Genomic DNA, 72,089 nt, shown 5'->3' on the forward strand with positions numbered 1-72,089 from the left:
TTCAATGCTTCGATATTGTTTGTGAGAAATATAACTAAATATGATAATATAATTCACGAACGGCACGATACAGATTAAGACGTTAGATGGTAAAAAGATAATCTTTCTTGTGTGTTTTGTGACGCTAAATATACGAGTCTGACTCGCATAGGCTTGCTCCCCAAACAGGATACTTACCACCCCTAACACTCTCACACTACATTATATATCGAAACCGTCTTAAAATACATGTCCACAAGAAGACAATACTACTTGTATACAATACATGCATTAAAACATCTCCCCCATGGAATACAAATGGATACAGCGTATCATCCTATGTGCACCAGTTCGAAAACATTGCATACAATATAACATTATTAATGATATATGATTGTTTGAAGTGAGAATCAATGGAGACCCTAGATGTGTTTTTAATTGAGGTACCGCCAAATCCATAAAGTCGCCTTTTCTCACCATCATACATCATGTATAGTAACGAGCAGAAATAATGCGACTAAAAACTTAATTCTGGAGACTCGATCCTACTATCAAAAAAGCCGAAATACATTGCAGAATGGACAATCAGAAGATCTTTAAAGCAATCTGGATATGTCGAGCGAGTGCCGAAGAAAGTTCCATTGATGACAACAGCACATATGGAGAAAAGGCTCGAGTGGTGCAGGGAAATGCAGGGTACAGACGTTTCAAATGTGATTTTAACGGACGATTTCAGTTTTATAGGATCACAAGAAAGAGGTGGTCAAGAGGTGGACGTAGCTGCAAAATGGTTCCGAAGTTCTCACCCAGTGTCATGGTTTGGGGTGGTATAGGCAAATGGATTCACGCAAATACAGGAAGGATGGATCAACTTATACATAGAAGGCATAGTGGAATCCCATATAGGACAGAGTGGAATACCTTTCAAACTTTTACAGGACAATGCACCTGTACACAAGTCAAGACACACCTGTAACTGGTTTGAAACGAGTCACGTGACCTTACAGAAATTTCCAGCGGCATCACCAGACCTGAACCCAATTGAAAATGTGTGGCAGATTATGAAGGACAAATTAGAAAAGTTGGAACCGAAGAGTTTCGTTGAGTGGTCTAATCTCATCAGTCATATATGGGTGGGCCTACCCCAGGTAGACAATTTGATTGACAGCATGGGACGCCGTATTCAGCAGTGCATCGAGAGAAACGGTGGACTAACAGACTATTGACTTGCATAAATGTAAACTTCAGTATCCAGAGTGGATGTATGAAAAATATAACTGAATTTATCAGTAAATACATTTTTAAACTACGTCTGTGAAAAGTCGCATTTTTCTGCTCGTTACTGTACGTTTATAGAGAGGATTTAGGATTCCATGATCACTCACAATAACACAAGTATACATATCTATCTTGTTTTATCTTATTTGTTTGCCATTCTATGTTCGTTTTGATTCTTCTACGTTGACTTTTCGTTTTGCAGGATCGTCTTTGAGAGAGGTGTTTTTTGTTAAAGCTTGTATGACGTTAAGGATGTCTGATATCACGAAGAATCCAAAGGCCGCAACAAGGCAGCATATTCCGCTGAACCCGATTCCGGTTGATGTGGGCCTTTCGTCTGGGACGCTGATCCTCTTCCGTATTGTGCTGGACAGTGTAGATTTGTCGATGGTTAATAATTCTTTGAGCCACTTGATCCTTGCCGCCAGTTCACTGCCGTCAAAGGTACTGTTCAGTAGACAAGGGCAGGTACATCCCATGAGTATATCACACAGCAGGCCACTAAAGTTCGCAGGGCAGAGGCACTCAAATGCGTTGATTCGGTCTTGACATGTGCCTTCATTTTGACAAGGGTTGGAGGCGCAATCGTCAATGTCTGAAAGTATCGCATTTTACAATAGGCAGTGTGGGTTAGTACTAATACTTAAATCGCAATATTATATAGGGCCCGTAAGTAGGTCACGGCACTTCGTGAGACCTCAGTACTCCCGGTGACAAACAACGTACACTTGGTCCGGTCTGGTAAAGTCATATTTGGCGGTCGCGCAATTAGGAACCAGAACTGGTTCTTGAATATAAGCTTGTCACCGGAAATCTGATACCGGAAGTAAGCCGGGCCCCGTCTCGCATATCACAAAGAGAACCGGGAGTAGCGCTTCGCGAGACTTACAGGCCCTATAGAACATAGCAAAACGAAGTAATCACGTCGAAATTACATTACACCATATCATGATTCATTTCCATTGCAAATACTCCTTGACAATCGATATATTGTTGATTACAGTCGTCATGGATGCATGTTTACTTCTTTGCTATCTTTACGGACAGCTTATGCATTTGATGGTCTAGTTTGTGACCACAAATCAAAACACTCTGCCTTGGAAAACACATAGATGACACACATACACCAGCAACTGTTTGGACCCGCAACAACGTCATATGTGGATGTTTCTCCTAAGTGTAATGCTGTGGTGCCTATTCACTACGCTATGATGCGTGTGTATGTTAAGCAGCCATACCTGTCTGACACGTAGCCCCTATAAAACCAGCAGGACAGGAGCAGGTAAAACCGTTTGAGGTCTGTGTACATAAACCGCTGTTTTGACAGGGATTCATTGCACAGGGATCAATGGCTAGAAACGGAAACATCAATGACGTGAAACAAGTGGACTCGTCGAAATACTATCAGCGATAAAATATCATAACAATACATTTGTAAACAAAAACAAGAGTGAATTGTTGAGTGAGTTGAGATTAACGCTAATTTCTGTCAAGTTATGTCACGGCGTAATTGCATAGGCACGTCTATAAAATCATTATGATAATAAAGATATTTAACATTGATAACCACATATATGTTTATATAATGAACATAATGACACTACCCAACTCATTGGTTGCCTAGCTTTAACACAAACACATCTTAAGCAACAGCGTGGCTCGATCGTCTTCGTAATGTTTGTCGTTCTTACTCAGAGGTCCATCCATTGTGTGACGGAATACAGGAAGAGGATATCATGGAAAGGTTGAAGTGTAAGGCTTCTTGGAATAGGACCGTATACAACCTGATAATTCTATTATATATATTTTATCAGTTCTCTATATTAAATACCAGCAATAGTAAATTAACTAATTCAAACAGGTATAATTATGATCATATATGAAAGTTATGCGATTTTCAGTTGAATTAAAAATATGATATGGACAGTACAGGAACCTTGGCATTCTGGACAATATTGAGATACGTGTCTAATTATTTCGAGTAGGAATCATAAACAGAATTGATCTCACCGGAATCACAATTAATCCCTTCATATCCAGGTGTGCAGGTACAGTTGTACATATTGGGCAGATCACTGCAGGTGCCATTCACACACGGGTTACTGGAACATTCGTCTATGTCTGAAATATTACAAATGGAAACGGGCTAATGAACTCAGGATTTGATGATATGTTGAACAAACACTTTATACACGCAATAATACATCATAGAAAGTCAGGAAAACATTCAGCTGAAAAACACGGTGACGTTGGATAAACCAGCTCTGGCGAGAACGTTGTATGATTGAAGGCTTTTACTTGACTCCCAGACATGGGGATAGTGCTGATCTCACACAGTGCTGATTCCAGGTGTTCGCTAAAAGGCTAGCGCATCACGACCAAAACACACGTATAGGCATGTAAAATGTGTTCTAATGAAAACCAAACAAAATCCCAAAGTTAAACAAAACCCACAGGAACATATGGTAAATTGAAAATAGGGAACACATGTATGGCCGCACATCATTTTGTCAGCGATGTCCTGGACGTGTCTCCAATAAAACATTTTGATAACAGAACTAACTTACATGTCGTTACTCCGAGGAAACAACCTCCAGAGTAAGAAACGTTTGACGCTTTGAAAATATATTAATCACCTGTGCTGCAGTTCAAGCCTGTGTACCCAGGTTCACAGGTACAAGTGTAGTTGTTGACGTGGTCGACACAGGTACCGTTGACACATGGGTTCGTTGAACACTCGTCGATATCTACAAGTCACATTAATAACCGAAATACATGACATTTGTCGACTGGAATGAGTGAGTTACAATTTCACGTCACATCAGCAATATTTCACTGATATCGGCACGATTGTTGATTGGATTTAATCATATTTAAGTATATTACACACAAACGAAATAAACACAAGTGTACATATAGTATGGCATGGTGTTGTGCATGTACCTATGTTTACATTTCAGTCCGTGAGAAGTTAGTAACTGATACAGGTGAGATGCATCTCAAGACATCTGCGTCAACTTCAGTCTACATCTTGCAAAATTCTCATGTTTTCTAAATATCAATGGATATCTAATGGACACAGCTATTTCCATGTGGGTTCATGTAAACTTAGTTTTGTCAAGAGTAGACATTAATGAGTTTTCACCTGTGCTGCAATTCCGGTCTGTATACCCAGGTTCACAGTCACAGGTGTAGTTGTTGACGTGGTCGACACAGGTACCGTGAATACATGGGCTCGTTGCACACTCGTCGATATCTACAAAACAAAATAAACAATTATATTTTACGATTCCACATACACCAAGAACGTATATTTCAGTAACAACTGCCATGAATGATGACATCAAGTGCTCGCGAAATGGTGAGTGAATCCTGCCCGTCACACACATATGCAGAAGCCGATTGGATCGGACACTGACAAGCAAAATGTTCTTCACGTGTCATCCTTAAAGCTTTGCCAAGTCCTTTAATACTATAACTCTGTTCAAACAACCTTGAAGAAAGCAGTATATCCCTCTTTCAAATCTTCGCAGTAAGTGCATGGCATCGTACCTCAAAAGATGTGACCCCAAACCCGGAATATGATGGAATATCCATGACGTTTTTAAAAATATAAAGTGGCTACCTCTAGGCACCTTAATAGGAAAGTATTATGTACTTGCTATTCAATGACACTGATCCTCAAGTTTATCCAATGCAGTTGCTGGTTCAGTGCACAAAGAAGCCGATATGGCCTATGGAGGACCATTCTTGCGACTCTGTCCCTCAGCAAAAGAACCTCTATATCTGGTGAATTCGATGCTAAAGTCTAACCATAGTATGTACCAAATGGGTTATTGCATCCTTACATATAATTTTTGTGTGCAATCATAACAGTGGTTTGTCTTTAATGTTAGTTCCATTTCAGAACATTCCCAAACGGCGACCAATGATGGAGGTAAATATGATACAATTTCTCTAAGATGACCAAGCACCGAACAGTTTAAACAAAACGTAGTGGATATTCAACTTGACATTATATGTTGGCTTCTAACAAGCCCAGAACCGCTCCAAGGATGACATGTAGCCAACGATACCGACATATATTAAATGTTTCGCCTGTCAACGTTGAAACGAAATATAAATTACTAAAAAATATATGAATATTATTCTGAAATTTATTCATCATTGATTAACAGGAGTAACGTCGTCATGAAATAAGTTATTCATTAAAGCATTAGGCGATGCTGAGGAAAAGGATACTGATTGAATTATGTTAAATAGCCAAACCTTTGTCACAATTAATCCCTTCATATCCAGGTGTGCAGGTACAGCTGTACATGTTTAGCAGATCCCTGCAGGTGCCATTTACACACGGGTTACTGGAACATTCGTCTATATCTGCAATATTGAAAATGGCAGGGCTTGAGTGGATTGGGCCTAACTCATTGTTTAACAATACTTTAGACAAACACTTTGTACAAGTGTTCATGCACATCATAATGGTTGGGAACACATTCAGCTGAACAGCTGGTGACATTGGATTAACCAGTTCTGATGAGGCATGCCTTTCTGTTTTTGATCTCAACATGAAATAGTGGCGATTCCAGGTGCTCACAACAACGACCCAAATACACGCAGAGGCAAATAAATTGTTTATCTGAAAAGTGTCTGAGTATATGTGTTAATATTTAGCGTCGCATCGGCAATATTTCAGCCACATCGTGACGAGATTATCTAATAAAACAACAAAAACACGGGAACATATGGTTCAACTGAAAATACGGGATATTATCGCACATCATTTTGGTCACCAATTTGAAAATTTGGAAACGTCCTCCACGCTTTTCCAGTAAAACATTTTGATAATATTACTAATCTTAAATGTCGTAACTCCATGGAAACAATATCTGAGAAAAAAACGTTTGACGCTTTGAAAATATCTCCTCACCTGTACCGCAATTCATGTCTGTATACCCAGGTTCACAGTTACAGGTGTAGTTGTTGAGGTGGTCGACACAGGCACCGTTGACACATGGGTTCGTTGCACACTCGTCGATATCTACAAGTCACATTAATAACCGAAATACATGACATTTGCCGATTGGAGTGAGTTACAATTTTACGTCACATCAGGAATATTTCAGCCATATCGTGACGATTGTCGATTGGATTTAATCATATTAATAAGTATTATATAAACCAAACGGAAAAGATACACGTTTAAATAATGTACATGTATGATGTTATAGTGTTGTGTGTCTACCTGTGTTTGTGTATATACTTCACTCCATGAGCAGTAAGTAATTGATACAGGTGAGATGCATTTCAAAACTTCTCAGCTTTGAGTGAGTGAGTGAGTTTTGGTTGTACATCGCTTTTAGCAATATTCCAGCAAGATCACGGCGGGAGACACCAGAAATGGGCTTTACACATTGTAATCATGTGGGGAATCGAACCCGGGTCTTCGGCGTGACGAGCGAACGCTTTAACCACTAGACTACCCCCACCGCCCCTCTCAGCTTTGGCCCATGCTATCAGTTATGTGATGAGACAGCATCTTGCAAATGTTCCCGTTACACGACACAAACGTGTTTCCTTCATATATCTATGGGCATTTTATCAACACAGACATTTGTTATTCACATGGAGCAAAATGTAAACCTTAGCCTCGTCAAAATTAGAAATTAAGAATTTCTCACCTGTGCTACAGTTTCCGTCTGTATACCCAGGTTCACAGTCACAGGTGTAGATGTTGACGTGGTCGACACAGGTACCGTGCAGACATGGGTTCGTTGAACACTCGTCGATATCTACCAAAAATAGCCACAATTCTATTTTGCGATTCTGAATATATCACGAATGTGTATTTTTGTTTGGGAACCACTGTGAAATAGTGATGACATGAAGTGTTCGCGAAATGGTGAGTGTATCCTTCCCCGGTAAAACACACATGCAGAAGACAATCATTTGCATCGGAAACTGATTTGGAAATGTTCTTCACATGTCTAGCAAAACATTTTGTAAGCTTTACTTTGCTCTTGAATGACGGAACTCTGATCAAACAAATTTAAGAAAGGAGAACTACCCCCTTTGAAATCTTAGCAGGAAGTGCAAGGTTGATCGTATCTAAAACCGTGTGACCCTAATAGGCATTACATATAGGTTTTGCAAAATCTTTCCAGATCGTAGGCCCACACCAAGACTGGCAAGTGCAAAATTTCACTGACAGATACAAAAGTATTCTTCAGTTAACGTTTAGAAGAATAACTTAATAAAAAATATATATTAGTCTGCTCTTTATAGACAATGAATTAACAGGATTAGAAAAAAGACACACCAAAGTTATGCAATTTTCAATTGAATTAAAAATATGATATGGACATTACAGAAACCTGGGCATTCTGGACAATATTTAGGTACGTATCTAATTATTTGGAGCACAAATCATAAACAGAATTGATCTAACCTGAGTCACAGTTAATCCCTTCATATCCAGGTGTGCAAGTACAGTTGTACATATTGGGCAGATCACTGCAGGTGCCATTCACACACGGGTTACTGGAACATTCGTCTATATCTAAAATATTGAAAATGGGAGAATAATTTTATAGTTGTGTAATTGTTTTACTGTATGTATGCATATATATAAATGTGTACTTTTTGTAGTATAACACAATACCCAAGATATTAGGTAAACGTCATTCAAATATCATCAATGTCACAAAACATCTGCACCTTTAAACGGCACATTGTAAGGGTTGAATGTGGTGCATTTGGCAATCACCCATCACATCTACTACATATTATTGTAATGGTTTACATCCATGTTAATTATAATACATACAGAGTAAGGAATACCTGTTTTACACAGGGGTCCGGTGAATCCAGGGGTACACGAGCAGTTGAAATAATTAAGGAAGTCCTGGCATATGCCACCGTTTTGGCAAGGCCCGTTCTGACAATCATCGATATCTGAAAAGTACGAGCTCGTATGTATACTAACAATGTTTCATTCAGAAACAAAAACTTTTACATAGTTGGCTTACTACTTACTGTACTAATGATTTCTAGCTTGAATTTGAAATATTTTGCCCTTCCGTGAATATCTACAAAATTGCTGACTCGATCCCTAATATATGATTAATATTTGTGTCACCCGTAGAACAATTCATGTCTGTGTATCCCTGTTCACAGATACAAGTGTAGCTGTTGATTCCATCCACACAGGTTCCATGAACACAAGGCCCTTGAACACAGTCATCTATGTCTGAAAATGACATACAGAATATTGACAATATTAGATCAAGTGAAGGCACACATTCAAAACAAGCAGCAGGACAAAGAAAAGTGTACACTGTTACTGAAGTACAAAATATGTTTTCTGTGACAGTCAAATTTCTGTTCTCTTCTCTTCATATATTTACATGAAAGACGTGACATATAAGGTTACGAATATATATCTTACATGTATGACATTCAAAGCAAAATCGGCAGTAATAAATTTAATGGGTCAACATATTAATGATACTTACTAGTTTCACAGAACTCCCCAGTAAAGCCATCTGCGCAGCTACAGGTGAATGTATCAATTTCATCCACACACGTGCCATTTACGCAGGTATTGTCCTCACAATGGTTGTAAATGTCTGGGCAGAACATAGAGTACTGACTTTAGTGAAGTGCCTTATCACTGCCTTTAGATTTCTGAGAAATTCATTCAACATGAAATAATTCAATATTTCGGCTACAGAAAAGGTCGTATCTAACTAAATTTTGAAATACGGACTAGAAATGCGGTAGATCATATTCCTGATTACCATTGCCCATTTTATTATATTTAAGTTCTTTTGATTCAAAGAGTGTGATTTTTCCTTATTTGATTTCCACAAAGGTTGAATTGAAAGTAAGCTGGACCTTCATACCCTATCATCTATACCATTATAAACCAAACAGTTAAGCATGTAAAATGGCTGATCTCAAATCTGACCTTCACGTGACCTTTTCGCTCCAGATGGAGAACCTGGGCACTGTCCTGATCTGAGCCAAGGGATCAGGAGGTACCAAACCAAGGGCACCGATAACAGTGGGGGTCTGACAACAGTGTACTTGGGATGACAGATCAAAACCAAGGTCTGCATATTTATCAGGATTCTCCTGAATCTTGCCACTCATATTGATGAACAACGGGGAGATTTCTATTGATATACAACTTTTTTTGCTATTGATATGAGCGACGTTTCGGTGTAGCTACTAACACCGAAACGTCACTCATATTAATAACAAAGAGGTTGTATCTCCCCGTTGTTCATCACACCAACTTCTAAATGCCATTCAAAGAAGTTACTCATATTGCTTTCAAAGGGAAAAAATTTCAAAGGCTTCATCTGGAAGGACAGGATCAAGGTTTTTTGGCAAGAACTTTATATGCGCCTATTCCAAAGAAGTTTAAAAGCATCATCTTCCATGACGCCATGGATATGTTCAGGGTAGTACCATTGATGGACCTCGGGGTCGAAGCCACAGATATGGCGAGCAAAGATCCATGCCATCATGTCTTTTAAGATATGCTGTTTGTGCCAAGGGAGGGCGTCCCCTGACAAGGTGTTGAACAGTCTCAATGATGTTATTGCTCATTCGACATTCATCGCTGGATTGATATTCTGTTCCACACACTGGATTCGAACCACCCATCTGCGCCAAAGATTCCAACCAGACACTCTGACAGTTCGAACAGTTCCTGGTGTCAACAGAGAGGAAATTGTTCATCCAGTCGTCATACCGTTTCTCCATCAAAAATGGCCCAGGAATGATCTTCCAGCAGGACAACGTCAGACCGCATGTCGCCAGAGTTGTTCAGCAATGCTAACGTCCTTCCTAAATCCCTGGATCTGTCCCTTATCGAACCTTTCTGGGACGAAATGGAGCGGGGATTGAGTCATATTCCCCGGTCTCGCTTCAGGAACTACGCCAGGTGCTTCCACAGATATGGAATGCCATTCCTCAAGACTTCTTGCGAGGTTTGATTGGCTCTATGAGGCGCAGGTGCCAAACATGCATCAATGCTCATGGTGGACATACACATTATTGACTGGGAATTTCATTTTGAGTGTTCTCTCACGGGGACCTCATTTGCATGTGTCCGCCAGGAAAGTTTAAAATGTGCCATTTGCAATCCTATTGTGGAATGATTTTCTCTTACAATATTAAAAAAGTCTCTTCATAAAAATATCAGTTCATAATTCACATAATTATCTAACTTCAAGTCAATCACAATAACTTTTGCCTTTGAGTATATAATCGGTTCCATTGTCAAAAGAGGCCACATAATTGTGGAATGTACATGAACAGATGCCTGAAATTCAGTACATTTTACGGACAAAATTGAAAATATCTTGTACATATCCACGACTCAATTTAAGATGGTTTGTATATTGATATTTACCAAACTCGCAGTGAGCCCCTCCCGACCCATTCACACAGTGACACATGTACGTGTTGCCCAGGTCCTCACAGGTGCTGTCGTAGTGACAAGGGACGTTGTTGCAGCCATAGATGCTGTTGTAAAGTTACAATGTTTGAATAACGCAAATCACCATGTCACAGAAACCATTTACCACAAAGTTTGCTTTTAATGACATCTCTCAATTTTGAGTAGTGAGTGAATTAGTTAATATTTATCGTCATAGCAGCAATATTTCATCCATATCGTGAAGCCCTCCATTTTGATTGATCTGCTTTGTATTATAATGAATATGGAAACTATCCGTTGTTTTGGAACTGTAATACTTAGCACAAAATAGAGGTATTTGTAATTACATGCATCACTTACAGTCATTGCAGTGGTATACAAAGTACCCTTCGTTGCAAACGCAGGGGTATGGTTGACCATCAGAGCAAATCCCAGAAGAAGAACAGCTGAGTTTCCCTGATATGAAAATATAAATGGAAAAATGAATCCACAAAGTAAACCTTTTGTGTAACAGTACATAATAAATTCCACATGTAAACTATACATGGCTGTGCCGTGCTTCATCATGCGTATTTATTAGCAGCATACTCTATATTTCATATTACACTTTCTAAGTAAGGTACTTAAGTGCCTTCTGTGAGATTGTGGTTGGGACGGGTGGGACTCAACAAAACACTGTACTCCAATCTGTACTTTACTGAGTACTGTGAAACTGGCATCCGAAATGTAACGTGTTACTTTTGACTACTTTCTAAAAGGCATTGTGTACTGGAATTAGTAGTCTGATATTCTATACGTTGTGTATATTGTTTCTACGTGATTTCTCGTTCCAGACGCCAAAGGGTCGTCTTAGTCGTTGAAAGCCACGCAGAAGGGCATGTTTCATGGGACTGTTTTAACATTAGTACCACTAAAGCGTGGAACATTGTGCAGCCAACATACTACTGTTGTGATGAAGCATAAATACTGTGCAAGCCGTCTTGCAATAATGCAGGATTGTGTTTAGTTTGACTGTAACATTACATTCATGCACCTTCATTTCTGCATACTTGCCAATATCATCTGTGAGGTTGTACCCGGCAGGGTGTGTGAAAATACCATAATTATCAACACTCGGACTTAGGTACATCATTGCTCCAAAGGGGACACTGTCAACGTGGAGAAGACGGAAAAATCCTGCACTAAGGTCAGCTGTAGCCACCGAGAAGCAGCTTCCTTTGATTACCTCGAATTGTGGAAATATCTGTGGACGTAGACCAATAACCTTATCGGTTGGGACAATAACCGTAACGATCACATTTTTCAGGTCATAGGTCGGGTTAAAAACCGGTTTTGATATGTCATAGTCACTGGCAAATAAGCTCGTTGGTGGAACTATCGCCATTGACGCTAGTTTCAGTGTAAACTGAACAACAGTGACTGGTCTGTCTGCTTCAATGTACATTGCCCCTGTAGTAGAGTTTACATATATATCCTGAGATTCTCCTTTTCCAAGTGAAAATAACATGCCACCCGGAGAGCGAACCGTTGTGGTTGCCTCGGAGCCGACAACTCTGTATATTGCCCCGCCAGTCTTGGTCGGTGGGTCGGGCAGAACAAAACTTCTTCCAAACGATTTCAGTGGCAGCAACATTTCTAAAAGGGGGTTAGAATTGAGCACGAATCGCTTGTGATTGTGTCCGCTAAGCACAGCCACAGGCTTGTCACTTGTAATCAACGTCCCAGTAATGTCCTCGTCACAGTAGGCGCCCACAATCTGATACTTGTCCAGTGTAAATGTTCTTCTTTCTCCGTTGAAAAATGTACCATTGCCACATCCACCAGCCATTAGTGGTCCTTCTACCTTTAAGCTCACGTTAACCTGTGTAGTGTCCTCTGTAGCGAGGACGAGGAAGACTGTTTGTGTTTTCCCAGTATATAGTAAACTAATATGAGGTGCGGCGCTTGTACGATTGTCGATGTGTGTAACTACCATATATTTAGTAGCTAAATCGACAGTGGGTAAAGCAACGTATCCCTCTCCTCTGTGAACCATGGCATTGTAGCAGAAAAGCGTAATATCAGTTCCGGAGGTTATATAGAAAGTCATATCTGTTACTTCAAGATTTGCTGCGTAGAAGAAAAGGGAATCCCGAGCTGTATGTGTGTTCAACCATTGCCTGGACATGCACATCCTCTGAGATGTTGAAGCCTATGCTTTCAAAGTGGACAGTTGTATTGAGGTCAGACAGAATTATAAAGTGGATTTCAGGAAACCAGCCTTGATGATACATCTCTGAAAACGCAGCAACAAATTCACGACCTTTAGGTAGTGCACAGGAACCTGAAAAAGAGAAAAAATAATCTCCTGGCATTATTTGCTTGTGTCTCACATTCTAGTGAGTGAGTAGGTGAGTTAGTGAGTGAGTTGTGTTTTACGCCGCTTTTAGCAATATTCCAGCAATATCACGGCGGGGACACCAGAAATGGGCTTCACACATTGTACTCATGTGGGGAATCGAACCCGGGTCTTCGGCGTGACGAGCGAACGCTTTAACCACAAGGCTACCCCATCAACCCTCTCACATTTAAACAAATGTTTTGTTTGATGAAATATGTAACCAAAAAACGAAATTAAAAGAAATGACCTCAAATACATTACCATAATTTCTTTCATTACTTATCCTGAGTGATTGAGTTAAATAACATGCATAGAACAATGGGACAACATACATGCAACATCAATGCGAGATATATATATAAAACACCGTTGTACATCTCATCAACGAGTGTCCTTCCTGTGGTATCTGACAGAGCGAAAGCGAGGTCCGAAACCATAGGACGGTAACGAGTGTGGTATTTTATTACCCACGTCTTACCTGCATAAAATTGACAAAATAGTGTATTTTTGGTTATTTGTATGCTTTCAAACTGAAACCGGTTTCAGAAAGAGGTGGCGGAAGAATTCTCTCATCAAATCGTTAGAGAGGTCATCGGTTATCCAGTCAAATCATTATAATCTCAGGTCAAGTCCTTACGGCACAGGTCAACGCGATGCGACACTCGTGTGACGTACGAGATTAGTATGCAACTACCCATACGTTGACCACGTGGGTAATAAAACATGTGTATCTCGCTAGCTTGCATTAAGACGTCGGCACAGTGTTAGCATTACTGTGGTTTGACCGTTGGCCGTAGCTGGAGAACGTTGCAATCGAAGGGGAATGGTGTACACATACTTTCATGTAGTGTGCGTGTCTTTATGCTTACAGCGGAAGCCACACAACAACCAAATGTATGGCTGAAACAAAAACGTTCCACGAGAGATGACATTCACTTCTGTATGCTCACATTACCCTTCAATAATATTTCTGTAATTTGTTTACAACAAATTTATCTACCTCATATGATCATTAGGTGAGAAATATCACTTCGAGTCTATGAATATGAATCGTCCTTTTAGTACCGAGTGCGGCAAACTTGCATCGGTTTTTCACATACTGCTGATGTGACTATATATTATAACTTATACTCCTCACAAAAAGTTAAGCAACACAAATTGGTAGTCTCATTACATTTTCATTTATTGAAATTGCAAATCATGGAATGATGCAATAGAAAGGTGAAACATATGTAGACACGATTAACAAAATGAAATTGTATTGAGCAATAATAGACTTACAAATCACCAAAATCATGTACCCGCGAAACAGTCGTGCAAAATGTGCTGCATTGATGAAGCAAAAGTTGAACATTAAGTTTCAAGTCAGTTTGGGACACTGAAGCAGTGTTCAGTAACGCGTATGACCACCATGAGCACAAATGCAAGCTTCTACACGTCTTTGCATTGACCAAGTGAACCTTTAAAGTTGCTGTTGTTCAATGTTCTGCCATTCTCTCTGAAACGCCTGCTGAAGGTCATCCAGAGTCTGGGGGTAAACATGGAGACCGTAAACACTACTTCCAATAATGTCCCAAGTATGTTCAATGGGATAATGATCAAGTGAACCTGCAGGCCAGTCCATATATGTGATGTTGTTGATCTAAACAACATCGTTAACAACTCTTTCTTTACATTTTTCTTAATCTACTGTCATTTAATCTTGTCATCTGCTTGCCTAGCTTCCGAGTTACAAGTGTTTTCATAGACGATTTTGTCAAAATCGATTGTTGTCATAACGACTACCTGTTGGATCGGTCTGGTTTTTTGTTCCCCAATTTATTCTGGTGTTAAACCATTTATGTCAAGTGATTTCAATATGGTTAATTCAGTGAGCTGGCATTTCGGTACAAAGCAGACACTAACATGTCCCCACCTCGCTTCCGTGGAAGAAATGGTTATGTTACAAGTTGTGTACATGATTCAAATACATATTTAACTACGAATAGAAAGTAGTTTTGATTTACTGACTTGATGAAAACAATCCATAATCTCATTTATTCTCGAACAGCCTTTAGCCCGTGACGTACGAATTGGCAGCGTCCTGTCGTGAGCATCCGACAGTCTGAGCAAAAAATGCTATTTAGGTTTGTTTTCACCGAGCTACAAAATCAAAGCTGTACTGGTAAGAAAATATGTATTTAATTGATAGCAAATAGGATTTTGCATGACATAGCTCATAGCATAACAATTCCTTCCTTGGAAGTGAGGTAGATGTCAATATAATACTACTCACAATATTATTGTCACTTGGAACACAACCTCGCTTCCGAGGAAGAAATCGTCAAGTTGTGTCATGCAAAATCCTTTTGGTCATCAATCAAATAAATATTTTACTGGTAAGTAGTTTTGATTTTGATAGATTTGTTACTCGATGACTACGCCGAGAAATCAGCAAAATGACGAATATGACTGAAAATCCTTCCTCACATAACGTCACTTCCGGTTCGCTGCAGTGCTCTGGCGACAGAGTTACGTAACCTCTCTGTAGTTTCTGTGGCGGGCGAGAGTGAAGCAGACGGCTTTTTGGCAACTTTTAATCGCTCGGTATTAATTAACCATAAGAATGAATTTGGTGTTCCGCAGAAGACTAACCTCAAGTCTTTCACATGTAATGATTAAAAGTGTACACAAAAAACGAAGTTTTTGACTCAGTACAGGCGCTTGGACTTACAGCGTTACTCCAGTGATTTTACGCTTAGTGAAAGCCAGTTCTCATGAAATAATTTGAGTATGAGGGAAGTCATCTGCTTGCTTACAACGTTTACCGTCCGTCATGTCTGGCCTAGTTTTTAAACATCTAAACCCCATGCAAGGACTTCATGATCCACTGCAAAAGTCAATGTAGGTACAAAATGCTCATCAACCACTTTTGGCCATGAATGAGGAGGTGAATTCCTTCCTCAAATTGTTAACCAATGTGGTACTGAACTGCCATTCCGTTTGTTGTCATCAATGCATCTGCCTGAAATTTCAGAGTACGTCTACTAATCTTGATCGGCGTCCTGATTTCGGTTTGTTGTTTGATCAAATGTCTCGAGCTCAGTACATGTCAGCTGATCAGTGAAGGTTGTGAGTGAGTGAGTGAGTTAAGATGTTTAGTCACATCGGCAGTATTTCAGCCATATCGTGACTAAAATAAGTTAAAGATTCATAATAAATAAAGTCAAATTGTAAAATCCTGTCCACGAAGGACAGTGAAACAACTAGAGGATCACATATATAGATATAAAACTAGTACGAACATCTAAAACCTTCTAACTATAGAATACAATATGAAAACGGGCTACAGATCGCCAACAAATTGAAGGTAGATCACCATACTAGGGATCACTGGGACTTACAGTACATTTGCTTCCTGCAGGGACCCTAGCTGAATTTACACCATCCCTTCAGCTAGAAAATCTAGCAACCCATTAAAAGCACACATATTCTACGACTAAAAACGTGGTAATATTAAATTTACTTTGAATGTTTGGGACTTACGTATCCTATCAGGAGGAGCTTTTAACATCCTGCTTTGTTGTCCGACGTGAACCCTGGTGATGCCCTCTGTCTGGCACTGCTTCAAGCTCAACAGACAAAGTTAAGTTCCTATGGCCTATATGGTTACAAACAGGTAAAGTAGCGGAATACTGTACAGTACATTTTGCACTCTCAAAGTGGAGTCCCACAAAAAGCGTGATACATGTAGTGTAATTTAATGAAATAAGATATCACATGATGAGTTAATGTTCATTTACATGAATTTATTTTTATAATGTAAACATGTCCCAAAAATGACATTTCCATTTACTAAAGGCAAGCGCTTTTAAAAAATATGGTTTTATTGGGAGATGATATTAAAGATCATTTCCTGTATATCATGTAAACGATACTCGATGGCAATGATTGGAATGAAACTACTCGATGCAAACACAACGGCTGCTTGAAAGAGTGATTAATGTTTGAATGGCTCTGAGACATATTAGTGTTAGGTGATAATGAGAATACAAGCTAAGGTAATTAACAATTCTGTCGATATGCCATGGAATGATCTCGCTGGCAGGTCAAGACACAATAGGAATCGTGACAAACATGTTACAACTTCCAGGTAACTCGACGAATTAAGACTGGTGTTACGGATAATAATTTGCCGTGACAAAAGCTTTAAGAGTCCCCTTTGAACCAGCAAAACAGAACACAGACAAGTCTAAAATATTCAATAATATACTGAACATCATTGAAAAACGCACCACTTATAAAGTTCAGATTATTAAAAGGACGTGTAAGGAATTGATATTTTTGATTGGATAATAACAGATGGACGACTGACAAAGAAACAACAACACAGAAAAGACGCTCATTCATTGAAATGTTCCACAGTCAGAAAGGTTCAAAAGACACGTGGGGTCAAATCTAAAAGTCAATATCGCGTGCTTGACCGCCATTTGCATTGACACATGCAGTTCAACGTCTCCTCATTGAGTCAATAAGCGTCCGAATAGAGTTCTTGAGGATGGCATTCCCACTTCTACAGTAGTGCAGCCTCAAGTTCCCTGGATGTTTCATCTGTTGTCGCCGCGAAAGACTTTGACCAATTTTCGTCCCACAAGTGGTCCATGGGGATACATCTGGCGACTGTGCTGGCCAATGAATAACCTGGATGTGTTGCTGGGCCAGATACTGCATGGAAAGTCTTGTTGTGTGTGCCCGTGCGTTGTCCTGTTGAAAAGTATGGACATCTTGGTGGTGATTGAAGACAGATACGATGTGGATTCTGAAGAACCTGCTCACGGTAATAAAGGACATTAACTCTCCTTGACAGACATGACGGCAGTCCTGTGATTGTAATTTATTCGACCCCAGACCATGACATTCCCACCACCCAAAGGTCTGTCTGAACCACACACTCCTATCAGCATAACGTTCACCACGTCTAAGCCAAACACGTAATCGGCCGTCAGCATTACGTAGATGAAAACGTGACTCGTCAGTGACTACCACATCATGCCATTTTCACCAGAAAATGCCTGCTAGCCCATGTATACGCCTTCATTATGGCGTCTGTCAGTCAGAATTGGTCCAACGTAAGGACGTCTAGCATGGAGCCCTGTAGCATGTAGACGGCGTCGCATGGAGTCAGCGCTGATGACCCGCACGTCAACCTTGAACTAGTGCAGCAGTCCTGGCAGTCGGCAGTGTTCAATCACCGATATGGACAAGGTCAATATGGCGATCCTGAAGGAGTGTCGTAACACGTTGTCATTGAAGGTCACGGGTGCTGCCTGTCTACTGATGTCGTCTATGAAGCCTTACGATGGTGGAGTGGCCAAGTCCAAGTTGTCGAGCAATATCCCCTGCTGCTGGTGCCAGCCTAGTGCACGTTCTCTTTCGTGAGGTGTAACCTCGGCATCTGTGGCCTCGTTTCACAATCGTTAGTGAAGCAATGAGAATCGGTTCTCATACAACCGCTTTTAATGTCACAGTCAGTATGATTTCAGAATGAAATTGGTGCTTTTTCATATAGACGAGCACTGTCAGTCTTAAAATTTAGGTCAGCTTGACGATGGAATACATTTCACAGAACAAATTTTTGTAACTCATGAACTATCCGAGAACATTTTACAATAACAATTTTGCAAAATCGTCCACATATTGAACCTGGGCGTACGGTATATTTCAAGCATTCTGTGGTAATGTAATTCTTTAAAGAGCTACAGTTGCATCAAAGAGAACCCCAGTCTCTTGTTATACTTCAGGAGCGCCTTCAATTTTTCTCCAAAGGTCTCATTGATGTTACCTAAGGGTTAACGAGGACATGCACGAGTATGGGCTTTTTACGGACAATATACTTTAAAGCATATAACTGAAGTACTGTTTGACAGTATTGTTGAGAAACAAAGGCAATGCAACATCAATACACATGTTCTGTGAAACACATGCACCTGATTCATCTCCTTAATGTGAAATATTCTATATACAATTTAAATATGAACAGTCTCGATCAATAATTTAGTCTAATGGATATGGCTCTTTTGTTATCACGTTTGCTCGCCGAACTATAAAAACCGCCTCTAATTATGTACCTAATTCCAAGAGTATAATGGCGTAGCCTTTAATGAAATTTCATGTACACCATGCTGCCCTCAGACAAGTTCATGATATTCCTGCGGGAGCTGATAAAACAAATTACAATTTCCTTAAACATTTATGAGGATTATGTTTAGTAACCTTCTTAACTATATTTTATACCATTAGGACCTCTGGAAAATTCAGTTCATCGTGGGCTGATAATTGTACCCACAACAAAACCTGGATTATGCCGTATCCATGAAATTATCGATCCACGTTTTTCACTAGCCGCGTTTGCAAACCCATGGATTGTACAGTCAAGAATGAATTAATATGGAACTTGAAAACAAACTATTTAACTAGAAATATTCTGTGTAAATTTCGGAAAATCTAACTATTGTTGACTGTTTGATCAACTTTTGAGCTTCTTGTCACACATAGATTATCCTAAGAATACAGGACTGCCTCACAGGACAGGTGGAGGAATAGATCCTCCTCACATTCACGAGAGAGATCACCAATTGAGCCTCCATGACTCAGTTGTCAACTTTAATGAAATGGATTTGTAGAGGACTGAAAAATAACTTCAATGAAATACACTTACTAATTAAAGATCTTCAACCGCCAGCATTATGTCTTCAAGAGACGTATCTAAAAATACTGATAACTTTAATGTGAGACAGTACAGTGATTATCACACTTTTTCTCCTCCAGGAGATAAAGCGACAGGAGGTGCTTCCGTTTTGGTACAGCAGGGTATAATACATAGCCCTGTCCCTGTCCAATCTCCAAACTGTAGTTCGACTGACTCTTCACATTGCATTGACTCTGTGCAGCTTGTATATCCCTCCTTCTGACATTCGACAGTCAAAAACTATATAATCAGCTTCCAAAGCCATGTATCATCATGGGTGACCTCAACGGACACAATCCGCTTTGGGGAAGTGCCCACACTAATACTAAAGGTAGAATCCTTGCGGAATTCATTTCCGATAATAAATTATGTATTTTCAAAGCTGATTCAGCCACTTATTTACATCCAGCTACGGGAACATATTCTTCCCTGGATCTGTCTGTACTGTAAGTCCACATGGTCCCTAGTATGGTGATCTATCTTCAGTTGTTGGCAGTATACAACCTGTTTTTATATTGTATTGTCATTTATAGTTAAAATATTTAGCAGATAAACCTACTCGTTATATACCTCTGATTTTCCCACACAGTAGGTTTATCTCCATTCTACCATGACAATTTTATGAAGAATTTCAGTTTGGCTACGAGTCAATACGTGAATCGGCCTCGCGTTCCAATCTCAAGTGGCATCGCCCGAAACGGGGTGATTGGTGGCAAACCGTCAATAACTAACAAACTCCAGATTCAGTAATAACAAATAACGCTTTGTTTTTTCAATGCATTAATCACCAATCATTAACTGATAAGTTGGAAAAAGCTTGGTTCACATTTGAAAATTCCACCGTAGACCCTTTCCCCACCAGAATAATTGCAGCAACCTCATGGCCTTGACCTTATCTCGGAAGTCATTGTTTACATTTACGTTGCATATTGAAAATTTGGAAGGATGCGACAGGAGAGCCTCTGACAGTTTGCGCAAGGTTAACCTGATTGTATGGCTGAGATAGTCTTTGATATCTAATTACTGGTACTGGTACAAAATTTAAGAGTAGAGGCGCTTTTGCTGTAATGAGAAGTCCGTGTGTACTGAATTTAGATACTGTTGAATTTTGCGCCCTGTCAACTTGACGATTTCACGCACGTCTACGTCTGCGTGCGACAGAAGAGTGGTGACTCTTACACACTCATGTGTGTACGTTGTGCTCAAATTCGATTCTACAGATATTATTTTCTACATTTGGGAAAGTGTTTGGTGACCTAGTGGCTTCAAAGTGTAGTGGATTCAAATTGAATCGGATTCGCTGGCATGTTCGCGAGGCTGTGACAGGACATGAGGGTGTACCTCGTGTAAGGTAATTAATTATACTTTAATAGACTACTTTAGATCAAGCAGTGTAATGGATAAGAGGGATCATGACTAAGCTAAATCCTTTTTTCAACGATATTAGATTTTAGCAAAAAATATGTTGGGCTAAACAGAACGGTTTTAAGTGAATTTTGCAGATTCTGTAATTGTGTTTTACTACCGCTAAATTTGAAACCGTACAAATGTCTGAAAAATATATCATTTTGTTTGAATTAATAAACGAAGTGTTTATTTATGTGGACTGAAGGGATTAAAATTTCTTCGGCGTACGATGTTAATGCATCCTCCGTTACCGGATCAAGATCAGTGGCGATATCCTTGATGAAACCTGATAATAAATTCAATACGGAAATAATGTAGCAGTCTATTGCTTCATCTATTTTGACATAACATAGAATCAACGTAAACGTGCTTTCCAAATACTTGTATGAATAAACACCTATTGCTGTGATTTACCCAAGTAGTGAGTCGAGCCCGTCATCGCTAAATCCATCTTTTAAGACATATGTGTAATTTCCGACAGCAAAATCGCCGTAATTTATCGATGCATCGGTAGGTTGTTTCGTGTCCTCCATGTTGGTGGGCAGACAAAAATAGTGCATTACCGTAAACCATGTATAATTGTGCACGGAAAATCAGAGACCTGTATAACGTGATTATACACCTCTGAATGACTTTAATTAACCAATCACAATACAGTGTTTTCTGAAGTCATGGTAGAATTTAAATTTAATTACTACACCGATTTCAAAGGTGTAGAACATGGTACAAAGAATAAAGGGCAATGGTTCAAAATCTACAGTTCGCCATCTGAAGGATGGAGATAATATATTAACTGATAAAGCCGACATTGCCAATAAACTTGGTGAAACTCTCGCCAAGCATTCGTCTTCATCCAATTATGCCCCTGGGTTTCAGAAATATCAGAAACAGCAGAAGAAAAGAATTTATTCTAACTCAGACAATGGAGAAGACTATGATGAGCTACATACCGCCTTTGGGTAAGCACATGATACAAGCATTTGCCTGAATCATGTCTGGAAACACTTCTGAATATTTTTTATAAGATATGGACTTCTGGAAATTTCCCACCTTCGTGGCATATTGCCATTGTTGTCCCAATTCAAAAGCCTGGCTGGGATCATACTGATCCAACTAATTATAGACCAACATCTTTAACCAGCTGTGTCTGTAAAACCATTGAACGAATGGTAAATAATAAATTAACTTATAACAAATATTCAATGTGGTTTCAGGAAAACTCGAAGTACCATTAATCATTTGGTACGATTAGAATCCTTTGTTAAATATGTTATAGTAACCAATCAACATGCAGTGTAGAAATTCTTGGATCTCGAGAAAGTATACGATACCACCTGGACGCATGGCATTTTGAAGGATTTACACGACTTTGGTTTGAGGGGTCGTGTACCTCTTTTTATATCACCGTTTTTAACAGACAGGCAATTTCAAATCCGGGTGGGTACAACCCTGCCTGATCATTGCAATCACGATCAGGGTGTCCCACAAGGCAGTATTTTGTCTGTCACATTGTTTAGTATTAAGATCAATAGTTTATTCAAATGATTCAATCGATGGATCACTTTTTGTGGATGATTTTAATATTTCTTGTCGTGGTAAAAATATGCATACTATTGAACGGCAACTGCAGTTGTGTTTTAACAAAGAATGGCACTTGCATCAAAGTCGTCAAGGAGGCCAAGTTCTTGGGTCTCATTTTTGACTCCCATTTAACTTTTCCCACCGCATATCAAAGACCTACAAAATAAATGCCTGAAGGCACTTGACTTGTTGAAAGTCGTTTCTAATTCAAAGTGGGGAGGGGACCAAACTACCCTCCTACACTTATACAGATCACTCATCCGTTCGAACCTTAAACTATTAGATTCTGTGCACCACCAAGGTCTAAGACTTTGTCTTGGGTCTTTTAAACTTCTCCTGTTGACAGTCTCTACGTCGAGGCCGATGAGCCATCCAACGCCGTATAAAATTATCCTTACAGTATATAACAAAGCTATATTCTAACGAGTCTAACCCTGCATTTATCTGTGTTTTAATCCTCTTTATGAGGATCTGTACGACATGAATTCATCTCTCATTCCGCTTCTGAATAAGAGTAAAACCTTTCATTTCAGATGCTGGCATCGAGCTGGAAAATATATCTCCTTCACGTCTTCTTTCTTCTTTCTTCTCCTCCTTAACCGCCTCCATGGTGTAGTGGTTAGAGCGTCCGCCCGGAGAGCGGAAGGTCGCGGGTTCGATCCCCGACCGCGTCCTACCAAAAGACGTTAAAATGTGGTACTTGTTGGTCCCTGCCTGGCGCTCGGCATTAAAGGGTACAACAAGGACTGGTCAGCTCGGAGTCAGTATACTGTGTCTGAGTGGGGTATTCATGCTTCACTGCGGCATGGTATCTCAGTGGGCTAGCATTATAAAATCAGCTTCAGTCTGGGCTAGTACAAGCAGCCGCACATACACATACACACGCATGCACGTCGTCATATGAGCGAAATATTCTCAAGCACGACGTTAAACCCAATTTCACCTCACCTCACCTCTTCTCCTTGGCAATTGATCTACCTTCAGATGCTGGCGATCTATAACCCGTGTTTTATATTGTATTGTCTTCTTTGATTACACTGTTTTAGTTTTACATGCTAGTTTTATTTTTATATCTGTGATACTCTAGTATTTTTACTGTCCATCGTCGACAGGTTTAACTCTTCATAATGTTATCATTTTTGTATTATATAAATTGTTTTCGTCACGATATGGCTGAGATATTGCCGATGTGACGTTAAATATTAACTCACTCACTCACTCCTTCGCAATTGTTGAGGCGACAAGTCGACCTGACACTAACCACATTTTAAAAAATCAGACACAAATGAATTACAGTGTAAACAAGAATTTAGTCAATTAAGAAATAGAAAGGCATATAAATCTTTATTTACAGATGGGCCCAAGGATGGTGGCGCAATGGCTTGTGCCACTGTCATCGGATCCAGAACAGTAAATAAATTCCAGATTACCAGATGACAGCTCAATTTTCACAGCCGAAGCAAACGCCATATTAACACATTAAAGCACTCTAAATATAAACAATATATAATCTTTTCAGACTCCCTTTCTTGCCTTCAGGCTATTAAAAATGTAACTTACAAACATCCATTCTTAATAGAAATCATTGAATTGTATGATGAACTTGCTACTGGCCAATACGACATCGTCTTCTGTTGTTTATCCAGCCATGTTTGAATCTCTGCTAAAACAATGGCCGATTTTGCTGCTAAGGCAGCGCTCAACAAATCTGTGACACCACTTCTAATTTCATACTCTGATTACAATGCCATCATTAGATCTTCCGTTCCTCCCTTTTGCATCCCTTCTGATGAAAGAATCACGGTCAAGCATGTCCTCCTTGACTGTACTGATTTGTCACTTACAAGAGATAACTATTTGAATGTAAAAACGATGAAGGATCTTTTTAATAATGTACATGTTCATTTAATTATTGTTTTTGTTTAAAAAAGAAATTGATTTAATTGATAAATGTTGATTCATAGGTTTTGTAGACAGGTGCATTTTAATGATTGGTAGTTTAGATTAGTAACTTAAGATTGTGAGTGGCTGTATCCTCAAAGGGGTTTAAGGTAAAATATTGTCCTCCTGAGAGGGTACGTAAGTCCCAAAACATTTAAAATAAATTTAACTTACCACCTTTTTAATCGTGGATTATGTGTTCTTTTAATGTATGGCTAGATTTGTCTAAATTGCTGACAGCTGAAGTGATGGTGTAAATCCAGCTAGCGTCCAACCAGGAAGCAAATGTACTGTAAGTCCCCATGGTCTCTTGTATGGTGATCTACCTCCAGTTGTTTGCAATCTATAGCCCATTTTATATTGTACCGTTAAAGATTGAAATAGTGTTTCATTGTTATATGCTAGTTTTAAGTATAAATCTGTGATACACTAGTTATTTTACTGTCCTAAGAATGTAAGTTTGTTTTTATTTCACGCATAATGTACAAATTTACAACTTTCATAGTCACGATATGGCTGAAATACTGCCGATGTGACTTTATATTTTAACTCACTCACTCACTGTTACAACTGAACCAAATATAATAATCGTGTATATCAAAAGGTCATTTGAATCATAAACAGGCTGTTAAATATCGATAAATGTGTTAAGAAAAACAAATATCTGAATAGAAACTTACCTTTAAATAGGGAAACCAGCATCAGCAGACAGTAAAACATCATCTACAAGAGAAACGCATGTCATGTGGGTTCCCTGAAACAGCGTTGTACCGCACCACATACAAAACTTTTACCTTACAATGTAAAATATTAAAAACTATTTAGATATTAAAAGTTTTAATGGTTGCATCTGTAATAATTATAACATGTAGTAAACATTATGGGTTGATGTACCCTCGATGTCTGTTTATGTTCCCTGAGCCCGAAGGACGAGGGGAACATAAACAAACATCGAGGGTACATCAACCCATGGGCCCCGAGGGACCAGTGAACAACGTATTTATCTTACTGAACACCTTAATGTTAATTTTGAATTGTTTGAAGCACGGGTATAAATCTTTTTGTAGCCATCGCTAGATTTTGCTGACAAGAAAAACACATTAAGAGTTATCTCCCTTCCATCGATTTGCAATCGCAACACATCGGTTATTTCCGTACATCATACGTGATTCAATGTTATTCGAGATAAAGAATTACTACCACGAAGTACTAAATGAGTTGCCATTGACAGCGGGGTACATTGAAATGTTACTCGCTTGTAAGCGGGGTACATTGAAAATAATAGAAGAGCGCTCAGCCAATCAGAAAGCGACATTTATGTGTGAGGTAAGATAAATGCCCTTGTATTCATACCAGCTTTTGCACAAATAACATATATTTATCACTTTCTAAATGACATTGTGTGTTCATAGATTTCGGCCGTGGGAGCCGTGCCAATTTTCAATTCTCAGAGGGCTACACAATTGTACAATATCTAGACTACCAGTTGCCCGGCTTCCATTTTTCTGGAAGCTGCGATAGCTGAAAGGGTTAGATGTCTGACTTTGTGTGCTGGCAAGTACTTGCCTGCCTCTAAGAGTGTGGGTTCTAATCCCGGATGGGACTTAACCCTAAAATTGCTAGAATCTGTAATTTACTCAGAAAGTGTAATCCCAAATAAAACATGTGTCTAAGAAAATGCAATCCTAAATATAGCATATGTTATACTTTCAAGTTATCAAGTTACAACCACACGTGATGTTACAAATTTGTAATTTGTTAAAAAACGTTAAAACTCTCAGACAACAATTATTTTACATATACTTGCATTCATATATTTCGTAGAATCCGACTTTTTCTTACAACAAACAATACCATGCATACCTTAACGTACCTTTATGTTAAATGTCTTCTAGCTACAGCTTGATCACAGAAGTGCTTAACACAAATCCGTGTGTGTTCACCCGCCTTTCACTGTCAGTTTCCAAGTAAGTAGATAGCAGAGTGCTAGAAAAACAGAACTTGCAAAATCAATAAATAGGAGCGTTATTCTACGGACTTGTTTGTCTCTTTTGAACGTCAAATCAATAACCAGTTGTACTTGAGCTCATATGACGCGATCACGTAGAAAAGTGAGTTATCGGTATTAACATACATTACTCAAGGTTCCACAGAGTGAAAAACTCATCCAACAATAAAAATAAGATTGAAATATCACGTTATACAATGACCGGATAACTACCTTAGGAGGAACTCGGTTTCAGGATGAAAGGACAGAGATGTGCAGTCATGGGCACAATGTTCATGCGGTGTTTGAAAACCCGCTGTTTGGGTGTAGCGTGACAGACTCCTAACCCTTCGTTTTCAGGGAGTAAAACGACATTTGCTCCTGAGTATTGCAACAATTAAAAGCAGATGCATACTCATACTTTAAAGACAACTTCACATTTAATATGTTTTTGGTGTCAGCCAAACTATGATCAGCAGGGCATGTACCAGACGTTACGATCAGTTGCCATGCAACGGTTGACGGAGTTCGACCTTACAGACGTGAAAGCAGCAAGACTTCATTCTTACCTGACTCTCAGAAAGGATCTACGGGACGCTCTTAAACTTTTAGACAGACAGGCGTAAGCGTCTGTTATAGGGTAGAAATGCATCCCTGCTAATTAGAAATAAAACAGATTCATTAGTTAGTTTTGTGGTTACTCTCATGACTGCTTCAATGTTGCTGATCTCTGTGGAAAGCAATGAAGACAGGAAGTCGCGAGTTACTAAGGAAATGTATACTATATATTAGAGATATGTATATTTGGGATGATTTACCGATCAGTGGTGTCCTATATTTTTGTGATTGTGATAAACATGGGTACGTGGTCAGATAAAGTCTTTAATGAATCACGACAATACATTATGACATGGGATCAAAATCAGGCCAGACTCGAATATTCTAAAAAGATACCTTTATTACGAGTTGAGTGGTGCAATCTATTTGTTCGACAGAGGCGATTCGCCGTCACACAGTTTCCCGCTCTGGTACAAGCCGATCCTGTATTGTGTTGAAGTTGAAGTAACTGACTGAGGCAAAGTACATATGTGTGAGTATAGAACCTGGCTGTGCCTTAATCATTGTATTAATATGCTGTCTATAGATTGGAGTCACGTTGGTCCGACCGCTCACTCTTTGACTTCGCGACCGTCGACTGACCATTCGAGTGTAAAGGCATAGCTTACATCTCCGTATAACGTAGAACGCAGTGAGAGTTGGTGACGGTTGATGGTTCCCCTGATCTAGTTACAATACGTCTATGCCTCGAGGCTTGTCTCCGTGCGGTTGTCTCCCGTTCACGGAGGGCATGCATTCATTGATGCGACATCACAGGCAGGCACTGATTGTTCTTTACACTGATGGTTCAAGATACTGTCTGGTCTGTACAGGTCATCGTGTCCAATTGTGGAATGAACGTCTGCATTGCTTCAGCTGAAGGAGGAGGTAGCCTAGTGGTTGAAGCTTAAGCGTTCAGTCGTTACGCCGAAGACCCGGGTTCGAATCCCCACATGGGTACAATGTGTGAAGCCCATTTCTGGTGTTCCCCGCCGTGATATTGCTGGAATATTGTGAAAAGTGGTGTAAAACCATGCTCACTCAATCCCTCAGCTGAAGGACACAACAACCTTATGAACCGTCCATATATCTATCAGGCACCACCAGGCATCACGTGGGTCACATTTGTTTTGCAAAGTTTCTTTTCGTGATATATTTAAGCTTTTAGTTTTGGTCAGACATCTTTAAGACGTGACCGACTGATTTTAAGTGACATCTTGTTTGTTGGCCCTGTTTGACACATAAAAACGGACCTTTGTTCATTAAACATATTAGCATTGGCCATTTCAACGAACGCACGAAATGTAACGTTACAGTATTAACTTTTAAAGCGATTAGTTTCCCTAACAAACTGCGAGTAATATACGTCAACCTAATACATACGTATCAGAAAAACCCGAGCGGGAATACTCACAATCAGATCAACAATGTCCACAGTCATTATGTAGTGTTACTCATAACGGCAATCTTTCCGTCATTTTGTATTTGTTTAGTGAGAAAAATAGCTTCACTGAAATATCACTTTGTCAAATACAAAACATATTTTTAACCTTTTGAATAGACTCTGATTTCAGGAGATAATTTTATGATAAGCGAAACGGCTTTGTCAATGTTAATTTACATCACATGTAATGTCGCGTTGCTTGGGGTGACAACTCTGACAAATATGGATCACAAATGGCTCAAAGTAACCAATCAGTACGGACCATCAGCTTTTAAAAATATTTGGATTTTCGATTTTGATTATATTGTTGCAGCGGTAGAAAAATATTTTGTTATGGCTTTATGATAAATGGAACTGTTTATCGGTATCCTTCCTTTCAATATACGTGAAAGTGGAAGATTAGTGGTAATTATATTTTTAACAGGCACTACCAAGTTATTGATTTTGTAAGAATAATGCCACCATGGTTATTGAAAAGTACTCTTCAGCAGGTGTTGCAACAATGCGCCTATTTGATGGTGATGTATATTGTATCAAACGTTGTTCTCAACACATCATTAATTCATCAGAGGTTAACATCCCAATATCAAAAGTGTTTCCGGAACTCACAGAAAGCTACAAGAAAACCTAATGATATGTGATTGTCGGTAATATCGACCCTAACAGGCCATTTATAAACAACACACGGTCTAAGGAATGTAGATTCATGGGGCAGTTCTACTTGTATGTATATGTATTTCATATTACAAATCTAGCTCTCTAACTACACAACACATGGTAAAGGATATGTTACATTTGTGGCCAAGAATAAGCAATATATCCAACAGTCACAGCAGGATGAAAGCGATGTCTAAGAGGAAAACAAACAAGCTAGAGTCTAGGTGTGTGTGTGTGTGTGTGTGCGCGTGCGTGTGCGTGTGTGCGTGTGCGTGTGTGCGTGTGACTGAGTGTGTTGGATCGATGACTGCAGACACAGAGATTGTTGCATGAACTAGCGATTAGGTAGGTGGCTTACAGCACAGGGGCCAAAACCCTAAGTAAGTAAGTATCATGTTTAAATAAGTCGTCTTGAATCCTTTCGAATTTGTTAATGTATTAAATTGAATATTACAACATAAAAAACAACTATGTATTACATAGGCTTTAAATTGTGTACAGTTCATATCACAAAGACTATCTGATAACAAAGGTATACTGATAAATGCATCCCTTTAATACACAGAGTATTGTGAACAATGCACTGTTTCAAAAGTGCAAGTACTCATCCTTCAATACCGGAAGATGTGCCACTTATACAGATATACTAAGGACATTACTGCTTACTGCTTCGTGTTCTGTACAAAGCTTTACCTGACGTCAATAACGATAACGATAAAATCAATTTGTACCGCGCTATAGTGAAGTGCCCGACATATGTTTAGTTTGTCCATATAACAAAACTATTTTTTACGGTCAAATACTATTCTCTAGGCAACGTTTCTGCTGTGACAGGATACATTGCACTTGCGCTTTTACTAATGCCCCATTGACGTATCGTTGTGAAACTACAACTAAAGATGTTTTCATTTACGTTTACCGCAGTCAGTGTAAATGTTCACGTTTACCGCAGTCAATGTAAATGTTCACGTTTATAGCAGTTTATTGCAGTTTACCGCAGAGAGAGAGAGAGAGAGAGAGAGAGAGAGAGAGAGAGAGAGAGAGAGAGAGAGAGAGAGAGAGAGAGAGAGAGAGAGAGAGAGAGAGAGAGAGAGAGAGAGAGAGAGAGGAGTTACTGTGAGAGAGTTATTATAAATGAGTTACTGTTTCTCAAGCTGTCGTTATTTGCACGGACATACAAATATATTATTTATCATGATCCGTTAGCACAACACATTACTATATTAGTAGAATTGTGCTGAAGGACTTTGCGTATGAACAGCTGTTATTCTATTTCAGCCTTTGTTCAGGTATAATTACTACATTACATCAAGTGCTTCAAGTTTAATAGCTTCTCTGACAATGGCCTCTTTTGGTATCCAAGAGCAAAGCAGACATGATTGTGTTTTGACTGAACTAAGAGAAGTATACGATAAGATCGATACTTGAATGTGCTTGAATTAATGACGCTTACTAGGTGATCTTGAACAGTGAAAATAACGCCCTACCTATAGTCACAATACTCCAGTCAGCTGAACTGTGAATGCTAGTTCAGTGACATACATTTTCACTTGTATCTCCAGAGAGTGAGTTCGTGTGAAGATCGCCCCTTACTTTTAGCAACATTTAAGTAACAAGTGGGACAGAGGAACTTCACGCATTGTTTTCCTTGTTGGGAATCCGATCTTTCCTATAATGATGGAACGCTCAAAACATGAGTGAGTGAGTTTAGTTTTACGCCTCTCTCAGCAATATTCCAGCTATATGGCGGCGCTCTGTAAATAATCGAGTCTGGACCAGACAATCCAGCGATCAACAGCATGAGCATCGATCTGCGCAATTGGTAACCGATGACATGTGTCAACCAAGCCAGCGAGCCGGACCATCCGATCCCGTTAGTCGCCTCTTACTACACGCATGGATTACTGAAGATTCATTCTAACCCGGACCTTCACGGGTGCTCGAAGCATTAACTTGATTCGAGTGTATTTGCATGAATATACGCAGCTGACGTAAGACAGGCTGCAATAACAAAATACACGAAAGCTTGCTTTACTGAGGTGACATGAAAGAATACGGTACAAATACACCAGCCGTCATGGTATGTTTACACTATTACCTGTTGTTTCACAAAATGTTACAAGACAAATAAAGGCACTCGATTCCTGACCCACGTCTAATTTTCCTTGAACAGGAAGTGTTTGCCGAAACACGGCGACCACGTAATGCTACCAAAAGACGTTAAACATCTTATTTTACACTTCGAGGACTTGTCGGCTTTAAGTGAATATAGCGTGTCTTAATTGGGTATCCTTGGTATCTCAGTTGAGCAAGCATGATGATACTAGCCAACTCCCATTCATGAAAAATCATGTTTACGTTTTGCCTGAAAACCTTCCTGCAAATATTTGGTTGCGCAATTTGTTTCATTATCAAGATTCTTGGTGTAAGTGTCCGTTTTCTTCATGACGTTGTTCTAGTAAATAATATTAATTTGATCATAACACCCAGGTGCAGTAGGTTTCTGGGACATTTGTTGGGACATATGCGTCAGTGTCCTATTTATAATTGTCATGCCTCATCGCCTACAGCTTCATGTCTCCCACACTGTATCTAGGCGACGACCCACAAGTCTCCCCTACCGACCCACAGGAAGTTTATCCCCTTGAGCCTTCTGTTTTATTAGAAGACTGTTCTGCAAGATTTGCCACACTGTTCATGTGAGATTGGACCCGTGACGATCCGGCTTAGAACTGATCTTCAGTAGCCCATGTTTGTCGTTAGAGGCGACTAACGGGATCGGGCGGTCAGGCTCGCTGACTTGGTTGACACATGTCATCGTATCCTAATTGCGTAGATCGATGTTCATGCTGTTGATTGTCTGGTCCAGACTCGATTTTTTACAGACCGCCACCCTATAGCAGGAATATTGCTGAGTGCAGCTGTAAAACTAAACTCCCTCACTTCAAACGTATGCATTAACCCTCGGATATGTCAACCATTTTGTGCTTCATGCATGTTGTTCAATGTAGTATGCTAATACTAAAAAATTAACTTGATAGTACTCTTGTTTGACTATACTTACCTTCCAAAAATCCCAGCACTGACAGACAGCAGAGTACTGCCTGAAAAAGAAGTAGCTAGATTTAGGTCACTCGTCATTTTGCACATAATAAAATGTACTGAATACGTTTAACCATTGCTATGCAAGACTAGTTCAACTTAATAAATACAAAACGGACTAAAAGCAAGAAGTACTTTTGATTAAATGATGCCAATATCGCATATGTACATATTCACCTCCACAATCAAGGTATCTCCATGCTGATGCTCAAGAAAGGGTCTTTGCAGGAACTCTCTTATTATCTAATTTCCTTTGCATAGTTATTTCATCTTATTTGAAAAGAATTAGTTTACTGGTGGGTTCATTTTGAGATTAGATGTTTCAGTTAAAGGCCGGGGCGCAAACCTTCAAAACCTCCGTGGGTTTCCAAATAGTCTCCCATTTGCTACTCCTCAGCAGTGAAGATGTTATCAGCCCGTGAGTGACAAGACTGTAACGGCTATGGGTGCCTGGCAAGAGCCGATGTGAAAGGTTAACCTTGGAATTTACTACTAGAATATACATGTGCCTTATAGTAAATGTCCAACAACCCTTTTACTAAATATTTTGATGACTAAAGAGATCAATTTGATTAGCATATATGAAACATCAAATTTGACTTAAAATCTGAATATACAATCTTCAGCAAAGATATGTCAGCATCAGATAAGTGTACAACCCTAGCCCTGTACAGCATGGTGTCGGGAGTGGGGGAGGGTGGCATTTTCCCAGCCTGCCTGAAATATGAAACCCTGAATGAAACATCCCCCCCCCCTCAAAGGCTTGTTTCTATGGAAACGCACCTCCTCTGGCCACCTGACTGACACAGTGGGAAATTCAAATCTGGATTTAAAAATGAAAAATATATATTCAAAATGTATGTTTTGTAGACTTTCTGCATCCATACTTTTTGCTGTGAGTGTTCATAACATATTTCTTTATACTATGACTTAATATCAGCCTGAACCGGTGAATCAGTTTTGTGATATTTCGTGGAATGTTTTTGAATACTATACTGCTTTGCATCAAAAGACAACTTTATCAAGGTAAGGAGGCCACACCCCATCTGTGTATAGGTTTGAACCCCGACCTTTAACGCGGATCCGTAGTTTGCTGAGAGTGAGTGAATTTAGTTCTATGCCGCTTTTAGCAATATTCCAGCAATATCACTGCGGGAGACACCAGAAATGGGCTTCACACATTGTACCCATGTGGGGAATCAATCCGGGTCTTCGGCGTGACGAGCGAACTGGGCTACCACTGGGCTACCTCACTGCCCCTAGTTGGCTGTGAAATCCTTACGTTATTATACTGTAAAATTACTTATCCATCTTCTTTTACAGATAACTGATTGTAAGCAGACAGCAGCACTTACCCTGATTTTTACTTTCACGGACATACTTTTCAGAGCGTTGTTACAAATACATTTCTAAACATGGGCAGGACATCGCAGACATCTGGAACAGAAATCATGGACTGTGATTAAAGAGGTTAGATACTACTTTGAGGATTATGCTTGTTAACGTGGAATATGACCAATTAACTGAGACCGTCAGCTGTACACATTAAAACTCGGGACTGTGTCAACATCAATGCAACATCATGTCATCAGTGGAACAGTATGTATCATAAACCATGGGGAACCCGCGATTGCATACATAGTAGTATCTAGGCATTATTAAGTCATTGTTTAATTCATTGGTGATGAGATTTATTGCGAAATCCGGTCTGAATAACATTGTATGCATGATGATTCATGTAATGATAATAAATTGTAATCAAGACCCTGCCAAACAGTACTTGCATTATTACATGAGATCCCACCGCCCAATTCAATGAGGAGCACATGTTAGGGCTGACCATGAACTACCTACAACTACAACTCTCTTTGGATAAATGATATGTCCAGCTGGGCCTATAATGTGTCTGATTACACCAGAAACGGTCAGCCTATCAGGGCACCCGTGTAGCTGCTAACGGACGGACATATACTTCTCCACGATGTCCCCTTTCTAAATCAAACTCTCGGTAATTGCATTCAATGCACTGCTATTCTTTGTGTTTTGCCTCACAATACACTAAGAGGCCATACCGGTTTACATGATTACTTTTCCTCGTTCCTGCTTAGGTCCTATATATGTGTAAGATCTTCTGGGAAACAAATCCAATGAAATCTTGATGACAGTTTTCATCCATAATCCAACGAACATTCCCCTAAAACCTGGCCTACCTTAATAATGTCGAGGCAAAAGAACAATCGGTTTATTTCGTTTCCTGAAATTGATGTGGCGTGAACATTAAAACAGTGATGCGAATTGCATGAACCGACTGAATGTGTTGATGACAAGTCCTCGCGAAAAGAGTAAGTATGTAATCCTGTGCTGATCTAACGGTAGAATGGCAGGGAAAACTGTGGTGTGAAGCTTGGTGGCATGTTATAGTAGACCGTTAAGTTGATTGAGTGAGTGAGTGAGTTGCGATTTAGAGTCAATCGGCAATATTGCAGCCATATCGTGACTATAACAATAGTATACTGTAATAATAGAGAGAAGTTATTTTGTAAAATCTGTCAACAAAGAACAGTAAAACAACTAGGCTATCACAGATAGAAAGTTAAAACTAGCATGTAAGCATAATTTAGCATTTATTACAATACAGGACAATACAGTATAAATACCGGGCTATAGATCACCAACAACTGAACGTGAATCGCCATACTAGGGATCAGTTAAGTTGATGGACATATATTGGAAACGTAGGACCGGTGTTCAATCTTTAGAGGCATGTGTTATGGTCATGGCAACGTTATAATAACGTCTAAAAGATAAGTTCAACTGTCGCTAAACCCAAACAGTTCTGTGAAACGTGAGATAGCAATAAACATACATCTCTTCTGAAGCCAATTCTAAAGCGTTCAGATCTTACGACAACTGGATATGTATGACATATAATGGCAGGAAATGGCAACCTGACAGTTGGAACCATATTTTGAGAGTACGATCAATACGCAGGTTCTAAGTTTGGTATGTATTCGTCACAATCGTTACAAAGTTTTGAACGAAATGTCGGCTGGTGCACATCACTCGACTGCTTCTGCTTGCTCCAGAAGTGTTTCTGCTCAATACAGGAGTGTCCGTAAACACATATATGTCTCTCTAAGCAGTACATATTGTGTTTATGTATCACTGTATGAGTGACAGTCCTTACACATGACGTAAGGTGGATGGCCTGTCTATCTATCGGATGGAAGAAAATCCCCTCTATTTTGGGTGTAAAAATTGATTTTTGATAGAAGGTCTATGATTATAGAATTAAAAGAATATAGCTTAAAGATCTTGTTCCCAATAGAATTATGTTGACGGATGGCTGATTGTCCGAACGTATGGAATGCTATTAGTTTTAAACCTCTTGAACTCTCTTTGAACATTTCAAAATATTGTTACTATTGATGTGTTGGACTAAAATAATGATGTGTTCCCGGCCATCGAGTGGAACACGTTTTCCGGACTGCAGATGTTGCTTGTATAATGCCAGTCTGTTATTGGTCTAACATCTATATTTAACTATATGTTGTTGCCATCATTTGCATGTTGTATAATCTGTGCTGTTTTCAGCAAAGAACAGTAAATACAGTGGGATTCTTGTCTCTACTCTTTCAGAACGAAGTCGTCTCATCAACAAGCGAATATTGGTTCCTGGCACGCCAAAGTCCTGCATAGCGAACTGCGCATTTAAGACGAGTGGGCCCCCCAGTGCCCACTGCATCTAAACCTGATGAATGATAAAGGTGTTCTAAACAGACCTGACAGTTATGTTCCATATTACAAGTTCAACAGGGTATCTGTGAAACACTCTTGTTTGGACAAGGTGTATCACAGATTTAATCACTCAATATGTGTACCACCACATAATATGAACAGCCGATCCCCAGATTTGTCCAACTCGGCCCCTGAAATAGGCGAAGATTCCTCACGTAATCTGACTTGAAACCGTCACAGGGTATGAATGTGTGAGTGAACGAACGATCAAAATCACAAGGAACTGCAAGATTCACATTTTAGCATGTTAATATACGTTGGGTCTGTTGTATTGAAAAACGTAACCATTCGTTCAGAAATATCCTCTTATTTTAACTCATGCCTAACAATGTAATGGAGACAACAAAATGTCGAAACACTCCGGGGTATACTCCGCTTTGAAACAAACCTGTCATACTCCAGTTTTTTCATTCGAAAGGAACAGGAGTGTATTGTCAACTGACAGTCGCTAGTGGCAGCCCAGTGGCACAGAGAGACATAGTCAAGACAGTCGATATCAGCCTACGCCAAACTTCGATCCTCAGAGAATTCCTCTAAGGGAGTTATATTGTATGTGTGCATAATATATACCACTGGTCCTAAATAGAGCCGGAATCAGCGGGATTGTAAAGGTAATCTTGTCCCGCCATACAGAGTCGTGTGTCGTCATGCAGGAACATTGTAACGGAGAATTGGTCAACTCAAACAACTTATACAGACTCAAGGGAAAATTGGTTCAAAATGTAAACGTGGGGACACAGGAGCCCCTGGGGGCATCCTCATCAGTCTGGCGGGCATTCAATACTGATCCATCATCTAGTGGTCAACATATGAAGCCTATTGTACCTGGATACAGCAGCTAGCATTATTACACTTGCATCACAGTGTAAATACTGGATCAAAGCAAACAGACCAGAGGCTAACAGCAGCGATGAAAATAGCCGGGTAATAATGACACACAGGCAGATCAGACAATGTAACCTTTTAAATCCTCATGTCTTCTCATTTGACATACAGGGGTACCCAGACGTATAAAAGATATGTATTGCCCTGGGTTGTATTGAAACTTACCACTCACCTTTTCCAAAATCTGAATGGTTTGGAAAACATATTAGCCGAGTGTGTTATCAAGGATGAAAGTATGAAACTGGTCCCACGTAACCTGAACAGGTGCTTAGATGTCTGAAATTAATCGGATATTCATTGGTCCCGAGCGGAATCCAGCTGCAAAGGGGTGCTCTTAATATCAACCACTGGTTTGACGTGTCCAGATTCCATTTCTGGGTCTCCGCAATCGATTACATGGCTGTACCATTGAATGAGTCATTATGAATATGTTTAATAAGATAATTAGTGACTATGTAAGACCGGAATTTCTTCAAAATGTACTAAACGTCATATATTCACCTCTTTTTGTATACAGAAGCTTGAAAACCTAGTAGTATCGCGTGTGTTGATCTGGCGAGGCATCCGATGTCTAAAACAATAGGTATTGGACTTTTTATTTTTATTCGTAATCGTGATCCATAATCGTACAATAAAACTACTACTATAAATGAAAACATAAATAAGAAAACGTGACGACAACTTAACATTTGGCCTTAATTCTCAAGCATGGGGAAATCGAACATATTTCAATACATTTAAAAATAAAACAGTACATATCTTCCGTGTACACTCTGTGTTTTTGATGCTAGTATCTAAGGAATTCAGGTAGGTGTTGTCACTGGCAATGGATGTAGATAGTGACTCTATGGCTATTGTGTCACTGGTTCATCAATTCATTGTCTGGTTTCTCTAGAGGCCGCCGTCGCATGGCGGCGCGGTGAAACAAACAAGGTCATCCAGTACCCTTCTGGTGGCATCACTGTTTTCGGTGATTGGTCCATATGACGTTTGAGCTCGAGTTTGCCTTTTATGCTTAATCTGTTCCAATCGAGATTGGTTATGCTCTGCCTATGACAAAGAGGTTGCATATCTGCTTGAACTGGACTGCCATGTCTGCTGGCGGGCGGAAGTAGTTCCATTATATGTTCAGTCAAATTTACGTATTTTGCTGAATGTACTTCAACAGAAATGTTTGGGGCGATATGTTTGAACTACTCGACTGTGTTGGTAATTCCACTTATTGCTTAAGCGTCTCTATTCATTTAATCATCGGATTCTCTGCACGTGTGTACATCATTAATTCATAAATCGTTATTAATTTCCTCAAAAGGAGTAATACTGCACCATCGTGCCACTGTAACCTGTGGTCTAATACTTGGGTGTCCGAACGCTTGAAGACTCGGGTTAGAACTGGACTTCAGCAACTAACGTTTGTCGTAAGAAACAACTAACGGGATCGGGTGGACAGGCTCGCTGACGTGGTTGACACATGTCATCGTATCCCAAAGGCGTAGATCGATGCACATGCTGTTGATTACTGGCGTGTCTGGTCCAGACACGATTATTTACAGACCGACGGTATATAGCTGGAATATTGCTGAGTGTGGCGTTAAACAACAAGCTTCGTTTTTGGTTGTTAACCACCGCCGCAATGGTGGAGTGTTGTTGAGCGGTGTCAGGCAGCAAACACGCTCTTACTTTTTAAGGCAAATCCTGTGGTTTCAGGAATCCATTCACTTACCTTCCACAACTGCGTTGTCTTTTATGCTCTAAAGAAATTCATTTCGGCGGCTTATGTGTATTAGGCGTATTGCGTACCACGTTTGGTCCATCAACAAGATAGTTTAATTGAGCTTGGTTGAAGTTCGGTTGTGGAAAACTTAATCAAGTATAGTGATGCTCTCGGTTCTATTACGGTACACATTATCAAGGGCTAGACGCGTTGTTGCTGTTGTTGCCCGACACTATGGTTGGTTCACGGAGAAGTATGGGGAATAGACTCATGGTTCTGAAGACTCACAAGCCCTTAACCATTTTGTTTACGTGTCAAATACAACAGAAACGAATCAATAGGTATCTTTCAACATGCTAACTAATGGCAATGTCTGAATTAATTATTGTTTCATTTTCTTTACCTCCAAAACAGTGTTGAGAGCAATGATTACTTTTCCCATGAAAGGGGAAACATGTTTTCCCTCCGCTATTAAGCAACAAGACCATGCACAGCTAGTTCTCCACAGAAGTCTCACGAGACTTGGTAAATGATTTAGTGACACGTTGTATTTGTGTTTGCAATCAATACTTGTATTTTAAACTCAGGTGACTGTTGTGCCTACAGTATATCACTTAGTGCGTATTACAACACGTCTACCTGCACATTCAGACTCTATAACTCGGTAGTGGTCTTATTATCCAAATAAATAAATAAAGTTTAATATCCATGGTATGGTGAGGTGAGGTGAAATTGGGTTTAACGTCGTGCTTGAGAATATTTCGCTCATATGACGACGTGCATGCGTGTGTATATGTACGTACGGCTGCTTGTACTAGCCCAGACTGAAGCTGGTTTTATAGTGCTAACCCACTGAGATACCATGTCGCAGTTAAGCATGAATACACCACTCAGACACATTATACTGACTCCGAGCCGACCAGTCCTTGTTGTACCCATTAATGCCGAGCGCCAGGCAGGGACCAACAAGTACCATATTTTAACGTCTTTTGGTATGACGCGGTCGGGGATCGAACCCGCGACCTTCCGCTCTCCGGGCGGACGCTCTAACCACTACACCACGGACGCGGTCCCATGGTATGGAGAGTTAGTTTTTGTATATTAGGTGTCCTAATTTAATTCGTATGCCTCTGGCATTATGCATCTATTGAATTGAAGCTGAAAATGTTTAGTTTAAGATGTGGACGCACATTGCGGTAACAATGTATTATACAAATGATACTATTCTTAAAATCGTCGATTCAGTGTAAAAATCCATTAATAGAATAATCCATTAATAAAATAAGAATTGGTGATCTTCCTTAATTAATAGTAACATTGTGTCCTTATTTGCTTAATCAGCTACGTATTGCCTTCCATTTTTCAATATACGTATTTTAGTGAGCGCCTCTGTGGTGTAGTGGTCAGAGCCTCCGCCCGGAGAGCGGAAGGTCGCAAGTTCGATCCCCAACCGCGTCATACCGAAAGACGTTAAAATATGGTACTTGTTGGTCCCTGCCTGGCGCTCGGCTTTAATGGGTACAACAAGGACTGGTCGGCTCGGAGTCAGTATAATGTGTCTGAGTGGAGTATTCATGCTTAACTGCGACATGGTACCTCAGTGAGCTAGCACTAACCAGCTTAAGTCTGGACTAGTACAAGCAGGCACACATACACACGCATGTACGTCGTCATCGTCATTAAACCCCATTTCACCTCGTCTCACCAATACAGTTCCCGAGTGAACACCTTCAGTGTACGTCTACATGTTAGCGCCCACTGGTGTGTTTACATTATTAAAATAACAGTAAAACATATGATGTAATTTATTCTAACGTTAGATGTCGGGTTATCGTGCAATAAGGTGACAGAACTAAAACACAGTTCTTGCAAATGAACTCATCAGCATATCTATTACATCGTGATATCAAGTTCATCAGATACGGTTTTCGCTGAGATAATTACTGCGAAAATCGTATCACAGTTGCGTAGATTGATGCTCATGCATTTGGTCAATGGTTTGCCTGGTACAGACACGATCATTTACGGAACGCCACCATAAAGCTGGAGTACTGCTGAGTATGGCGTTAAAAACAAACAGCTTAGCCTCAATGTATAACATTGTTGGAAGTGTCTGGTGTGAGATCTTTATCATGACCAACGGGCACTTCAACGGTTTGAACGTGGACGACAGGGATTGGTAGAGTATCATATTACCCAAAGTGTGATCCGTACTCTCATCGTTCTCTAACCACGCCGAAGACCCGGGTTCGATTCCCCATATGAGTGCAATGCTTGATGCCAATTTCTGGTGTCCCCCGCCGGGACATTGCTAGAAAATTGCTGAAAGTGACGTGGAAATAAACTAACTCACTCAATTTCATTCCGTCGATGGGCAGAAGCAAGAGGCAGAGGCAAGAGGCAGTAGTTCGTAGAAGAAGGGCATAGGGGATATTGAATTCTTATAACGTGGACCTCTGTGGTTTTCGATGGACATTGTCAATGTTAATCATTTTGGAGTTAGCATCATTTATCCTTATAAGGTGCAGTAAATTACACAGCAGTTCTGACGATGCATTTCATTTTATTGCAGTTATATTACCTATGCTATAAGTTGTATCTCAGCCGAAATAAAGCAATAGAATTGGCTATGTAGTTCGCTCTGCTTCAGGGGTCATGCTGTGTTTAGTTTGACTATAACAGTGGGCTTGGCTAATGAACGTTTATGGTGAGTGTGCAGAGATCACTCACGTTTCTTTCTAACCTTACCTTTCCTACAAATACAAGGACATTTTATCTTTGCACTAACTAAATGAGCTATGTTTGAATGATTTACAAATCATTATATAATTCCCAAAGTATTAGTTTTTTCGTCATTCATTCATTTTCCATCAAGGCATTACCGAAGAAAGCCTAACGGTTGCCAGTGTTTGTGTTAGAATCATGTTGATGCTTATTGAATACAACACCCACTCTTTCCAGACTGATCATATAGCTTAAAGGTATGTCTATCTCGATCACACTTAAGGTAGGGCCTGGTCATGCAGGGGTTCGATTTAATAGATCGAGTTCATATTTCATGAGCGTTTATTTTCTTTGACATGGAAGAGCTGTGTTTTGGAAACCATGTTAGTATAAAATCATTATAAAAGTTCATAAACTACCTGGTGGGTCAGGTACAGTATACAGTGATGATAGGGTGTAACGGGTGCGTCTAACATACACTGTATATCACGCTATCTTGGATTCAACGATTGCTCATGTTCTGGCCTAATACCATAAATCAATAATCGATCTCCCTGTCTGGTCTGCTGATAAGTTTATAATTGATGATAACAGTGAGCTGGTTTGAGAAAGAAACTGAAACCAGAATCTGCCAGAACCTTCTATAAAAACGAACTATGCAGTTACTGCATATGGGTGCGAAACTTGTTACCATCATATCATGTCTAGACCACACACACACACACACACGCTTATTGCAATACCAAAATCAACCTCCAGGCTTGCATCTGACTTCTTCAAAGTGAAAATATGAACTGAATGTCCTCGGACGGATTGTTAAGCTTTAGTTGGAAGCTCAGTCCGGAATACTATTGACGTCATGTGCCTGTTTTGTACGCGAAGTGTACACATTGTCTGTATACGTCATACAATATTGTCTGTGACAGGGATTTGTTTTCAGATCTTTGAACAAGAGAATGGGCGCTCTCACTGTTCGACTATTTTAAGAATACCCAGTGTCCTGATTGTCCATTTGTAAGATGGCGTCGATGACATGAATTAATGCAGCATAATGGTTTAATAAAACATCCAAAAGAAATGATCTTATTCAAGCCCCACATTATATAAATTTTGATTATTCTTCTCAGTAGGATAAGCAGGAGTTTTTAAGACATTGCATGGGACAAAGCAATATATGCAAGGTCGGCTTACACTGGATCGGTTTTTCATGATGTTTAATTATGCGTATTTGTGTGACGTTATAATTCATAGGCTAAAATAGATATTAATCAGTGTGTATTCATAAAATGCTCCTTACATGTTTAAATTCAATAGGGTTCAGAAACATCGATGCACAATCAGGAACATCAATGTGTGAACGCTACATTAAAATTATTGAGAAATAGTACAAGTGATTACTGCATAGCATCTTGAAAAAGTTTTAGTGATCGGGGAAACATATGCACCACAATGCGCCACCCACAATGAATACATTTCAAGGTGGCAACATAAAAGACCCTTATGGGGAAGTTGACATATCAAGACATAATGTCATAGGGTGATTTGTTGATTTCGTGTGTAGTGACAACATCTACGGACTTAATTATCATATAGATATTAATTAACATGCAGAAGTTCTACATTGTTGACGGCATAATACATGAATAGGCAAATCGTTGATAGTTACAGACGGTGTCCACGACAGAAAGCAGAATGTGTAGATTATTTCGCTGGAACGGACAGATGTGAATTGAATTATCAAATATTGTCGTACATTGATTTCTCAACACATATTGCATACTTGCCTTAAGTTCATATAATAGATCTCGTACAATAAAATAATGAAACCAGTTGACGCATGGCCAGCCAAACTCAAAATAGATCATGATTAACCTGATTTTGTTGAACAAGATTAAGTCGTGAGACGTGTATTAGTTGATGAGGTTAAGGCCATTGTTATCATCACCCACTTGCCTGATAAGAACCATACATTGCGATGTCTCAAGTAAGACTAGTCTCCGCGAAATGCTTGTTAATTAATCTCCCTAAAAGACGCCAGTGTAAGGTGCAACACGCACATTCATTGGGTCAAGACGCCTAACAACTGAGAGTGAATATAGATGTCACCATGTATTAATCGAACAAAACATCACACAGTAAATGATGGTGATCAAATTTACATTCTATCGTTCAGCGCTACATTCAAACAACAAAATCATTATTTTTCAAAATTCTTTTCTATATTAACCATTATTTACCTCATACGTACTATAAGTGTTCTTACTGTCCGTTTATTATCGATGTTCACAATTCTATTTCATTATCCTGACGTGAAGGAACTGTTTATATATTTATATCCACTAAATAATGCGGTGCTATAAGGCAAAACAGTATTTCATGTGAGTGAGTTTTAATCCACAATCAGTGTGCGAGATTCGGAGGATCACGACTAGCAACATCAGGAAAAGGTGCCATAATTGCTCCATTCATTTCAATTTCACAGCTATATATTTTGCCCTTTACGCCAAATGAAATCTGCTGGAGATAGTCAAGACAGGGTATTCTTTTGCTTGGACGTTTTATATTTTCATATATGAATCCTTATCTCGTCATGGACAGAGAATTGTCAACTGCGTTTCTGTGACGAGCCACACGATATGGCTGATATATTGCTGATGTGACTATAAATCTTAACTCACTCACTCACTGTGTCGAGCCACATGTACACATATCTGCTCATCTGACACCAGTGTACGCAGGTAAGACTTTATCATATAGAAGGGTGTCATCTGCCTTTGTATTTAGTGTTACTTTGTTGTGCAACTTCGCGAGAAGCATTATTCTAGCTATCACGAAGGCGATCTGTATATCTCTGAATAACTGTCATAAAAACCAATGGCTGATGTTATGAACGACGACCAGTGCGTTGTCACAATAAGCATGGGTTCTTCCTTACCTGGAAGTCAGAAACAACATCATCCCCTTTGACATCTTGGGGTCATAGATACGTTGTGAGCCTCACGTAGACGAATCAGTTCACAAGAAGTTAATGTGAAGAGTCGGATGACGAATTCATTGTGACAAGTCATGAAAATATGCAGGGATCTGGGACCTTTGGAAAATGGACAAACGCGAGGAATGTACTTGCAGTAAATGCCTACCACCAAAAAGCATATATAAAAATCTGAGTACAAAACTAGTGAAGGACGGCTCTTCTTGTGCTACGGCAATGGCAGCAGCTATGTTGTTGTTTCAGAGTGCCAGTGAGAGCCTTGAATGTGGCCCATGTCCCTGAATGGTTGTCTCGTAACAACTCAAGATCCAGAGAAACGAAGATCTGTAGATAAGATTGACTGAAGATCATACTGCGTTTTCGACAGGCATTTCCCAAAAGAGAGTAACGTTCATTATCACTGACACATCGGCAAGGAAGAAAGTAACCGCTCGTTTGGTTCCAAATCTTCATTCAAAACACACCAACATGTCTAAGCAATCTAGCTTTGGAGCTGATGAAGAACGTTTCATGCAACGGTGAGCCTGAACTACAAACTGCAAGTACCTTGTCACTGCACGTGTCGTATGTACGTCCTTGTTGGAAAGGTCACACACTCCTGGATCTTGGCTGTTCCCTTAATAACGGTTTTGTGGATTTCACTCTGGGGTAATTCCTTCTTTCTACCAACCGTAATAAATATGAAACGTGGGAGGACATATATTGTAACAGATTTCGGATGCGAGTCACAAATGAATGTCATGTTAATATATGAAAGAAACACCACAGAAGTATCTTGTTTGATTGTTGCATGTGTTTAGGATTATTTTTCAATCCATGTAAAACGGAATTCCAAAGACACACCACTTATCGATGTTCCTACTACAGCATATGCCCCCAAACTGGGGTCTATGGATATAAAAAGATTTGTACTTGGAAACAAACGTATATATATTAAGAAATAACTAAACACTATGTTAATTTACCAGCAAACATGCATGCTCATGATGGATAGTCAATGTGTATTTCTTGTTCTACATTATACCCATAAAGTACAACACGCTTGTCAAATTATTTGAATACCCCGTGGGAATTCCGTTGTCCACTGCGTATCGTTGCTTATAATATCAATCACTAGATTGTCTTGACCAGACGTTTTAGACCACCACCATAAGGCTTGAACATATTTGAGTGTTAAACTGCAAATACATTCACTCTAATCCTCATCATATATATCATCAATCTATCTAACCCACTACAATATCAGACATCTATCTATCCTGTGAAATCTTGCCATCGAGCTCTACTCCCCATATATATCGTTCAGCACTTACCTTCATATCGATACATCTCACCCATGCTCAGATTGTGACCGTCCTCATCTACGTACATGTATATATTATCACGCACAACGTACCGAGCGCTGTCTTCTGTAATACGAGCCTACAGAGGATTTAATATTCTAGGGAGATGTTAATGAGATCGATAATGTCTCCAAAGGCGTTCGTTTCTTACAGCCAGTGGTAGGTTTTAACAATAGAACAATGTATTGATAATCATTGTTCCACTTTAAACATTGCCAGGAGTTATTTTCCGTTCTTTTTATTTCATCGTCCTCGGAGTTAGAGGCATTTGTTTATCATCGTGGGTAGAGATAAACACCTAATAGAAATCCAACACGCAGGTGCCTCTGTGCAAACACTTACTTATCGAACATGTAGTTTAGGGTGGAACACGGCGTTAACTGGGCGCCTGGAGCACTACATCTGGTGTTTCTGGCGATGACAACCATTGCCTTCAAAGGTATACAAAGGAATGCAACCGGGCATGCTGTTTCGACAAAGGTTTCAAGGAGCGTCACAGGACCAGTGATCAAACGTTTTTGCAATTGTCGTTTTAAAGTTTCAACATTTAAGACTTCAGAGGACATTTTCAATTAAACGCATCGGTGACCCATATGATATCTGTTTTCGACTTGTGACGTCATCTCACTGGAACAATGGTAAAGTTTCCGAAGTTATGATCTCAACACAATGCCGGTTCTCATGTTCTGATGTACTGTGACATTAGAGGCAAGAGTTAACTCACCTTATATTTTTAAGAAGACGATTGCAGGAGATTCTCCAACTCCCTGGGTCAGAATATAGTGGACTGGCCCATATGACTGTAGTACCTTCCCGAACTGCGTCTAAATATAGCACGGGTCTAAAGATAGTACACCACTGCCCCTCACTGTCAGTCTACATGTACAATGTATTACACTTGTTACTCAATGATTAACACAGATGTAAAGGACAAACTAGCTGTGAAAGTATATGAATGGGTGCCACCAGGTGTCCGCGAATAAGTAAGCATTTCCTGCTCTACCGTCACACCAACCTGTCACACAATTTGCCTTAAGAATAAACATTTACAGACCGACGACGCAGAGTCCTGTAAAGAAACCAGACTTTCTAGGGATAGATTGTCAAGAAAATATGCTCATGAATCGTAAAATCTATTTATGACTATGGAATAGGGATTTTAACTTATATTCATCGGTTTACAGGAATGTCACGTGTTGCTGATGAAGTAGGTTTTACAGAGTATTTTACGTTAAAACTGTGCAAGTAGACACATCAATCTAACATCATGATGACATAATTCCATTCTTTGAAAAATGCTATTTATTGGTTTCCAAAAAAACATCGATCATCATTTGCAGAACATATACGTGCTAATTATTGTAGTGGACGGGTATGCAGGACAGCTCTATTAGATTATCCCAGAATAATACTTCAAGGATGCTTCTGATCTCCAGACCAAAATATAAAGTCTATCCTCGATCAATATCCGAGTCCCCGTGTGTGATCGTTCGATCCATTAAAGTAGACTTCTGCGACAAACCTACACATGTCTCCCTGGAGACAAAACGGATTGGTATTTGAATGAAATAGGTTGGCTTTCAATATGATTAAATTTCAATAATTGAAGAACAGCAAGTAATCTGTAAAATGGAAAATTGATTGTCACATTTACTGTGACAAGATAACACTTCAGATTTTGATAGAGATAACAGTCCTGATCGAACAAATATAGACTTGTATAGGTTTTGCTGCCTAGTTTAACTGGGTCAAATACAACGATTACGCTAAAAAAACATCCAAAGTCAGTTGCAAATGACAAATTGTTTGATTATTGGGCTAAACAGACTCTATCGGGCATAACAGGCAAAAACAGAGGTGGATCATAAACACACCACGGTGCCACCCCTCCTCATCAACTTTCCATCTCCAGGCTTCTGGCATGTCTATTGCTATTCAGTGTAACAAAGGTGGTACCAATAAATTGGACTGGTATTTTCACTTAGAATGAATAACCATACAATCGCATAAGCTTAGGGCTAAATATTTTGCGTAAAAATTATATTTCGATTTTTTTTCAGCGTTGAACTTTTGACATCCGCATAGCATATAAACATTTCATGACATCCAAAGCACTGCTCTAAGGCATCTTGAATACATGTACACAGAGCTCAGCAAAGTATAACAAATGAAGATTGTTCTCTGTTCGGTCTATCACTGAAGCAGGTTGTTTTTTCTTGTCAATGCCTCCGTGTCGAGTCAAGCCGAACCGGTTTAGATGGCATAGAGGAAGCCTTGTTCCAGAGTTTTTACATTTGTGTAGGTTGCATTATCTCTGAGCCATTCAGCAAGGTTCGCGCCATCCCCATTAAACGCTAACACGTGTTTGATAAATAAAGTGGTACGTATTTTATGAGACGCTGATTAACCCGAGAGAAAAAATCTAAAGATATATGATCAATACCTTAAAATCCAATTTCGCTTCAGTTAGTTATTTTGTGCATTAATACTCAAATTTGAGTTAGTGTTTTGAAAACATACATTATATGTTATAATAACGATTATCATTTGTCACGAAGAGATATGTGAAGAGTGACTGAGTGCATGTTGTAGGAATAGTTGAGGCCATAGGTAGATTTTCACCAAGAACCAAGTCTGTAAAAATATTCGAATCTTGATGAAAAGGTGAATGAAAACATAATCAAAGAACCATCAGTCACGGATGTTCTGCAAACCCAACCCTTCGGTCCAGCTGAAACCCGGAAGACCGTCTCCGTATTCTGGTGGAGAGCGCGTCCGTCCCGAGAGCCTGAGGTCGGTGTTTCTATCTGTTGGTCATCAATAAAACGCTAAGATTCGGTACTTGTTGGCCGTGAGGGGGGGCGTCATCCCCACATTTAACGGTTTATCAGTATCCTAATTATTCTTTACCAGGCGCATAGCAAGCAAATTCTTTCGTGTAAACCCGATAGGTTACTAAGCTTTGTATTTAGAAAGTATTGAGGGCTTGACGTCATTGAAATACATGTCGATGGAAAAATCAACACTGATAGAAAGGCACCTTTCAAATTTATGATATGTAAAATAACATGCTTACTGTACATGGTGACTGAAGTGGTAATGCTTTGTTATCCAAGAATATTGTAGTCAATAAGATTAATAGAGGGATTACCATTTTTAAATGGTTCTGATGACGTGTTGTTTGTAGGTATTTTTGGCGAGAATTAGAAAAAGAGTGTTTTTGTATGTTGTGTAAGCCGGGCTTTTTTATATAATGGAAGCTGCGCGCCTGTTTACATCCAATTCATATTTAGGCCTTGGTACGATGCGAAGAGGGAATGGCGTCCGTGAAACCAAGAGAGACGTATTTGCAACTTTATACCTGTGACACATTTCATAGCGCCTTGGTATTTAGATCAGGATCTGTACTGTAGTACTGACTGGTATATTATGACTCTATGTATAACTTGTGACAACTCCCATCTTAGCATTGTCTCCCTCTGTACCATGGAGTCGTGGGCGTCAATGAACAACAATAAAGTAATAATTCAAAAGATGGTGATACAATATCGCAGTTTTATCATTATCAGGTAAATATATTAAAAGGCGACAACAAAAAGACATAAACCCACCTTACCCTGACTATGATCACTGACTAATTAATTAACCTAAACAAGACAATCGACGGGAAAGTTGGTTATGCACGGACGGATTATTTGGAAAAAGGGGGGTTAAGAAAATTTAACTTCAACTTTAACGTTTAGCTCAATACCGCCTTAGTAAGTCAGGACAAGAGAAAAAACTGTCCCGAGACCACGTGCACTAACGAACGAAACCTGCGTTTCGAATGATTGTTCGTCCCTAGTATGGTGATCTAACTTCAGTTGTTAGCGATCTATAGCCCATTTTTATATTGTGTTGTCCCCTATAGTTAAAATGTTTTAGATTCAATTACTAGTTTTACATATATATCTGTGATAATCTAGTTATTTTACTGTCCTTCGTTGGCAGAATTTTATAATTTCACTTAAATTGTTGATATATTTATAACTTGCTTTAGTCACGATATGGCTGAAATATTGCCGATGTGACTTAAAATCTTAACTCACTCACTCACTCACTCGAATGATTGTTCAGTAATGTGACAAGTCGTAAACGGCCCTAGTGATGTTGGAAGATGTGAACACAAAGTTGCGACAAGGGTTTAACCTGCGTTCACGGACGTCGGAAGGGATAACCTGTCCTGGCAACCCAGGGGAATATAATATTTTGGTAAAGAAATCAAGGTCTGTTTTAACATAGGGATCATATAAATGACCAAATATTAGGGATGGCCTAAAAGTCGGGCCAAGAAAAGTCGGGCCGGGCCGGGCCACCGGGTAATACTAAAAATGGATTGCAGAATATTAAAACGAAACCTGCACATTTGGGTCGATACTTTTCCTGACTTCACAAATGCACAGTTTGATTGAAAATATATAGTTAATGGTGAAAAAAACAAAACAACAACAATGACTACATACCGAGATTCCTGTAGAAAAGACACCGTCTTGTTGTTATGTGTTTTCCTTGATATGTCTATGAGGGAAGGTTGCTTACTTCTCTTAGCGTGTGACATCCTGGGGTCCTGGGCAGGAAGTGACAGTGTTTTGACTGCTTTTCTTTCCTTAATTAAGATATTGGGGTTCCCTAATTAACCTTTATTGTCTCATGCTGAATGAGCACAGGAAATTTATGTTAAAGAGACGTGGATGTCGGCGAGTGTCAATGGGCTAATATGACATGATTATGTATATTAAAAGAAATATTTGAAATCACAACATTTTGTTATATGTTATTAAGGATCAAACAAAGTATGCATTCACAAACACAAAAATTCTTATGTGTTTTCATTGTAAACAATACCAGTCCAAATCAGATAGCCAGCGCGTATGCATATGCTTATATTTACTAATACACAAGAAACACAAAATGGTATTATATCTACCTAAATACCACTTCATAAAGTAAAGTAAAAGTGAAGCCCCTTTCTCTCTCCATTCCCAACAATTTAGGGGGAAAAAGTCCTCGGAAAACAAAATCCGCAATCAAAAGTGTTTAGTCTCTGTTCAGCCCGACTTGGCCCGTGGTGTCAAAAACAACCTAAACCTCACACGTGTATCTTGAAATGTGTTTATATCCATAGATTAGTAATATATGTACCTACATACCACTTTACAGAGTCTCAAAGCGTAGTATTTGAAGCAAAAACGTTGCTGAAAGTGAAGCTCTCTTTTCTACATATTCTCAACAAAGACACTGTATCACAAGCGTTCGGTCAGCCTTGTCTCGGGCTCTCAAAAACATCTTTCACCAACCAAATGTATCCTGATTTGTGTTTAATTCCATAGATTAGTATTATATCTACTTAAATATCAATGTGTGATGTTACAAAATGCCACATGTAAAGATAACTGGTTCAGTAAAGTTAAGCCCTTTTCTCTCCCCAAACACAACATAGCCTCAATCAAAAGTGTTAAGTCGCTGTTCGGCCCGACTTGGTCCGGGCTGTCAGAAAAAGCTTCAACCTCACACATGTATACTGATTTCTGTCTATATCTCTAGAATAGAGTTATATCTACCTAAGTACGTCTTTATAGAGTCTCAAAGCGTAGTATTTGAAGCAAACACGTTGCTTAAAGTGAAGCCCCAATTTCTATACATTCCAACAACCACATAGTATAACATGCTTTCGGTCCGGCTTGGCCCGGGCTCTCAAAAACAACCTTAACCCCACACATATATCCTGATTTGTGTTTCATTCCATAGATTAGTATTATATCTACCTCAATATCACTGTGTGATGTTACAAAATGCCACATGTAAAGATAACTGGTTCGGTAAAGTGAAGCCCTTTTCTCTCCCCAAACACAACATAGCCTCAATCAAAAGTGTTTAGTCGCTGTTCGGCCCGACTTGGCCCGTGATGTTAAAAACAAACTAAACCTCACACATGTATCTTGAAATGTGTTTATATCCATAGATTAGTGTTTGATCTAGCTAAGTACGTCTTTATAGAGTCTCAAAGCGTAGTATTTGAAACAAACACGTTGCTTAAAGTGAAGCCCTAATTTCTATACATTCTCAACAACCACATAGTATAACATGCTTTCGGTCCGGCTTGGCCCGGGCTCTCAAAAACAACCTTAACCCCACACATATGTCCTGATTTGTGTTTCATTCCATAGATTAGTATTATATCTACCTAAATACGTCTTTATTGAGGCTCAAAGCTTTGTTCATGTATTTGAATCTAACACGTTGCTTAAAGTGAGACCCAGTGTTCAATCTGGCTCTGTGCGGGCTAATGAAATTAATACACCTGTTAATTACACCTGTATCCAGCTTGCTTAATTGCCCCTTGACTAATTGCAATCAGCTAGGTGTTGTGATTCAATTAACATACTCCATTGTTGCCCTTAATTACCGTTCAGGGGCCTTCAGTGTTATTTATTATTACTCCACCGTTTCTTCATAACGTTTATCACAGAGGGGCATGTAATCACTGACTAAATTAGTAATGCTAAAAATGAGGCATTTGTTCTGTTGTATATATAGGCTGTGGAAGCATAAATAATTATAATTATATATATATATATATATATATGCTTCCACTCGTGTTATGTTCCAGAGTATAAACATTAATGAATACTAGGTCCGATACCTTTTGCAGGCTGAAGCTATTCGTGATATGATTTACACATATACTTAACTTCATAAATATCAGAAGATATTATACCCAATTATATGACATGAAATGCTTGAAAGAGGTGTTTTTTTTAGTGGTTTCAGAATACAGGATGTTCTCCGTACAGTTTCCACAGTATAAACATCAATTCATACTAGTACAGATATAGATAGCCGGCTGAAGCTATTCATGACACGATTTGAACATATCAGTAATTTAATAAATATCAGAAGGTATCAGCTAAAATGACTTGCCGTATGAGATGTTATGGTTATATAATTTGAACATACGAAAGTATGAAAACACATCCACGGCAATGACACTGTCTTGCCCAGCTCAGGCTCGGGAGAACATTGTTTTCACTGTGAGAGCTTTGCCAAAGGTTACTCTGAGATGCCGTTTCCTGATGTTGTAAACTTTAAAGAGTTTCAGATAATCCTATTTTCCTGAACACGCATACAGACAATAGAAGTATTAGAGAGAGCAGTGGGAGAAGTATGTTTTCATAAAATCCACAGTGTCTCGCCTAGATTTCTCCAAATGCATCCATATAAAACTGGCCAAGCTGGGCAGTAGCAGCCTATATTCAAATCATCTGATCTGAAAATGTCTGCATTACTTGTTGGCGACTCGTTACTGAAGTATGTTGGACGTTATACGCAGAAAGAAGGGATCGTGACAAGGTCACTGTCCGGAGCCAAGGTGGCTGACATTCCCGATCTCTTGTGGGACATGGAGAACTTTAAGGTAATAAACAGTTCAAGAATGTCTGAATGTGCACAGAATGTGAAGTGATATGTAGGTAGATATAATACTAATCTATGGATATAAGCACATTTCAAGATACATGTGTGAGGTTTTAATTTGTTTTTGACAGCACGGGCCAAGCCGGGCTGTAGAGAGACTAAACACTTTTGATTGAGACTATATTGTGAATGGAGAGAGAAAAAGGCTTCACTTTAACGAACCAGTTATCTTTACATGTTGCATTTGAAAACATTACAAAGTGATATTTAGGTAGATATAATACCAATCTATGGATTTAAACACATTTCAAGATACATCTGTGAGGTATAAGGTGCGTTTGAGAGCCCTGGCCTAGCCGGACCGAAAGCTTGTGATACTGTGTCTTTGTTGAGAATGTATAGAAAATAGGGCTTCACTTTGAGCAAGGCGCTTGCTTCAAATACTACGCTTTGGGCCTCTGTGAAGTAATATGTAGGTAGATATAATACTAATCTATGGATATAAACACATTTCAAGATACATGTGTGATGTTTAGTTTGTTTTTGACAGCACGGGCCAAGCCGGGCTGAACAGCGACTAAACACTTTTGATTGAGGCTATGTTGAGAATGGAGAGAGAAAGCTTCACTTTAACCAGCCAGTTATCTTTACATGTGGCATTTTGTAACATCACACATTGATAGTTAGGTAGATATAATACAAATATATGTATTTCAAGATACATGTGTGTGGTTTTTGAGAGCCCGGGCCAAAGCGGACAGAATGCTTGTGATACTGTGTCTTTCTTGAGAATATATAGAAAAGATAGCTTCACTTTCAGCAACGTTTTTTGCTTCAAATACTGCGCTTTGTGCCTATGTGAAGTGATATTTAGGTAGATATAATACAAATCTATTGATATAAATACATTTCAAGATACATGTGTGAGATTGAAGTTGTTTCTGACAGCACGGGCCAATTCGGGCTGAACAGAGATTGAACACTTTTGATTGAGGCTATGTTGAGAATGGAGAGAGAAAATGGTTTCACTTTAACGAGCCTGTTTTCTTTACGTGTGGCATTTGATAACATTACACATTGATAGTTAGGTAGATATAATACTGATCTATGGATTTAAACACATTTCAAGATACATATGTGGGGTTTAAGTTGTTTTTAAGAGCCCGGGCCACGGCAGACCGAATGATTGTGATACAGTGTCTTTGTTGAGGATAAGTAGAAAAGATAGCTTCACTTTGACCAACGCTTTTGCTTCAAATACTACGCTTTGAGACTCTGTGAAGTGATATGTAGGTAGATATAATACTAATCTAAGGAAATAAATAAATTTAAAGAGATACTTGTGTGAGGTTTAAGGTGTTTTTGACAGCACGGGCCAAGTCGGGCTGAACAGAGACTAAACACTTTTGATTGAGGCTATGTTGAAAAATGAGAGACAAGGGCTTCACTTTAACGGAGCCGTTTTCTTTACATGTTGCATTTTATAACATTACAAAGCGATATTTAGTAGATATAAGACCATTCTATGGATTTAAACACAATTCAAGATACGTGTGTTACGTTTGAGTTGCTTTTGACGGCTCAAGTCAAGCCGGACCGAACAATTGTGGCCGAGATAATGTTGAGAGTGTGGGGGAGAGATCGTATCATATAAAGGTGGGCATGCTTTAAATACGATGAATAATGAAATTATGGGGTAGTATGTGATTGGATATAGATGTAATAAACCGATGGAAATGTGTATCGGAATTGACTGAAGTATTTATACGTTTTAAATCCTGTTTCGTTTAACGATTCGACTTTTAGACGTAACCTCGGTCAGCCAGTTCACAGGCTTCTCGTCTTCGAGTTTTAGCCGATTTACTCGTAATAAAGTTATTATGGTACGCGTTTATGGCTTCTGATTGATCATTATTACCATGCGTGTATGTTGCATTAATTAATTGTAGGCATGGTGATCGTTAATGGGTTTATTAGCCAATTATATATTTGGCCCGCCTTGGCCCGGCCCGGCCCGACTTTTAGGCCATCCCCTACAAGCCAAGGTTTGCAGAAGACCAGTTCTTATCTTCACAATGGTAACGCTGCCATGTAACGAGATGTTATGGCAAAGCAGAGTATAATGCACCATAAAGTGAATATAAGCAAACAAATCATTTTCATAATCGTAAGGAAACTTTGCTGAAAAATGAACATAATCGTAAGGAAACTTTGCTGAAAAATGAACATTCCGATACAAACGATGCACGATGATTTATTATGATATACCATCCAAATAATGGTTGCATAATTTTCCTGAAACAGTTGTGCAGCATATAATATCCAGAAGTACTTTCAGACACTGCAACCCAAATGCTATTATTGTATACCAAAAATTTAGACAACTTTTTTTTTTTAAAAACCCTCGTATCATTAGATGTCTGTATTGTTTTCATTTGCTTTGACCACGCACTTAAGCAACGGCTCTGTATATAATTTCCTTAAGAAAGCCCTACATCGCCATCGGGGCACAAACAATTATCACAACTGTATATTAATTTCCTTTACTGAGTGAGAAAAACTGGATATTCGTCCACTGTTTCCATTGTTAAGTCTATCCTCCCCGGGAATTCTATATCGATTCCATGGCTATAGAAAGTCTTCGGTCTGTCTCCCTCGAACACTGTCATAGCAAACCTCTTAGTGCCAGTATATGTTCTTTTGTTGAAAGAGCCCGGTAGCATTTTCGGCATTGTTTGTGGAACAATTCGAGAAGAGTTGATCATTAGTTTATAGAATAACGGTTTTGAAACTATCTGTTTCTATTTAGCCTATGACGCTCATGTTTGCCGTCCAGATAGAAGACACCTGCGGATAATCTTTACACATCAATGACTATTTCAGTATACTTATCTGTATGAGAAACTTTTTGTGTTTTCTCGAGCTTAGGGTGGTTTGTGGTTTGTGTCTATTTCGATAGTTACCGTATTGAGTGATGTGTTTATGATGTATTTTCTTGAATACCATGATTACAAACAGGCGCTCCCTTGTTTATTATTGTTTCCCCAGTAGGATTGGATACTTCTGTCCATATTTGTAAACAGCGTGTTCACAAATGTCATGAATAACTGTGCATATGAAGTCTACTCTGGGAAGTGTATGTGGGGAGAAGGCAGAACCATGATTGCTCCCAGGACATCAGGGAGAATGTGTGCCGGCTACGCCGACTAAATAGTTAATGCCTTGAATACACACACCTAATTTTGCAATTTGCAATTCTAGAGACCCTGCTGTCTCGGGCTTCATTTCCCTAACACGCCTGGGCGGTGTCCTCCCATTACGCAGACAGCCAGTTCGCAGACACCTTAAAACAACAACATTTATGGTTCGGTGAACAGATTATCTACTACCTGTTACCTACACATTATTATGGAATAGTCCAAATAAAAGCACAGGAACAAACTGAAGCTAAATTCTTCAAAGGTATTTAGAAGTTGGTGTAGTAATACAAGACAAATCTTACGGATAACATAAATCAAGAAGTTGTTATCCATAAGATTTGTCTTGTATTAAAACTGAAGCTATATTATTTATTTTGAAAGATGGACGAAAAAACAGTAATTTCAATTTTTATTGCTGCAATATGAAAACAGTTTTTCACAAACATTTCGGTTTAACCTTCTAGTCTAACGGGAGTCGGCATCATTATATTGAAAACATTAGCTTAGCTATTAGAAATTGCGACACTGATGTATCATATAAATCAAATAAAGTAAATGTGAACCTAAATATTATTCATATGGAATAAAGAAGTTATATGTTTTGCACACAGTATTAAGATCTATGTTCAGTGTCTGTCAATTGGGTGTCTGTCAAATGGGTGTCTGTCAAATGGGAGATAACCGCCTGGGCAAGCATACCCATTTAAGTATATTGTCTTCCACGTAGTCAGGTGCCAAGGCGTTATCTGGCTTTATCCGTCTGATTTACCACTCAAAATATTTATGAATTTGCCGGGACATTGTTTTTTATGATTGCTTTAGCCGTTTTGTCTCAGGTCCGTGACGCTTGGAAAGTAACATATTTTATTCATGTGAGTAGATTTTATTGCACAGAAAATGGTACGACGATTACTTCTAGAAAACGGCAAACGACATGAACGTGTTTTCAACCGTATCATTTCAGACAAATAAGTCAGGAGATGGATGTCTGGCTGTACGCAGGAGTGATAAACACAGTCACAAAGCAGCTCCTTTAATGTGGACGCTAAAGCTTGCGCCGAGTCCTGTCTCAGTGTGCTGTGGAAGTATTGTCATATTGACAACACGATTTGATAGCAGAATGAGTGAGTGAGATAAAATCTTACGTAACATCGGCACTTTTTCAGTCATATCGTGGCGAGAATTTGAATATAAATACTTAATACATTAGGAATAAGAAATCTGTCATCGATGGACAGTAGGATTACTAGAGTATCACAGGTATAAGTTAAAACTTGTCGACAGCATTTAAAAGAATAAATTAGTAAATGTTTGCAACACATTGTAAAAATAGCTACAGACCGCCAGCAACTGAGAGGTAGATCACCACACTGAGCATCTATATTGTACATAAAAATATATTAACTAACTCAATTTCCTTAAATACCCCAATAATTAAATGCAAACTAATATTATTGAGAGATCCTTCATTGATGATGATGTCGTGAGTGAGTATTATTTTACGCCGCTTTTAGCAATATTCCAGCAATATCACGGCGGGGACACCAGAAATGGGCTTCACACATTGTACCCATGTGGGGAATCGAACCCGAGTCTTAGCCACTAGGCTACCCCACCGCCCTGATGATGATATAAATTAGTTATCCATTGTGATGGAAGTATTGATAACAGAAAGCATGGCCATGGTATCACGAAAAGTAAATGTTAATATTGATTATTAGAACCAGAAAAAGTAGTGACGACAAAACATTCTTTGCACGAAGACATCTGTAAAACCGGATATCTAAACACATCCGATATTTTTCACGTGCCGCACGCAGAAGCGCCACGCACGTATTTAACATGATTTTGACTTTCACCGGCAGTCGATATATATCTTTGGGCCATTATTCATATCAATCCTACTTATTCTGATTCTTATGTAGTTGAGATGTACTTGATGTCATATATTTAGAGAATAACCAACTCGGTAATATGCCAGAGTTGAAATAATGCACAGTGCCGAGCCTTGGCGAGGCACTAATGTTTTAACGAGGGCATATTTCCCGTAATCACTCGTACCGAGTTGGTTATTCTATTTATTACCCATAATGTAATTTAGTAAGAAGAACCACGAAATAAAAATAACCCGGAGACTGGACTTGTGACCTCAAACAGCTGATTTGTATTCATGTGCGTATTAAACCTAACTTCTCCAGCGGTAATAACATAACTACGCTATGACAAAAAGTACCTCGTAAAATCGCTTTAAAATACAACAAAAATATTTTTATGGAATTATTTATTAGCATTTCTTAATATGATAAAGATGATCTTTTAAATGCAGTATCACTGAACTTGATAACAGCTAAAACGTTATTTGATCAAGTAAGTGCGCCGGAACATCGTTCATTCACGACTGACGTGTGTCTAGTGACGGTGTAGTGTTGAAACACATTTTGCCAAGAACATGTCAATTTTTGGGAAAGTCAACGGTTAAAATTTGGGAAATTTAGAAGACAACCATCCCACCAATATATCTAGAAAAGGTTTCTGTCAAGAAACCAAACAAGTTTGAAGATTAAACAACATTTTGTTCTGTGGAAGGCGTGTTACAGTCACGTCATTGGTCCCAGTAGAGTACAGCAGTTCCAAGAAGAATAACTCTAGTTGGAATCCGAGTCAATAGGAAGAATATGCCTCTTTCGAGCAGATGATCGACATGTTGAAGTGGAATACACTACCATAAATTGGACCTGAGAATAGTGTATGTGCAAAATGAAGATATACTGCATGCGACAACTGTGACGCCGTGGCAGACTCACTTGTCACACTTTCAGGTAACGGTACACCTTTAGTTGGTATGTTCTGCTTCTATTTCCTCGAATTCAGTTTTAACGACAAACAGGCTGTAGGAATATAAGGGCTGTAAAATTCTTATCACTCTTCCCGTTAGGTCCCCGTCAACTTTAAAGTTCTAGGTCATTGGCCTTGATCGGGGTTAGCGTAATGGCGGTCATGTTTGTTTACAAACAATGCATACGATTGTTTTGGGGTTGTTTTTGTTTGTGTGTTTTTAAGGTTATTTATTTTAAAAAGACTACTGCTTATAACGCAATTTTATTGGAAAATAATAATGTCTAATAAAAAGAGTATTCATGTTCTTTGACCTTTAATGTTTTCTTTTTTAAATCTCGGAATGTGTGTTTACAGCACGTTCTAATTATCAATGAAACGGTAAAAGTTGTCAATGATCGTGGATCATGAAAAGTAGTTTCGTCAACCAATCATATTTCTTCTCTGCTTAGCTGACCAATCAACGTTGAGAATCACTGAAAAGCACATGTGCAATTACCACAAAAATAATCACCTGTGTATCCAAGCCCGTGTGGGTAATAATGTATGTGTATGAGCTACCGATGTGGCATCTACAACTCGCGGAGCGGTGACGAACTATTGGCAGGAGGAAGCATCCAGTGACCAGAGCATACATGTTTCACTGTCCATCATGCTATGGAACAGGCAATCTCAAAGTAGGCCGTATTATCAAGGACAGAGAGAGAGACAGCATCGACAAATCAGAAAACAGGTTCTACGAAATCGGCGAATGAAATTAATGCGAACTGTCGTCGGGTAACTTGAGTATGTGAAAATGTCTTCATGTAGCTGAGCTCCATGCTTGACTACCCCGTGGTGTCCCGCCCCTAACAAATCATTACATTCCCATCAGACGTCCATGATGAAGCCTGGAGTGATCGACATGTTTAATGTAAGTGCCGACGGTATCTGACACTCACAAAATCAGTCAAGAAGTGAGTTAGTTGCCTGACGTTGCACAGCAGTACTTAAATGAATGATGAACCAGATATTCCACTAGCGCAGCTACTGATTTTCCTGAACCTAAAAACAATATGAATTAAGTCTACTGTGTACTGTGCAGAAATTCTGCTGCCTATCAGTAAAAAACAGCGATAGAGAACTGGGGTCGCTTTGCAACACAGTCTTAATGTAAAATCGCTCTATTTTTCGTAAATTTGTTTGGTTATCAAAGACCCAACAACGGGCACGTCCTAGATGGAGTATCCCTCTTCCTGTTGTACTTGAGCATGTAGTTCACTAAACTACTAAACATCTAAGACCTGCATCTTTTCGGGTTTTCATCCTACATCAGGTTCTTGCATGTACTGGAGTGCTATTCAAATCGAAATTAAACTCACACGCATGTAGCTTATCCCTCCACAAAAGCCTTGGAGTTGTTATCAGCGCTGACAGTTGTCTGGGTACGTGTGTATAAAAATAACATTGTCCAAGTTCCAAAGCCCGTACCATACGTATGTGATGCTTCTCGTGTGGATAGCGTTAACATCCTTTGGATGTACACTGTTGTAATGGCATCTGTGACCATGTTTTCGTACCCTACATTGTCAACAGTAGGTGCATTATGTTTAAATCGAGAAGCTATAATGACCAAATGAATTTGGCAGACGTATACTGAAACTTGTGGACTGTGATGTTGGATAAAAATGAATGTAAAAGACCGAACTTATCCTCAGATGATTGTGTTTGAAAATATAATTTTATTCTATGTACTCACCTGTCCTACAGAACTCAAATTATTTAAACTCTTCCCGAAGAAAACCTTCAACATCATGGTTAAATATCCTAACATTGCCTGCCGGCGAAATGCTCTGGACTAATTCGCCTCACATTCCCAAATGGGAAACTGTGTACTAACAGGAGCCCGCTCGTTCTGCCTGATGAGGAACAACGTTTTGAGAGATACAGATTGCGTCGTTCTACATGATATTTCTTCACATTTGATTAAATAGCCGAAAAGCTTGGTACCCCACCTCACAGAGTTTCTCCGTGTTCTCGGAGTCTCCTTTCAAGCCTTCAATACGCTCATTTCATATTTGGTTGCCTCTTGCCTGATATTAACTGAAACAGGCACGTACTTGTGGCCCGAGTAACTTTTGTGTGTGTGTGTGTGTGTGTTATGGGGTAACTTGCCTGTCTGTATGATTACATTGTTGCGTGGATTAGATGCACTATTGTCAGAGAGTTATAGCTAGTTATTATAGATCTTATACTGACACTATCGTGGAACAGAAAATATGTTAATGCTACTTGGAAAAATTACATTTCGATATGAATAAGACTTACGTGACAAGATGTGCTAGAACCCCCCGGCGATAGACCAATTCTCTTCTCATTCTATTGCTTGATTACTTATAGATTAGACAGGCAACTATCAACGATGGGAAACACAATGACACTCATCGATTTTCGATAGAGGCAAACTTAGATTTAGTTAGATGCATAATATGAGTACAGTGAAGGATTCGATGCAGACAAACAGTAAGAAGATTTTTTTATTGTTACGAGAGTGTGTTTTTTGTAGTTTGTATAACATTGGTTAGGTGATAGTTTTATGAGTAAAGTTTTGAGTGTTGGCTGTGGGTCACATTTCGCATCATATATGTTCAATGGCAATACTATTTTAGCGGTACACCTTTTTGATAGCGCTCCAGAGTTACCCGCCCTTCACAGTCTTTTGTTTATCTTGTTGACTTCTGCCGTTCGAGAAAGATCTAAGTGGATAATGATACAGCCTAGTTCATATGAATAAACTCGTATTCCAGCCAAGGCCTACATAGAGTTTATACGGCGAGTGCATTTTCTTTGACTCACCTTTCCGCAAGAAATTTGAGCGGAACAGTTTTAGGCAAAAACAAGAATGAAGACTCAACCTATCGACTAATGCATGTGCATGCATTACTAAAACAAACAATCGTCTTCAAAACGAGACACTTACCTCCACTAAAATCGACTCACTTTATTACTAAATGACCTGAAACATAAAGACCCCCACCAACATTCCAACATTTGTCGACCATTTTGGTTATGGTAATTAGCAGTTGTATTAAACGGACCGTGATTACATGATGCTCTGAAGTCTGGGGAAGGGGCACGAACTTTTAGCAGTTTCTATTTGTTCTTAAATACGTTTTGATGCGTTTCCACTTTTTATTCAACCGCTAATTACCATAACAGTATGGCCGACAAATAGTGGAAAGTAGGTGGGGTCTCTATGTTTCAGGTCATTTAAGTAATAAAATGAGTCGTTTTTAGAGGAGGTAAGTGTTTCGTTTTGAAGATGAATGAAAGTTTTATCAGTCCATGCACATGTATTAGTCAATAGGATGAGTTTCTACCCTCGTTTATGCCGAAATCCGTTGTGCCTCTCTGCCTTGTGAAGTGCGTTTTAAGAACTTGAATTCGCCGGCTAAACGTCGAGCACACCTTTGAAAAGTGCAAAGTCGTCTAGTTATATGCTGGACTAGATACAGCCATGCTTTGCTGGAAAGTTCGAGAATCTGTGTCAGTATATATAAAGGCTGGCTGTTGTGTTGTGCGACAAGGACTGACACGTAACATTAACCGTAACATTATATTATACGTATATTATGAGCAACATAATTTACTTTACATTAACATCACACCTTTGAAGTAAAAATGTGTAGACCATTCCTTATGGAACTATAAGATAATGTAGTAATGTTAACATAGAATATATATACAATATATAGTATTATGTCAGCAGTGGTAAAACATACTTCGTCGTTGTTTTGGCAGGTTTGGGCCAGATGTATATTGTCGGTTTTCATTGTACAACAGTCATCATGAACAGGATAATGAAACATACATGAACATTTTACAACCACACTTTGATTACATGTGTGTGTGTGTGTGTGTGTGTGTGTGTGTGTGTGTGTGTGTGTGTGTGTGTGTGTGTGTGTGTGTGTGTGTGTGTGTGTGTGTGTGTGATATATATATATATCTTTCCGTCTATACTTCTATATCATATCTCCCGGTTTCTTCAATGCGATGTCAAACCACCAGGGTATTGCAGTGTGACGTTGTCTATTGAGATCCAACGGTGAGGTCAACAAATGGCACAGTGTTCGTTATGTGACGCATGGCAGTCAGGGGAATAGTCAACGACGGATTGTATAATGGAAACGATGTTCGACCGTCAGACAATGCAGCTTCCTATTAATCATTAATGGTACTCCCTGTTCAACTTGAACAAGCTACACAATTCACTACTATGGCTGAATAATCTGACAAGGAAAGATAATATTTTATTTATGTTTTACATGATAGATGTGACACTGGGATTAACACGATTAGACATACCATCCAATGAAAAATGACACCCAGTCCGGCCAATATAGCCCATGACAAATTCGTGACAAATTCATGCAGTGAGAACACTAAGCATGTTAATGTAAACATGTTACAACATGAGGCTAAAATAGCTGCAGATACAAACAGAATACAGGCTTAAACATAATGTTCAAGACATCGTAAACTATTACCTATAACACTTCACACTACATTAAAAGGGCTCAGCTGGATGCATGTCGGCACACAATGGATTAATTACTTAGGCTTCATGACATATATATGATGTAATGTCAAAATAGAATGTAACTTAAAAGTTAAACCGTGTGCTTCATCGATCCTCTGCTTCGTTATCGGCAGCTTTTAACTATCTCTCACGTGGTGCATTTTGTGCGCCGACATCTTTTTGTGTGTTAGGATGACGTAATAGCACACGGGGCTCGTATTGTTATTGAGTACTTGCAATAGGAGAACACAACCACCTCACAATGATCAACACTCGGTCAAGACCTGTCACAAATTGAACATATATTTGGACGGCATTAGTCAACATCCACCGACCACTCTGAAGGACCTCCTGCAGGAAGAATGGGATAAAATGAACCAAGCTGATATTGGACGTTTGATCAGGGGAATCCTTCGTCGAATCCGGCATTCTCTCAAGAATAGAGGCAAATCCCAGCGATATTAATTAGTTTGATTTTTCAATGTAAATGACTTTTTGGCCAATCATTGTCATCTGACGTTTTGATTTGGTTGGTTGCCAATATACCAGCTGTATGAAGGCGGTCTGTAAATTATCGAGTCTGGACAAAACAATCCGGGGATCAAAGCATGAGCATTTATCTACGCATTTGGGTTACGATGACGTGTGTCAAGCAAGTCAGTAAGCCTGACCACCTGATCCCGTTAGTCGCCTTTTATCCGACGTTTGACGAATGATGTGAGTCAATGTGAAAATGTGAGTCAAATGTCTCCGTTAGACCCTTGGACTGTTGCTCTCATTAAAGGTTACATATAAAAATATCAATAGTTATGACAAATAGATAATAGCATTAATATAAGAGCAATAAAATCTGCATACAGTATAACAATGAAGTGTGTCACCGTCATCATTTACGCAGGACTGCAGATATATTTTATTTCTAATGCTGTTTGATTTATGAAAACAGAAAATAATTTTAGAGACGAAACGCAGCCTTGTATGACTCCGGCAGCTATTTGGAGCATATCAGTTAAGCGATCAAAGATAGATATGGCATGGCTTATTGTTCTCATGCATTCATTCCGGTAAAGAAAATGTACGAGTAATAACTATGTTCAACAGAATAAACAAGAAACAGGTGCAATTGCTCGGTCAAATTCCGCATAGCATCATTGTAGCAAATAGTGTATTCCCCTTCCCGATTTATCCCGATATCCGGATAGATAGACAGACAGAGGCACAGATACTGATAAATGTTGACAGATGCTGATATTAAGTAACAGAAGAATTGTTTTTCATTACCTATATGTGTGTTTATTTTTTCACATAAAAGGTTCATTCGTTCCAAGGAGACGTTTATCTTGACGACAGAGTGAGTTAAAATTTTAAGTCACTTTGGCAATATTTCAGCCATGTCGTGACTAAAACAGTAAATACTTCATAATTTTATTTGATAAAATCTGTCACCAAAGGACAGTAAAACAACTAGTATATCACAGTTAGAGATTTAAAACTAGCATGTCACTTAAAAGTATATACTATTTAGGACATTACAGCATAAACACAGGCTATAGATCACCAGCAACTGAAGGTACAAGTACAAGTGTTCCTTTACTCTTTTCCAGAATTTCGCCTACAGTGCAATACAAAGTTTGTGAAGAAAGCTGGAAAAGAACACTTGTACTATCCGGTGTTCCTTCATTCGTTTCCATGAGTATACGACCGCCTCCGTGGTGTAGTGGTTAGAGCGTCCGCCCGGAGAGCGGAAGGTCGCGGGTTCGATCCCCGACCGCGTCATACCGAAAGACGTTAAAATATGGTACTTGTTGGTCCCTGCCTGGCGGTCGGCATTAATGGGTACAACAAGGACTGGTCGGCTCGGAGTCAGTATAATGTGTCTGAGTGGGGTATTCATGCTTCACTGCGACATGGTATCTCAGTGGGCTAGCACTATAAAACCAGGTTCAGTCTGGGCTAGTACAAGCAGTCGCACATACACATACACACACATGCATGTCGTCATATGAGCAAAATATTCTCAAGCACGACGTAAAACCCAATTTCACCTCACCATGAGTATACTATTCACTCAGCCTGCCTCCTCTGTAAAGACTTACAATCATTTCAGAAAATTCCATTCTATGCTGGATAGTTCTATGCTGTTTTTTTTTAAACTCCCATATTATTACCCTTGACTCAAAGAGCGTCAAGATATAGCAGTTTAAATACCACTGTTCCACTGAATCTCTTCAGAATGAAATGTACAAGTACACCACTTCAATGTGGTTTAGCATGTCTGGCCTAGCGCTCGACAGGGTCATATCAAACAGCAGAAACTATGTCTATGTTTAGCTTCATTATTGTTGTCTTATTCAATCTACACACGAGATGATACAAAGAAGAAAACGAATGACGCTAATACTTTTCACACCTACGAAATATGGAAGAAAAAATATTACATATAATTAAAAATCAATCTCTAGTCATTTATCGCAATATTAATTATATTACATATAATTAAAAATCAATCTCTAATCATTTATTGCAGATAGATTAAGCCTATTCCAAATATATGATGAGGCGTGGCCAGAGTCTGTCCAACTACCTTCCATAAACATTCCTCTTCAAATGTTTATGGAAGGCGGTCGTTGACCGTCAGTGTACTGGACAAGGACGTTCGCCTTCACTGTGTGTTCAACAACAACCTTTGGATCCCCAAGGCCACCAATACAGATGGTTGCTTCTTCCAGCACTTGTTGTCTTTAAGTGGATACAGAATGTTTGGGTCAAGCCTCCTGCAATCCATGTCGTGGTGAGGTACTCGGTCAACTATGGTTGACCAAAGACAAATACATCAAATGCTTTACTAACAACTCTGAATGTTCTAACATGGCTGCGTTATAGGTGGGAAATTGAAATGGAGTGAGAATACTAATTGACTTGTGGCAGCAGCACCTCTTATCAACACATCTATTGTTTTCCACACTCAGGATAGACAATGACGCAAGCGGTCGATCCAGTAAGACCCCTTGTCAGTCGTATCACCGGTGCACTCATCCTCTTGGAGTTACCTTACAAATTTTCAATCAACACTTCAAACGTATCTTGCAGGCAATTAACATGGACACTCATGAGAGTGAGTAATTGACTGAGATTTTGGAATTGGGATTGAATTGTACATTGCGTGGACAACATGGCAGAGCCGTATTTCTATGGTAATATTAACGTAGGGAAGTAATACCATCAATAAAATATGTAAGGGAAATATGTTGTATATTATTATCTACAAATTTTAACTAGAGTGTAACTATCAAATTATTATATATTACACTCTAGTGTCACTTTTGTAGTTTACAGTTACATAAGCTATGTCACAGAAAGTTGTTTGCTTAATTTGCCACATGATATTGTATTTTGGCTTTAAATGTAAAACTGTGCATGCTTAGGAAAACGCTAGTCCGGAGTCCAAAGCAAGAGGACAGGGATTCATTGGTACCAATCTGTAATATCAAACTCTGAGTTCTATACGTCCCCAAATCCCTCTTATTATCCGAACCAGCTTGGTATTTTGTTCGGTACATAAATTTTAGTATTAATGTGGTATTTGTTAGAGAATATAACCTTCGTATCCCTAGTATTTGCATACTGGATATCACCTGCTGTGTAACACTGTCATTGTTGACAACGGTGGTTGATGGGGAGTGAGGCTGCTGATTCCTACAACCTGTTATCTCATGTTTCTAATAAATTCTGGTGCCATGAGATATAACATTCTTCATTGCATGAGCATGTTGACTTCTCAAGCAGCAGGTCGCCTATGTAATGTTTTAGTAACTGACTGTACAAAAGGAGAGATACTCAGACTCCATCATTTTGTAATGGCAAAGACAATGCTGTCTCTGTGGAGAAGTTAAGAACGTTCAATGTCTCTAAGGCCGTTTTCGTCCTTGTGGGGTGTGCGCAGAGACAACAACCAACCAATCTATTCCAACATCAGATTGTAAATATCTGAGTTGTTGAGTGGATTCAGGCATTGTTAGAGACAGAGCCGGATGTCTGGGTATCTGAGAAGAAGATAGAAGATCACAATGTTTACATCCATAAAAAATGATTATTTCAATATCAAGATGGTATTGAAAACGAATTTCTTAAAGTTTCTAAAGATTATATAACATCCATTCTTACAAGATTATACAACCTCATACTCGATATTAGTCATTTTTACAAACATGATACAAACAATGACAGGGGAATTTCACTCATTAACTCACTATGCAAAGTATTCACTTCATTACGGAACACTAGACTGCAGACATGGTGTGATGAAAATAATGTACTGGGTGATTTTCAAGCAGGTTTTAGACCTGGCTATTCTACAATAGACCACATATTTACTCTAAATGCTATTGCAAGAAAATATTCATGAAAAGGAAATGGGAGATTTACTGTTTATATATTGACTTTTCTAAAGCTTTTGACACTTTGAAACACCATATTCTCTTAAATTCTTTGAGAACATGTTGGCGTGTCGGGTAAATATTTCAGCATCATATCATCCATGTAAAGCAATCTGTCAGCTTGTGTGAGAACTAGTAGGGGTGTGTCTCAATCCTTTGCATGCAATATCGGTACCCGCTAGGGTTGTATATCAAGTCCTCAAATGTTTATCATATTCATTAATCATTTATATACATTATTAGATGGTAGAGGGGTGTTTAGTTCATACAATGTAAACGACTTATGTTGCCTCACACATAATGTCGTTTTCTGATTGGCGGAGCGCTCTTCTATTAATTTCAATGTTACCCGCTTACAAGCGAGTAACATTTTCTATGTACCCCGCTGGGAATGCCGAACTCATTTGGTACTTCGTAGTAGTAATTCTTTATCTCTTCTTTAACTTCTTAAATTTATTCTTCTTGTGTCTTGTCGTCTAAAAATCCATAGTATGATCCAATACCCGTGGTTCAAACAGTTCACAATTACCATTGAGATGTTCGGTAAGATAGAAACGTTGTTCACTGGTCTCTCGGGGCACATGGGTTTATGTACTCTCGATGTTTCTTTATGTTAGCCTCGCCCTTCGGGCTCAGAGAACATAAACAAACATTGAGGGTACATCAGCCCGTGTCCCCCTCGAGACCAGTGAACAACTTATAATGTTTGCAGATGATGTCTCCGCTCTGGCAGATAGCTGTAACCAGTTACAGTTGAAGATAAACGCTTTAGAACTATTTTGCAATAATGCTGGTATGAGTATAAATTTGAAGAAAACTAAGGTTGTTGTATTTAGACAGGGTGGTCCGCTTAGGTGCCTGGAGTAAGGCTCAAACTGTACCAGCATCTCAGCCAAACAAGGCTATACCTTGTTTTAAAAGTTGGTAATACTTCCTGTTCAGACCTCTTTAAGATATTTGATTCAATGGTAACTCCTATTATATGCCATGGTTCAGAAGTCTGGGGATTATCTTATTGTAAAACTATCGAATCAGTTCATCTTGCTTTCTGCAAATATTTACTGAAATCAACAAATCTACTTCATCAAACATGGTTCTAGGCGAATGTGGTAGGTATCCCCTACAGCGTGTGTATACAACAAGGGTTATCAAGTACTGGTGTCACTTGTTGCAGCTACCCAAAGATAGATTACCATATCAGTCCTATATGATGCTTAAGGCATTTGATGAGTGTCGGAGAATTACATGGGCTAGTAAGGTTAAACATATACTATTTCAATTTGGTTTTGGTTATGCTTGGCTTAGCCACAATGTTGGAGATACATAGAGAATACTACACGAGGTCTCACTACATACGAATTATACGAAACGAGTGTCCTTCCTATGGTGTCTGACCGAGCGAAGGCAATACCCATGTCTTACATGCTTTAAATTGACAAAATAGCGTATTTTTGTTATTGTTATGGTTTCAAACCGAAACCGGTTTCATAAAGAGGTATCGGAAGAATTTTGTTCTGTAGTACACTTTCGCATGACGTCACACTGTATTGACGTCACTACGCCATTCTGGTCTGTCCCCTTGGTAACCGACGTCACGATGCATGTCAGTTGTCATCGCCTCTCGTACAACCTCCTACAGTAAACTACTTCGTAGCACCCCGTTTCTTGGTTTGCAACTGCTTCATTCGGCTAACATCACTGATGGAAACATTGCGTTTATGTTTTTCGACGGATATAATGTCTCAGTTCGAGTCACAATTAAACAGCGACACGGCGACGTTCGCAATGTTTACATTCCCAGAATGCATCTAAGTTGTAGAATGAATGAATTCACGTGTTTGTTATGAATGAACAAGTAGTTCCGTCACAACGTGACCTAACTGAGAGGTCATCGGTTATCCAATGAAATCGTTAGAATCTCAGGTCAAGTCGTTACGACACAGGTCAACGCGATACGACACTCGTGTGACGTACGAGATTAGTATGCAACTACCCATGCGTTTACCACGTGGGTAATACATAGGCTTTCATATCTCTGTTCAAACAGAGGTTATGTGATAATTTACAGCAGTCATGATACTCCTCTGTGGAATCTTCACCTACATGTTATCTCTACAAAGCCTACAAATCTTTGTTGAATGTTGAAAAGTACTTATGTTGTGATTTACCTTTACATGTAAGTCAGATGCTGGCGATAAATATCCCATTTTTACATTGTATTGTCCAAAAATAGTTTTCTACTTTTAGAGATATTTGCTAGCTAGTTTTAAATCATTTTGTGATAATCTAGTACTTTTACTGTCCTTCGTTGACAGGGTTTTATATATTATATGTATGTATTCTGCATTTAGAACTAATTTTAGTGACGATATGGCTGAAATATTGCCGATGTGACTTTAAATCTTAACTCACTCACTCACTCACTTTACATGTAAGAACTGCTATCTCCAGATTTAAATGTTCAAATTTTAAAATTGCCATAGAAACAGGAAGATACACTAATACTGATAGACATCTAAAGCTGTGTAGCCAGTGTAAAAAGAAATTGTAAATATTATTGAGGATGAACATCATATTTTGCTGGAATGTGCACTATATGATGATATTAGAAACAAATAACCTATTGATACTTTGAAGAAACCATATAACCATAAGTCTGTTGTTAATATTTTAAAAGATTCTAACACAAGTACTCTATATAATGTTGGAAGTTTTCTCTATCATGCAAAGAAGATGATCAACTTAAAGTATGCTCAGTAACTGAAATCTAATGATGTTTGTATTTTGGGCCCTTTTACTGAATAAAAATGTCTGTCTGTCTGTCTGTCTGATTATTTCAATATGAGAGGGGAGTTCTATCATATGTTTACACAAGGCTCCTTATCCAGCTGTATATGCTCATCCTCATCATCGTTACGGTGGGGAACAATAAGACTCCGATTGCTGAACAGTTCCCGCGGGTATAAAATGTAGTGTGAACTACCTGCCCAGATAGAATCTGAAAGCTAAAATAACAAAACAAGCTTTTATTCTTTGAAGCCAAAATCATATCATAAGCCAGAAAGGATCTACGCCAGGGTTTGCTGCCACCTACAGGCTTTAAAATCTACAGGCCCTGAATGAAATCTGCAGGCCCATTTTGTTCAAGTCAAACCAATAAAAACAAAATAGACTACACTGCACAGAGTTTCACACTGTTTCTACAAAATCAATTAGCGAAGCCTATGGCGCAGAGAGACGTTTTATTTATTAAAGACTGGTGTTGACATTCCTATGCGCAAAGCGCTGAAAAACCAGGAAGTGAAACTATAAGTTATCGTAACATGGTGGATCACGGAAGATTCCCGAACGAAGAAAACAAAAACAAAGGAAAGATTCCAGTTGAAAAAAAGACAGATAATTTACTGAAGGCCACAAGGGCCTGCAGATATTTGAATTTGCCGGCCCGATACAATAACAACTGGCGCTGGCGATTATTTCGAACGCTGATCTACGCCATGACCGACTATTACCGACACATCTGGTGTCTCCAGAACACCGAGAAAAGATTGTATTCTATGCCTCATCTGACCAGTGCAAACTGATTCTGACAGTCAATACAGTGTGGTGAAAATCTGGTAC

At 39.1% G+C, this 72,089-nt stretch overlaps 2 protein-coding genes and 1 long non-coding RNA gene across 3 annotated transcripts; all 3 read right to left on the reverse strand.

Annotated features, from left to right (window-relative positions):
• Window positions 1-1,415: 1,415 nt before the first annotated feature.
• Window positions 1,416-9,066, reverse strand: LOC124283140 (fibropellin-1-like). Its single transcript, XM_046719169.1, has 13 exons — window positions 9,057-9,066; window positions 8,772-8,885; window positions 8,396-8,506; window positions 8,098-8,211; window positions 7,706-7,816; window positions 6,939-7,049; window positions 6,188-6,298; window positions 5,527-5,637; window positions 4,403-4,582; window positions 3,894-4,004; window positions 3,268-3,378; window positions 2,496-2,609; window positions 1,416-1,852 (listed from the first exon to the last, which is right to left on the reverse strand). Exons 1-13 carry the CDS (start codon window positions 9,064-9,066, stop codon window positions 1,416-1,418), a joined length of 1,746 nt encoding a protein of 581 aa, XP_046575125.1.
• A 162-nt stretch (window positions 9,067-9,228) lies between these two features.
• On the reverse strand, window positions 9,229-12,674 carry LOC124283142. Its single transcript, XM_046719170.1, has 2 exons — window positions 11,742-12,674; window positions 9,229-9,330 (listed from the first exon to the last, which is right to left on the reverse strand). Exons 1-2 carry the CDS (start codon window positions 12,534-12,536, stop codon window positions 9,229-9,231), a joined length of 897 nt encoding a protein of 298 aa, XP_046575126.1. The 5' UTR covers window positions 12,537-12,674.
• Window positions 12,675-32,493: 19,819 nt separating this feature from the next.
• LOC124283114 lies at window positions 32,494-46,044 on the reverse strand. Its single transcript, XR_006900302.1, has 3 exons — window positions 45,958-46,044; window positions 33,887-33,968; window positions 32,494-32,533 (listed from the first exon to the last, which is right to left on the reverse strand). It is a non-coding gene; the product is annotated as an uncharacterized LOC124283114 (long non-coding RNA).
• Between the last annotated feature and the right edge of the window lie 26,045 nt (window positions 46,045-72,089).

The sequence above is a fragment of the Haliotis rubra genome, unplaced genomic scaffold (assembly GCF_003918875.1).
Source record: "Haliotis rubra isolate DU_JTF1 unplaced genomic scaffold, ASM391887v1 Scf31, whole genome shotgun sequence".
NCBI classification, from domain to species: Eukaryota; Metazoa; Mollusca; class Gastropoda; order Lepetellida; family Haliotidae; genus Haliotis; species Haliotis rubra.

Coding starts and splice junctions, on each gene's coding strand:
- LOC124283140 (XM_046719169.1), bottom strand. Junction 6,299..6,938: donor AGACGGAAACTGTAGCACAG/GTGAGAAATTCT, acceptor TGTGACTTGTAG/ATATCGACGAGTGTGCAACG. Junction 4,583..5,526: donor AGGGATTAATTGTGACAAAG/GTTTGGCTATTT, acceptor CATTCATGGCAG/TTGTTACTGAAATATACGTT.
- LOC124283142 (XM_046719170.1), bottom strand. CDS start 12,536: ATGGCTGGTGGATGTGGCAATGGTACATTTTTCAACGGAGAAAGAAGA. Junction 9,331..11,741: donor GCAAGTATGCAGAAATGAAG/GTGCATGAATGT, acceptor CACTGTTGTCAG/ACCCCCACTGTTATCGGTGC.